The sequence below is a fragment of the Erithacus rubecula genome (genome assembly GCF_903797595.1).
Source record: "Erithacus rubecula genome assembly, chromosome: 17".
Classification (NCBI taxonomy): domain Eukaryota; kingdom Metazoa; phylum Chordata; class Aves; order Passeriformes; family Muscicapidae; genus Erithacus; species Erithacus rubecula.
In genome coordinates, this window is record NC_136669.1 from 8282991 (window position 1) to 8352478 (window position 69488).

General features: G+C 50.2%; 1 protein-coding gene across 6 annotated transcripts; it reads left to right on the plus strand.

The window, feature by feature from the left end:
• Positions 1 to 10946: 10946 nt before the first annotated feature.
• Positions 10947 to 39760, plus strand: RBBP6 (RB binding protein 6, ubiquitin ligase). Of its 6 annotated transcripts, XM_079320286.1 has the most exons (18): positions 10947 to 11738; positions 17396 to 17495; positions 19345 to 19383; positions 20012 to 20048; positions 24592 to 24636; positions 27021 to 27109; positions 27232 to 27328; positions 27880 to 28019; positions 28865 to 29037; positions 29872 to 29975; positions 30416 to 30777; positions 31601 to 31691; positions 31772 to 31850; positions 31942 to 31987; positions 33087 to 33449; positions 33796 to 33897; positions 35307 to 37052; positions 37755 to 39760. In XM_079320286.1, exons 1-18 carry the CDS (start codon positions 11573 to 11575, stop codon positions 39337 to 39339), a joined length of 5364 nt encoding a protein of 1787 aa, XP_079176412.1. In that variant the 5' UTR covers positions 10947 to 11572; the 3' UTR covers positions 39340 to 39760. The 6 variants fall into 6 exon arrangements, with proteins under 6 accessions (XP_079176412.1, XP_079176414.1, XP_079176413.1 ...); XM_079320288.1 differs by lacking the exon at positions 33796 to 33897 and having other exon boundaries at positions 10948 to 11738; XM_079320287.1 differs by lacking the exon at positions 19345 to 19383 and having other exon boundaries at positions 10948 to 11738.
• Positions 39761 to 69488: the final 29728 nt, after the last annotated feature.

A 69488-nucleotide genomic window follows, 5' to 3' on the forward strand; every position in this document is an offset into this window, starting at 1 on the left:
CCTGAACCTGCTGGGGGGATTCACTCACTGCAGGTGATTCTGTCCCTTTTGGCAGGGGCACATGTCACAGCCTGGCACAGGCTCCTTGTGCCAGGGTCACCCCCAGCTGTGGTGGCTTTGCAGAACCGAGGAGCTGCCCCTGTCCTGCACCCCAGGCTGTCCCCATGGCTTGCCCCAGGCACTCTCAGGGTGCCCCAGTGCCCCCAGCCCTGCTGCTGCATCCAGCCCAGAGGCAGTTTCATTAAATATTAAATCCAGCAGCTGCTGGCAGTGTTGGGGGGTGGGTAAAGACAGCAGAAGCAATTTGCAATTAAAATGTGTTTATCTTAAGAAAGAAGTCCCAGAAACTTGTAATTAAAATGTTTATAGCAAGGGCAGGATTTCATAGCCTGAACCTTCAGAAATCTTAGTGAAGCAGCAGTGGCACAGGTGAGGCTGGCACAGGACAGATGGAGCTATGGCTCCAGGCAGTGCTGGGCACCTGGGAGGGTGGTGGGATGGTGGGAACCACATCCAGCATGAATGGAGCAGCCTCACGAACTTTGTAGAACAAAAGCCCTCATCCAGGCACTGTTCCCAGAGGATACAGGAGAGCAGCAGTGGATGCAGGAGGGCAGCAGCAGTGGATGCAGAAGAGTAGCAGTGGATGCAGGAGGGCAGCAGCAGTAGATGCAGGAGGGCAGCAGTGGATGCAGGAGGGCAGCAGCAGTAGATGCAGGAGGGCAGCAGTGGATGCAGGAGGGCAGCAGCAGTAGATGCAGGAGGGCAGCAGTGGATGCAGGAGGGCAGCGGCAGTGGGTGCAGGAGAGCATCAGCAGTGGATACAGGAGAACAGCAGTGGATGCAGGAGGGCAGCAGCAGTAGATGCAGGAGGGCAGCAGCAGTGGGTGCAGGAGGGCAGCAGCAGTGGGTGCAGGAGGGCAGCAGTGGATGCAGGAGAGCATCAGCAGTAGATGCAGGAGGGCAGCAGTGGATGCAGGAGGGCAGCAGCAGTGGGTGCAGGAGGGCAGCAGCAGTGGGTGCAGGAGGGCATCAGCAGTGGATACAGGAGAACAGCAGTGGATGCAGGAGGGCAGCAGCAGTGGGTGCAGGAGAGCATCAGCAGTGGGTGCAGGAGGGCAGCAGTGGATGCAGGAGGGCAGCAGCAGTGGGTGCAGGAGGGCAGCAGCAGTGGATGCAGGAGGGCAGCAGTGGATGCAGGAGGGCATCAGCAGTGGATACAGGAGAACAGCAGCAGTGGATGCAGGAGGGCAGCAGTAGTGGATGCAGGAGAGCATCAGCAGGGCGTGCAGGAGGGCAGCAGCAGTGGGTGCAGGAGGGCAGCAGTAGTGGTTGCAGCTCCTCCTTGGTGTTGCTTGCCTACACCCCCAGGCACATCTAGGGTGGTTCCTGGCAAATACCTGTTGGGCTGCTGTTTTCCCCAGCATCCCCCAGTTCTCTAGGGGTGTTTTGTACATTTTCAAGCTTGTTTTTCCTCCAGTTATGGCAGGTAGGAACTTCCCATGCAGAGCAGGTAGTATGAAAACATCTCCTGATTTGGGAGTTGTACAATCACAACCCCAAGCTTCTCCTTCGCTGGTCCTGCAGCAGCAAAGTCTGGGTTGAGAGTCTGAATTTAGATCCTCTTCGTATTTATTTCATAGTGATAACAAGAAAAATAAATAGAAGTAGAAGAAGGGCATTGAGCTGGCTGTGGGTGAGTGGAGAAGCCATAAATCACTCTGAGTGTGTCCCAGAGGTTCTCACCTCAGGCTCAAGTGCCCCTTAACCTCCCAGATCATGGGCTGTTGGGGTCCAGAAGAAGCCTTTGTGGCTGAGCTAGAGCACTGCTGCCCCTCTCCCGGCCAGCTCCTTCAGCAGCCTCAGCTGCAGCCTCTCCTGGCTCTTCTCCCACTCCTGCTGCTGGTCCAGCTGGCAGGGAACTCTCTGGAGTGCTGGAGCTGCCCTGCCCTGGGTTAACTGGGACTGCCAGCATGTCAGAGCATAAAACCCAGAACAGAGAAAATTATATTAAACAACTGTGAAAGAAATAATTTATTTCCATATTGTCTGTATTTTGGACTGAAGGAAAAGCCCACAACTCCAGCAGCCTGACTTCCTGCCAAGCCACAAAGTGGCAGGCGGTTCGTTAGCTTGGATCATCACTGCTCACAATGTAATCATCTTTAGAATGAATAAAAATGCAAACCCCACTGATCAGAGGCTGCTGAGGGCTGTGCACGTTCAGCATCCCCCCTCCAGAACTGGGGGGTGTTCAGTGATCCCTGCTGTGCCCAGCCTGGGGAGTTATGGGGTAAGTGCTTCCTGCAGGGTGCTGGGGACTCACCAAGCAGACCTGTCCTGGTGTCCTGACATTTCCCCCTGCCTTCTCCCCTCTGCAGAGCAGCAGCTGGGAAGCTGGAGCCTCTTCTTGTACACAGCAAGGAGCACACAATTGGATTGGGAGCTGAAGGAGCAGACACTGCCAGATTTTTGCAGAGTCTTCAGAGAAAGAATCAGAGATCCCAAACTGGTCTGGGTTGCAGGGGATCTCAAAGATCATCTTGTTCCACCCCCTGCCATAGCAAGGACACCTTCCACTGTCCCAGGTGGCTCCCTGTCCAGCCTGGCCTTGGCACTGCCAGGGATCCAGGGGGGCAGTCACAGCAGTTCTGGGCACCTGTGCCAGTGAAGTGTTGGTCAAGAGCAGGGGTGAGTGCCAAGGGCACGGGGTGAGCCTGGTGCTGGAGCCTTCTGGTCTCAACAATTGTGTGACCCCATAATGGGGCCCACGTGGAGCCCACATGGGCTGAGGATGCCAGGGGAGGTTTGGTTGTGGGATGGAAAGGTCTGGGTGGAGAGCAGAGCTCAGCACAGCTCCCACAGGGCTGCAAGTCCATCACTGCTCTGCACCCGCTCATTAAATCTGGTGCTCAAAGAGGGAAAGCAGAGTGAAATCTGCCTGCAGGACTGGCCAGAGCTGCTGGACAGGGCAGTGGGACAGGGATCAGAGGGGGCTCTGGAGGAGCTGCCAGGCTCTGCCAAGGCTTTGTTGAATATTCATCTGTAGGAGATGGTTATTCATGAGCACAATGAAGATTATAGTTCTGAATTCCGAACTACTCAGCCCAGCTCAGTTTGATGTGGTGAGGCTCTTGCAGTGCATTTGCATTAGAGAAAGCATTACTACTTTTGATGAGGAGAAGGATTACAGGAGAAATCTGCATAAATTTATTGGTAAATGTCATCTAGCATGTGTCCAAGTGTAATTCATCATAGGGCTGTAGTGCAGCCTGGTGACTCATACAGGGCTGGGGTTTTTCAACAGACAGATAAATAACACTTGGGACAAAATTACATCATTGATATTAAATCACTGTAGTTGCAGGTGAGAAGAGCCAGCTTGGGACAAGCCCCTCAGGGAATGCCAGTCCAGGGGGGAAGAATGAGTGATGGGAAATGCCAGTCCTGGGGGATGCTGACTGCTCTTCCTCTGCCTGCTGAGCCTCACCCAGCTCTGCCTGTGTGCCACCAGCCTGCCCAGCACCACAGCCCTCTCCATCTGCCTGCAGCCTCGCTGCTCCCTCCCGGCACAGAAACGTGCTGAGGAATTCTCCCAGCTGTCAGGGACATCCCTGTGTTCCTGGCTTCCCTCCAGGAAGCCCCCACAAGCCCAGCCACTGCTGGGGACTGCAGCAACCTCCTCGGGAAGGGCTTCCTTGCAAATCACCAGCTCGGTGCCACTCCAGGCTCTGTTGGGGTTCATTCCCAGCTGCAGGGGCTGTTGTGTCCTTGATGAACTCTCCCAAGGGAAGTGCTCATCCACAGCGGCATCCAGCTGTGTTCTGGGATTTCCCCTGTGATGTAAGGATGTTGTTCATGCTGGCTCTGACAGGGTGAGGACTTTGTGACAGCCAGCACCTGCCACAGTCTCTGGGACGAGCTCAGAGTGGGTCCTGCCAAACCAGAATGTCAGTGCCAGGGCTCAGCTGAAGCTGGGTGTCCTTGTCCATCCCCACAGACACCAGTGCCCACCCCACAGTCCCAGTGTGGTTTTATTTTAGACATGATTCCAGCCTCCCAGAGGTGAAGGTCACTACAGCAACTTCATGGAATGTGATAAACATGATGGCCCTGGGTCTCCTGCCCCATGCCCTTCTTGCCACCTCACTCTCTCCAGAGGAGGAACATTCCAGGGGGATTGGGAGAGCAGCTCTAGGCAGGGATTAGGGAGCTCTCTTTTGAGAACCAACCTCCCAGTGGCTTTTTTATTGAATTTCCCACAAACGCAGCAAGGTACACCCAAACTCCCTGAGCTGGGGAGGAGGGAGCAGGCACATCTGCATCACACCCAACCTGTGCTTCGAGTGCCCTTGACAGTGGCCCTGCCTGAGGAAGCCAACCTGAGCCCTGGCACTTCCAGCCCTGTCAAGGCTGGAGGCTGAATCCAAACCTCAGTGCCCCCAGCCCAGGAACATCTCCCTGCTGTGGGATATCCATGTCTGCAGCCATTTCTGCTCTCACACATCTCTCCAAACAAGCAAACTCCTGCTCCATCCTGACTGCCTGATACGCCTTATCGGCATGTTAGCAATTAATATTAGCATGGTAGAAATTGCTAATTTGCGATATACAATAATTAGAATTCAATTTAATTGCTCTCAAACTCTGCATACAAATGTGGCTTCCACTCCCTGGGTTAGGAAGAACAAGAGAGGAGGAGAACATCATCCCTGATGACATGGGTGAGGCCAGCACAGCAGGGTCTCCCACCCCGTGGGTGGCTGAAAAGCAGAGCAGCATTTCTGGGTGCTGAGCTCACTGCCTGGGTGGGATCTGTGTGAGTGTAGGTGGGCTGGATCAGGGCAGGCAGCACCCAGTACTCACCTGTGCCTCATTGCAGGATCGGATGGGGCTTTTCCTCCTGCTTCTGGGGCTTGGGTGAGGTTGGAAAGAGGGATACTGCTTCTGGAAACAGCAGAAGCTTCATCACTGCAGGTACCAAAAGGAAATAAAAAAGTGGAACCAAAAAAGGGTTCCCAGGTGTTGATGCCTCTCAGACCCATGCTGGGACCTGTCTTGCAGGAAAGAGCATGGGTGAAGTGTTGGTCCTGGGTATACTCTGGTATCCAGGGAAATACCAAAGCAATTCTCAGAGAAGTTTTCTCTACACAGCACCAGTCAGACCAGTAACATCCTGGGGGCAGTACTGGTATCTCTGCTCCCAGCAAGGCTGAGAAGCTGCAGAGCCCTGGCAGGAGCTGTGAGAGCTGCTTGAGGGCCAGAAATCTGCCATGGTGTGAAAAATTAAAGAGGTGAGTCAAGGGGGTTAAAGATCACTGAGTTGTGGTCTCCAGTTGCCATGTGGGAAGTTTCTAGTGATAGATGGCACAGGAAGTTGTGTAACTTAGATTTAAGCTGGGATAAAACACATTTTAACAAAGGGAGAAATTAAACTAGGAACAATTTACTGACAGACACATAGAAGGTTTTAGAAGGAAGGGCACAAATGATGCTGAATTTCAGCTCGTCCTTGCTGAGGGAGGTGTACCAGGCACAGGAGGGTCCTGCTGGGGAAGGGAGGAGATCCCCAGGGCCTTGGAGGAGAGGAGGAACCTACTGGTGTTTACCCACAGGGTAAATGGTTCTGGGAAGGCAGAGGCTGCTGGGCAGGAGTGGCTGAGAGCCCTGGCTCTGGTGAGGCTGGCTCCCAAGGTGACACAGAGCTGGCGTGATGAGCCACCCCACAAGTGTGTCCTGGAGTGCTCCCACCACAGCCTCAGCTCACAGGGATTTATTCGTGTTTTGAAGAGCAGCACAGAGGCAGCAGTACCTGCCTGCAGAGCACAGATGAGGCCCTTATCTCCAAGGGATTAACGGCTGCTCTGACTCACAACCAAGATGACTCAAAGACAGACAGGATCCAGGGATAAAGTCAACGCGGTCCCATCAGCAGCCAATTCCACAAGCTCAGCACCGTCTCCTGAGCGATTAGTGCAGCCAGACAGGGAGCTGCAGAGGAGCAGTGCTCGGGTTTGCCTCTCCCTCTCCTGATCCCCAGCATCTGCAGCCGCTGATAGCTGCTGTGTGCAGCCAGCTGGGCACGGCCAGCCTGGCAAGGGAGGGCTCCAGGGGACAGCGAGAAGGGGCCTTTGATCCCTCTAATTAATTCTGGTTTAAAACGTATTGAGAAGTTAAGAATGAGGAGGGAAGCTGGAGCTGCTTTGATGTGTGAGTGGATGGATGCAGACAAGAGGCTGCACAGAGGACAGAGATTCAGGAAAGGTTGGAGGCAAGAAGCTTGGGCAGAGGGAGCTGAGGAATGCTGATGGACACCCTGGTGCTCCCACAGGAGCTGGTGGCACTGGGGGCAGAGCAGGAGCTGCAAAGTGCCTGCTCAATGGTGCCCAGTGGTGTTTGCTCTCTGCAGAGGGCTCTGGCACCACGGCACAGCCCCGGCTGCTCTGTGCCCCTGGCAGTCACCATCCCTGGGGCCAGGGCACTGGGACCAGTGTGTGGGGCTGTGCTGAGCATGAACCATTGCTGATTTTGCTGCTGGACATAGCTGAGTGTTACCAGGGGGACATTTCCTGCCCTTCTGAACAGAAACAACCACCCAAAATAGGCACCAGAGGTTTTTTTTCAGCTTTTTCAGTACGGTTGTTCAGCCTGGAGAAGGAAAGGCTCTGAGGTGTCCTTTCAGTACCTAAAGAGATCCAAGAGAGCTGAAAAGAGACTTTTTACCTAATGAGGGGGAATGGCTCCAAACTGTTAGATTAGGTATTAGGAAAAATTCTACCCTGTGAGGGTGGGCAGGCCCTGGCACAAGGTGCCCAGAGCAGCTGTGGCTGCCCCTGGATCCCTGGCAGTGTCCCAGGCCAGGCTGGACAGGGCTTGGGACACCTTGGGACAGTGGAAGGTGTCCCTGCCCAGGGCAGGAGCCGCCACTGCCGGTCCCTATTCCGGTGCTCAAATGACCTCTAGTGGCAGGCGGGGACGGGGGCGGCAGGTTCGCTTTCCTTGGGAAAAAAACAAACAAAATAAAAAAATTTTAAAATAAATTAATTAAAAAAAAAAAAAACAAACAACAACCCCCCTCAAAAAAACCCTAAGACAAAATAAAAAGCAAATTGCATCGTGGTCCTTCTCTCCCGAGATTGCAATGGTCAGTTAATTTTCTCTTTTCTTTCGCCGAGCAGTTTAGTGACTCGAAATTCGTCAAGCAAGAAGATCACCCTGGTGCTCTCACACAGAGGAGGATCAGGTTGGGGGGTGATGCTCGGCAGCAAGATAAGGAGCTGGATCTTCCCAGAGCCTCTGGGTTCCCGGCAGGAAGGCGAGCTGCCCCAGCAAAGGGCTAATCGCCCTCTGTGCCCGCATTCGGGCACCAGGAGTGGCAGGAGAGGGGATGCTGCGGGCTCTGCTCCACTCCAGCCCTCCCTGCCAGGGCACAGGGCTCCGTGGGCAGCGCCAGAGCAGAGCTGAGCTCCTCTCCGGGCATCCTTCGGGGACAGGACCAAAGGAAAGCCCTCTGCAGAGGAGGTCGTGCCTTAATTCGGGATCCCGAGCCAGGGAGGGCACGGATCCCGAGAGGATGGGGGAGCTGTGGGGGGCTGGAGCCAGGATCCTTAGCTGGCAGCAGCCCTGCTCCAGGATGGGCTCCTTGGGGGACACTGCTGGAGCTCTCTGGATGGCTTTTAGGACTTCCTGGATAAATTAGCTCTGATTATTATGGAAGAAGTTCCCTTTACTCTGATAATAACTCTTCTGATGCTCACACAAGGAGGAGTTTGTCCTGCTATACCTCTCCTGATTCATTCTGTGATGAAGAATGAGCTCTCATCATCTTTTTGACTCGTTGATAGGGTAACTCTTCTCCTCAGTACAGAGGCTGTTAAAGTCAGGCTGCAGTGGGGCTGTTCAGGGTTGGGACCCTCTGAAAATGGATTCAGCACTTCCCACCAGCCCACCCAGGTGAGCAGGGTCAGGGCTGTGCTGGAGGGTAAAGCAAAGGCAAGGGGGGAGTAGCTCCCTGGACTCTGGGTAATTACAGCCTGGGTTTGCTTGTTGGCTTCCTTGTTTGCTCCTTACCTATGACTTAAAAGCAAGTTTCTGGATTTGTTTCAATATTCCAGTACAACTCTTCCAGTTTCCCTCAATTCTGAATCCCTTGAACCTCAGGGAGCTGGCAAACATTCAAGGATTGCAAACCAGTAGGAACTCTGGAAAACCATCAGTCACTCTTAATTAAAGCTTAGCTTTAGGCAGTGCCTGCCCACAGCAGCTGGGCCCCCTCTGGGGTGCAGTGGTGGCACTGGGCTGGAGCTGAGGGAGCAGTGGGGGTGTTTTAGGAGAACTGGCCCCATGGGCTCAGCTCAGCAGGTCCTGAGCTGGGCTGGGATCTTGGATCACCCAAGCCCCGAGTGCTCAGAGCAAGGTGAGTTCCTCTCCTCTTGAAGAGATCACAGCTGAAGTCACAAAATAGAAACAAGTAGTCATTGCTGCTGACAAAACAAACTGGAGAAGGAAATACAATTCCACACCCTGCCACCTTGTCAGCCTGCTTGTGCAGGAGACCTGCCAGACCTGATTTGTCCTGCTGTGCTTTGAAGTTCTGTTTGTTTCTTTGTGTACTATTCAGTTGTACAACAGGGACAATTCTATGCCACAGTCCAAGGCCTGAAAACAAATGTCACAGCCTTAGATTGCCAGAGGGCAGGGTTAGGTGGGATTTTGAGAAGGAATTAATTCCTGGCTGTGAGAGTGGGGAGGCCCTGGCACAGGGTGCCCAGAGCAGCTGTGGCTGCCCCTGGATCCCTGGCAGTGTCCCAGGCCAGGCTGGACAGGGCTTGGAGCAACCTGGGACAGTGGAAGTGTCCCTGCCATGGCAGGGGTGGCACTGGATGGGTTTTAAGGTCCTTTCCCAACCAAACCATCCTATTATGCTATGATTCTACAATTGAAGCACTTGAGTATTTGAGAATTAAAGCATCAAAGACCAAAGCTCAGCCAAAAGTCCTCTGAGCAGCAGAACTGTGCTCAGATTAAACTGCTTCTAAATCAGTAAAGTACTACATGAGATGAAGTTGCCTCACAACTCCCAATAGTCCATTATGGTAAAACACTGAAACTCCACATTACAGCAAATATTTTCTGTATATTGCTCTTTTTTAAACTAACATGTGAGCATGACCTAAAAAAGTGCCATCACATTTAAATTGTTTGCAGAACTTAGAGAACAGTTTACTGCTGGATGTATTGGAAGTGAAAGAGTTCAAAGTTTCAGAACTAATTTAAAGCCCTGGTGCCCACAGGTGTGCAGAGACCACCAAGTTTCAATGCTACTTTAGGGTTTAAAGGCTTTCAGAGTAACCCAGCTCCTCCAAAACCCACAGGGTATTTCCTTGCCTCATCAGGAAGTTCTCATTTTGTTTTGTAAAGTTGTGAATGTGGGTGGCTGAAAATATTTGGTGTGACATGAGCATTTGTGTCACAGGAAACAGCCTGGAACAGGCACATCAGGCCTTTCCTTTGGGTCAGACAGGTTTGGCCAGGGCATGGCAGCATTCCCTAAATTGGGAGCTGGTGACACATCCTGGAGTCATGGAATGGACCTTAAAGGACATCCAGTGCCAGGCAGGGACATCTTCCACTACCCAGGCTGCTGCAAGCCCTGTCTAGCCCAGCCTGGGACATTGCCAAGGATCCAGGGGCAGCTACAGCTGCTCTGGGCACACTGTGCCAGGGCCTCCCCACTCTGACAGGGAAGGATTTCTCCAATATCCCATCCAAACCTGCCCTCTGGCAGTGAGGGGTCAGCACCCTCCTGCTCTGATCTCATAGCTCAGCTGCCCACGGGAGCATCCCTTGTCCAGCTACATCCAAACCCCCCTGTCCAGCCGTGTCCCAAATCCCCCCTGTCCAGCCGTGTCCCAAATCCCCCTGTCCAGCCGTGTCCCAAATCCCCCCTGTCTATCCATGTCCAAACCCCCCTGTCCAGCCATGTCCCAATCCCCCCTGTCCAGCCATGTCCAAACCCCTCTGTCCAGCCATGTCCAAACCCCCCTGTCCAGCCATGTCCCAATCCCCCCTGCCCAGCCATGTCCCAAACACCCCTGTCCATCCATGTCCCAAACCCCCCTGTCCAGCCGTGTCCCAATCCCCCCTGTCCAGCCATGTCCAAACCCCCCTGTCCAGCCGTGTCCCAAATCCCCCTGTCCAGCCATGTCATAAACCCCCCTGTCCATCCATGTCCCAATTCCCCCTGTCCAGCCGTGTCCCAATCCCCCCTGTCCATCCATGTCCCAAACCCCCCTGTCCAGCCATGTCCCAAATCCCTCTGTCCAGCCATGTCCAAACCCCCCTGTCCAGCCATGTCCCAATCCCCCCTGTCCATCCATGTCCCAAATCCCCCTGTCCAGCCGTGTCCCAATCCCCCCTGTCCAGCCATGTCCCAAATCCCCCTGTCCAGCCGTGTCCCAAGCAGCAGCCTTGTCCCCCACAGCCCAAGCTGAGATCTTCACCAGGTGAGATTTTGGGCTGAAATGTTTCTGAGAGCTTCTGTTGGAGACAGGACCCTGATCACCCACAGAGATCACAAGTTTAGACTACAATGAGTTTATTCTAAGGCTTCGTTATTTTTATTTTAAAAATTAACTTGTCTTTGGGTTGATCTCTTTGGGACAGCATCAGCTGGTGGGCAAAAAGTTTCCTGTGTAAAGATTTGAAAATTAGAAAATAAATATTTGTGAAGCGAAAGACTGTTGTTAGTAAGCTTCAATAGATGGGTTGAACGCGACAACAGCACATATCCTGATAGGGATTTACGTACGACATGACGGCGACATGAAACCCAGAGGACGGTGCCTATTATGGGCTGTAATGTCAATATTCCCTCAATCCCATCCTTACATTTCCCGCGGCTTCATGAGGGGCCCTCACCACGCGCTCCGCTAGGGGGCGCTCGGGGCCAGGGGGCGGGGCCGCCGCGCCCACGTGACGTCGTGTCACGCGCGGCGCCGGGTCACGTGCGGCGTGGTGGACGCGCTTCATCTGCGCATGCTCGCGCGGCCCGTGCGCTGTCGGCCGGGAAACCCCTCGGCGCAGCGCTGAGGGCAGGGGCGGCCGCGGGAGCCGCCATCGGGGCCGAACCGGGCCGAGCCGCACCGAGCGGGGCCGAGCCTGAAGCCAGCGGGGCGGCGCCGGGCCGAGCGGGCCCCGACCCGAGCCCGAACCGAGAGGGGCCGGGCAAAGCCGAGCGGGGCCGAGTCCTAGTCGAGCCCAATCCGAGCGAGGCCGAGCCCGAAGCGAGCGGGGCCCAGCCCGGGTCGAGCGGGGCCGAGAGCAGGAGGCGGGCGGGCGCGCCGCGCTCGCCGAGGGCCGCGGTCGTTGCGGGGCGGGGGCCGCGGGCTCGCCACGATGGAGACCTGAGGCCTCCCCAGCGCCGAGCCCTGAGGCCGCGGCCCGGCCATGGCGCAGCGCCGCGGGCTCTGAGCGCCGCTCGCCGCCCCAGCGCCGCCGCCCCGGCCCCCGCGGGCCCTGCCCGACCCCCGCGGCCCCGCCGCGCCGGAGCGGGCGCCGCCCGCGCCCCGCCATGTCGTGCGTGCATTACAAGTTCTCCTCCAAGCTCAACTATGACACGGTCACCTTCGACGGGCTGCACATCTCCCTGAGCGACCTCAAGCGCCAGATCATGGGCCGGGAGAAGCTGAAGGCGGCCGACTGCGACCTGCAGATCACCAACGCGCAGACCAAAGAAGGTGCGTGGGGTTCGGGGGCTGCGCTCACGGAGCGGTGGCTGCCGTGGGCTCAGAGCTGCTCCTTTGTGGCTGCTGCTCCCACAGCTCCGTCCGAGCACTTCTGCGTGCGGAGCACGGGTTCGTGTGCGACCCTGCTCCAAAAGTTTTGGTTTCCTGGAGTTGTGGGTAAAATGGGGGAGTGGGCGGGGGTTGGGAGGGAGAGAATGTCTGACCGTAACAAACCTGCCGGCATCCTTTGAAATCTGGTAGAGGAATGTGAAGGTGGTAGGAATATAGCACATGGCTAATTTGAATGGGGGAGGGAAAAAAAACAAAAAACAACGGTGTTTGAGGACTGAAGTTTGTCTTCAATTTCTTTTTGCCCCCCTTCATTGGAAGGTCTTTTACAGCTTTTTTACCCGCCTTTCATTGAAAGCGAGTGTCCATTGCATTAATTGCTTGGAAACAACAATTTGTATCGAGTGTATGACTGAGCTGCAATTTCTGCGGACCTTTAAAGCCTCTTGCAGAGTCAGCGTTCTGTATAGCAAAATTACTCTTGGGAATTCCTGGGTAATGTAAGTTTCCCAAACAAAGGACACTGTAATTTGGTACTGCTGAGCATCATTTCATCATTCTTGTCTAATTTATTGTTTTTCTTCCTGGCACTTACTGTTTGCTGTATCAGGCCAGTGCTGAGGTTTTATGGCAGAACGTTTACAGTGAATATATGTAAGAAATGTTCTTCGGGACGTCATAAATTCGCTTAAATCCAATAAATAGTGCCTGATTCTGCGATGTGAATGTGGGCATGTGTTACTATGATGCTTCAATTTGGTAATCTGCCATCCTGATATGTTTGAATGTGATTAAACACTTCCAAGTGTGATTTTTCAGAAATAAAGAGAATTGCATTTTAATTCCTGCAACGTTATTTTTATTTTTATTCCCCCCCCCCCGTGGTTCTGTGTCTCAATAATCCTTTTCTTTAAAATATGCGTTGCTGTTTCTTTTCTCTTTCAGTGTTATGTGTTGAAGTTTAAACAAAATGCTGTGTAACTTCAGCCCTTACCTTCAGAGGGGTTGGAGTTAAAGCATCTGTTTATCTACAGATATTTAAATTATTTCCAGGAGAGTGTGGAGACACCTCCCAGCACAGCATTGGGGTGCAGGGGATGCTGTTGTGTTTGAAGCTCAGAAGTGTTGGATTTTTGTGACAGTACTGAATGAAGTTATGGCAAGCTTTTGAAGGCTGGGTTTGGTTTGCTGTGAGGGCTGTGCTGGAGTTCTGGGCTCCCAGAAGTGTCACCCGGGCTGGGAACTGAGCCTTGGCTGGGAGGGAGCTGGGCTGGAGCCCCGCTGTGGGAACAGAACAACTGCTTTGAAACAGGCCAAACACACAGAGTGTTTGTTGGAGCGGCTGAACAGAAAGCAGAGTTGTTAAAAGAAAAAAGATGCTCGTAAATGTCACCTCATAAAGTATTACTGCAGCATCCGTGGTACCAGATTTACCAGGCTGTTACTTTATTTTCCTGTGTAACCAGGGTCCAGTGTTTGCCTCACTGGAAGATGTTAAATGTGGTGCTGCCTCAAGGTGAAGTTAAAAAAGCCTTGACCTGGGTCCTGTACGCAGGTTGTGTTGCACTTTAACCTCTTCAAATTAAGTTATAAATGTATAACTGTGTAAAATGCATAATTTAAAATTCCATATTAGTGACACAGATGCTTATTGAAGCTTCCCTAAGGGTGTTTTTCATGTGAAAAGGCAAAAATCTCTCTGTGGTTTGCAGAGCATAGCTAAATAATGTATTTCCAAAATGTATGTTTATCAAATCTGTGGCTTATATGCATAAATGGGAATCTCAGTTTTTATTAATCAGAGGTAGATGCTTAATTTAACCTGCAGAAATTAAAATAACAACTAGACTGGGATATTCTACCCAAGTGGGATGTTAGGAATTCTTACATGTGGAAATAAGTATTGGGTTTTTATAACTTCATCTATTTATGAGTCCTGAGTAAATGTTAAAATGATCTTTGGAAAGAACAAAGTGAGCCATGAGTGGAGGTGTGCTGTGCATTTGGAATGTCCCAAGATCCTGTAAGCTTTTACAGTTCTGGAGCTGTTTCTTTTCCTAAAGCAAAGTTAGCAACAGGAGAGCTGCTAACAGGCTAAAAGTGCACAGGGTTTTAAGTATTGGTGGGGAAAAAAGGATCTGATGGACTGTGTAAGATCTGGGAATGCAGAGTGAGTGGGTGGGACCCATTCTATGTAGAGGGTTCCTCTTCCATGCTTGCTATCAAGGCATGTTCTGTAAAGCTTGCACTCAAGAGTGGTGGTTTTAAACTTGCCTCCATTTTATTGGATCTCGATTTGTTTACCTGTGTTCTATACCAGGTGTTCCCAGAATTGTGGAAGAGCTGCAAGCTCCACAACTGAGGTTTCTTGAGAGTTCTTTCCTGCACTGTGACATTCTGAAATGGAACACTTGGAAAATGTGCTGTACTTACAGGGCAAAATGCAAAGAAAATAAACCCAAAACTTTGCTGTGAACTGGTGTGGGATGGCTGAATGGTTTTAAGGCAGAGTAGTGCTCAGGCACCTCAGCCCCACACTGACACCATACCAAAGCCAAGAGGACCCTAAAGCAGGATGGTGTAATGGGATTAATGACTGCAAGTAGGGTGGATTTGATTGACTCATCCCTTCAGAGCAGTGCGGTGGAGAGTCCCTGGGCTGTTTGGCCTCCTGAGCCAGCTTGTTCCGGAGGTGATGATGTGCCTGCTCTTGATGAGATCAGGGATTCCTGTTCTAGGAAGCAGAAAATCCAACAGGACTGGCCCAGTCTGTTACTCAGGAAGCTTCAAGACTGCTTTTGTAGCTAGCTACAGCAGTGGCTTGCCCCAAAGTGAGTGGTGATGAGAGCAGAGTTAAATCCTGTCTAGGGAGAAAATGTTCCAGGGAAATCCCTGTGTCCTGGTGGGGACAGCCTGGCATGCTGGCAGGCATTTCTGCTCACCTGCACATCCTTTCTCTAGCAGCTGCTTTGCAAGGCTTTTCCCTGCCCTGGCACACCTGGGCATGCCTTCCAAGGACTCCTGGTGAGTTCTGCACTTCACCTGGGTGAAAAACTGCTCAGAGTGCTCTGAGCTGCTTGGGCAATGCTCAGATGAAATATGGATGAAAGCAGGCCAGAAAATAATGCAGCAACTTTTGTCAGTAACTTGCTCATAGGATACATAAACACAAATTATTAAAACTAGCAGAAATTCTTAACATACATTAATTAAAAAGTGAGGGGTTTAAATTGTTCATTCAATGTGAAGCAGCGTAAACTTGCCGGCAAATCTGAGCTCTTTGCACTTAGCTGTTAGAAGGTTGTGGACACTAATGCAGTAGTTGATGTCAGATTTCTGTGTCAGTGTGAGGCAGCAGTCAGGGTAGCTGCTGTTAACTGGTTTGCCTCCATTCGTGCCTTGAAATACTATTTTATCTGGACTCTTTCAAGCTACTGTTTTCTTGTAGGATAAATACCACGTTTTAGACTGATGTGTCTCTTCTGCTCTTGCCTTTAATATCCAGATCTGTCTTTGTTTTTGCAGGCATTTTGGGTTAGTTGGGTACTTTTAGCCACAGTTCAGATGGGCAAATTCCAGTAGCCACTTGCCAGCCATCACTGGTGGTAAAACAAGCTTGTGCTGTATGGGAGTGGAATGAACAATGTTATTGCCTCCAACTTTGAGGGTTTCTGTTCGAGCTCTGCTTGGACAAGTGTGAGCAGTAGCTGTGTGGAGTCACTGCTCACCTTGAGCTGTGGAGTCATGGAGAGGCAGTGACAGGGCTGTGCAGGTCCTGGCACTTGTGAGTCTGCTCAGGGGATGTTGCTGGCCATGAGGAGCAGGTTCCTGTTGGGAGGTGCCAGTTTAATCTAAAAGCCTTTTTGTGAAGCCACTGTTTCTTGTCTTGTATCTCTGAAATGATAGTCCAGTGATTTGTGATCTGGACCAGAAAGAAAGAACACTTTTATTTCGCTCTGGTCCACAAGTAGAAACAGCTGCTTTGGGCTTCTAGAACTGCAACTGGCACCATCTTCCAGGTGTTTGTCTCAGCCTCAACACTGCTTGAGCTCCTTCTCCATCAGAAAGTCCCAGTGCAGTTTCTCTTGACAGGTGGCTGTCTGAGGAGCAGATCTCCAGGGCTTGTGTCAGGATGTGACTTCTGTAAGAGCTGCTGTTCCTGTCACTGCTAGTCCTTTCACCAGTTTTAGACTGCTCTGCAGTCTAGAGGAGTCTCACTGTTTGGTTCCCTGGGGGAAGATAAGGAATTAGTTTCAGTTAAGTGATTTCTCAGTTTTCTGAAGAAATGTTCTGTTAGTTGGAAATAGAAGTAAAATTTTAATTTCATGGTTGAAGTGTTGTCTTCTGCTAGGTATGGTTTGGTCTAAGGGAGGTTCCTGCCTGTAGGAATAATATACTGAAGAATGGAGCATAAATTGTGAGATACTTGTGTTTTGTGTGTGATCACAGAGTAAACTCATCCTGACAGAGCTTGACTAGATGTATAAGAGCTCTGGGTTTCAGACCAGTGTTCTGATTCAGTCTGCAGAGGTAAGGGATTGGAATAGCTAACACTGCAGGCATATCACAGGGAAGGACTGCTTTACAATATTTACTCATATCCAACCTGTGTAAGTTCTATATAAAAACCATTCTTATGGAGAGGGCTTTGCATTTTAAGCTTATTCAAAGTGTGTGTGAGAGTTGGATTTTTGTTTGGTCCTTATGTGAAAGATCAGAGGGTTTTGCTGCACTTTGGACAAGCAGCACAGTACAGGCCAAGGCAGAGCAGGCTCCAGGCACCTGCTGTTTTCCAAAGGCTTTTCAAGGCTGCCTTCAGCAGTCATTTCATTTGAGTCTTTCTTCTCTACAGAAAGTGAGTGGAAAGAACTCATATCCCTTTGGTTAGTTCAGGCTGGATGGTGAGCTTAAGAGGGGAGGTACCACTTCAGTTTGAGCCATTTCTGTCCTGCTTGTGAAAGCAGAAAATCCCCAAGTTTTTGTGCTCCAAACTGCAGTGCTGCCAGTTTCAGTTGCATTTCTCTGTCAGGCCCTGGGCAGCTGCCCAGCCTGGCTGGGGATGGTGCTGCTCCAGGCACACAGCTGGTGGCTCTGCTGTTCTGCCAGGTCTGAGTGGAGTCAGCTGTACCTAACACACTGAAAGCACTGGTGCTGAGTTTCCCTGCTTTAGCCACTGCCTGGTTTGTTCAGGACAAACAGGGACTTTAGAGTCTGTTTTATGCAGGTGAGCCTTGGCTTTGGGTTTTCTCCAAGGATCTCTAGGTTTCGTAGCCAGGCAGAAGCAAAAACAGCTTAAAACAGATCAGGGAAAAACCTCATGCATTATCAGACTCTGCTTTAGTGTAATTTGAAACCCTTTTGCTCTTGGCATTCAAACTAACTTTAAAAACTGAAAATTATTTTGCTGCTTGTGTTTGATAATAAAACCTGAAGATTCCTTGACAGGTGCTGTTGGTGTGTTGAGAGGATGAAAGCCTGATGTTATGTATTAAATTTTGCTTTTAGATCTGTAAAGTGATTCTCACAAGTGCTGTGTATTACATCTTAAATACATTCTTACAAACTGACTGATGTTTTTTCTGTACTGATGTTGTTTCCAGAATACACCGATGATAGTGCTCTGATTCCCAAGAACTCATCAGTGATTGTGAGGAGAATCCCCATTGGAGGAGTTAAAGCTACCAGCAAAACTTATGTTATGTAAGTACTACAAACATTCTCTTCTGTGGGAGGGGTTGTGTGCCCACCCTGTTATTGCCAGCACCTGCAGAGCCACTCAGGTTGTACCTTGCTTGTTAAAGCTGCTGCTGGTGTTTGTTGTCATGGGGTAGATTTCAATGTTTCTGTCCCAAAGGAAACTTAGATTTTGGTGTTCAGACACCAACAGTGGTAACTTTCGAGATGATTCTATTTGGTTTGGTTTGGGGTTTGTTTTTCTGAGATTCAGGTGCAGATCCTGTTTCCTCTACATGGGGAGATTCCTTATTCTATGTGTCTGCCTTTTTAACAAAGGCAGGTACACATTGTAGTGTAAACTTAGCATTTGTTCCTGTCTGAGAGGAGTTTGATTCTGGGTGTTGGACTGTCCCCTGTGTTTGGGGGAGGTGGGGCAGGATATGACAGGTATTTTTCTGCCTCAGATCTGGGAGGTGTTATATAGTAGTTGTAGAGGAAAAATCAAGGGTTGCCAGCTGGTGAACCATGCAAACAAGAAGTTTCATGCCTAAGTGATTCCTGTGCGTTTCCTAAACACACAGTATCTGTTTGAGGCAAAAGAACCATACCCTAAATTATGCTGGCTTTTGTGCAAGTACTATGAAGGAACAGTTAATCCTGTTCAAATTCAAATCTCAGAAACAGTTTAGCACATTACCAAATGTACTGGTTAACTTTCTGAGTCTGTCTGTACCCAAACTGGGATGTGTGCTCCAGGTTTTAATTCTGTATTTCTAAGGTTTACATCTGATTCTCTGTCCTCAGTATTGATTAAAATTACAGATACTCAAATGCAATCCTGACTGCAGGATTATTGCTGCACTGATGTTTTCATGCAGTCCAGGTCTATAATAGTTACATCAATAGTTACTCTGTTTGAAGTGGCATGTTTTTCAACCTCTTTAAAGCCATGCCTCTTCACCACCAGCAGGAGATATTATTAGCTTGTGGTTTTGCCATGTCTTCCTAATGTTGGTTCTCAATAAAGTACCCTGAGGAGTTACAGTGTGTCTTGAACAAACAATACAGCAACATCCTGGTACCCATGAACCATTTGCAAGCAAAAAGCCTCAAATGGAAGTGGCTCTGCATGTAACCTTGGGGCATGTTACTGCAGGAGTTGAAGTGCTTCCTGCCTCTCCCTTGGGGTTCTGCACCCACAGCTTAGTGCCTGTAAGCACAGCCTTGCTCTGGGGCTCATTTCAGCTGGATGCTGTCCTGCCATTGCTCCTCACCTGGTGTTGTAAAGCCCTCCAAAGGATCAAAGCTGGCATCAAAGATTCTGTCAGCACTGCTGTGGGGAATCAGGAAAGAGCAGCACTGCTGGGGTACAGTTGAAAACTAACCAGATATATGATCTGGAAACACTGCAGGAACCACTGGTGGGGTGGTTAATGTTTGGGGATGAGGAATGTCTGCTGGAATGGTGGAGAAGCCTTCAGAAAGGCATTATTTACCTTGCAGTAAATGAATGAAGCAGCTATTGTGTGGTAATCCCAAGTATTTCAGTGTATTTCCTCACCTTTAGGAGGCGTAATTGGGAGCCTGGGGGGGTTTAGCAGTGGCAGGAAGCTGAGCCTCTCCATTGGCATGTGAATTCCCCAGCAGCCTTTGCATTGCTTCTGCTCATGGGACTCTGGATGATGCTTGGGTTGTTTGTTAGCTCTCTCAGTGGCTGCATGTGTGGTTCATGATGAGGAGCATGCAGGTCCAGACCACCGAGTATGTGGAATCTCAGCAAGTTTTCAAATGTAATATTTCCTAAAATATTGTAACATATTCAAGATTATTTTATAGCAAATTCTGGCAATTAAGACCTTTTTTTTTGTCACAGGACTCCTAAATCGCACAAAATCCTAGAAACTACTTTCAGGTGACATTTCTACTACTACTTTTAGTCAATATAGCATATGTAACATGTTTAATATTTTGGCACTTTGATGGCTAAATATAGTAGATCTCTGAACACAGTGCTTGGGCTTCCACAAAGAAACACTGTTCTAGAGACTGTGCTGCTGACACTGTTATGTTGCCCCTTTGTCCCGTGACTGTGTTTTTCACTTGAGCAGACTCGCACTTGTAGATTATCACTGTTCTTTCATAGAAACTGAAGCCCTGTACCTGGCTGTGATACCAGGGATGTACATGTTGGCCAAAGCTGCCTCATGCTTTGGTGATTGATTATTTGAACACACAGAGCTCTAGTGCAGACCTCATGGATTTGATACTTAGAGAGCAGAGACAAAATGTCCGAGGACTTTCTCTTGCGCTGTTGTGTTCTAGATCTGTAAGTCTTGAGTAATTTGTGTCAATGTAGAAATGTGATTTTTGGGGGGTTTTTTAGTTGCACTGAGCATACCAAGAAAGAACAGTTTGTTTCATATAAATGTTTACATTAATTGGAGTATTGGAGCATAATGTGATGTTCAGGTTCTGGAATCTTTGTGTCGGGTACAAGTGATTTTGTTTTAAATTCTGATCACCTTTATTTCTTCTTCTAGAAGTCGAAGTGAGCCAGTGAGTGGAACATCAAAAGCAGTATGTAAAAACACAATCTCACACTTTTTTTCCTACACACTGCACTTAGTTCTAAACAATGCAGCCTTTTATTAATTTGCCAAACGTTAACTTAATATATTTTCCAGTAAAACCTAGTGTATGTTGTAAATACTTTGTATTTGATTCAGCATAGTAAAAACTGGGTAATGCCATCATTTGCAGAGTTCTAATGTGAATATTGGTATTTGTGCCTAGTAATGCATTGTATTTCATATTGAATATGCCAGAATCTCTCCTGTATGACTCTGTGTTGTACAGATAATGTATGATCGTTTCCAGATCCTGTAGGCTCAAGATTTGCACACTGAACATGGTGCCATGTTCTACATCTGTCTGTCTATAGCTAGTGATATGTATGTTTGTATAGGTTGTTGTGTGCTTTTTGTTTCTTGCAATAAAAACTGTTTGGAGTGTATTTTTTGCCATTTTCACATTGTATCACTTAGCTTTTGTTTTTAAATACCTTTTTTTTGCCTAATGGTTTTTGAAAATGTTATCAAAAACCACTGAGAAATCATTATTGTGAAACTTGGTGCTGTTCCTTACTTTTGACTTGGGGGTTCAAACAAATACCAAGCCCAACATATCCCAGATGTTTTCAGGACAGATCTGTGCAGCTAAATGATTCCTCCTTGTGTCCTTAAGTATTTGGGTATTTGTTCCTAAAACTGTATAATTTAAGTGATATTGTTTGGGCCCCTCTGAGTACAGAAATGTCTTTAATAGCCTGACGTGAATTTCAATATCGCTGCTACACAGAGTGGTATTCTAAAGTTCTGATTTGATCTCTCCCCTTTATCTGATGAAGCAGTTTAGTTCAACAGTTTGTCTGCAAATGACAATATGTAACACAAATTTTGGCATCGAGTTAGAGCCTGGGGCATTTAGGGTTCTGAAATCCCTGTCACTTTTCTTAACTTCTGCCTGCAGCACATTTTTGGGTCTGGGTGACTCCAGGGTTGGCTGCTGCTGTAATTCCCAAAGGTGAAGCCTTTCTTTAGTATACCACCACTTGGAATTCACATTTGGAAAGGGGGCAGCATTTTCCTTCAGATTTGCAAACACTTGTACTGCTGCTAACATATAATCCCATAAGGAAACCCGTGCCTGGCCATGGGCAGATCTTGGTGTGCCACTTGGGTCAGTACTGTGTGCAACTGTGCTTTTCCAATAGTCCTTAGAGTATCAAAGTGCTGTTTGGTGGGGTTCATTTTTTTATCTTTATTTTAAGTATAACTGCTTCTCCTTCACTAGACTGGTGTGAGGCATTACACTAACCCTGGATCATTGGTTCTGATCGCTTGATCAGCTATTAGGATAACTTAATCTAGAAATTCCTGAACTCTATGGCTGTGTTTTGGGAAGAATACAGCCTCTGGTTCCCTTGGCAACAATCAACTTCAAATCAAAAACTTGCTGTATGTAGGTCTAAAACCACTAAATATGACATCCTTAATTCTATTGCTGATTGATTGCAATTCCTTTTGGAGATGAAACCCTCTCATTGGGAGTCAGAATTAGCTGAACTGGCCCAGTGACCCTAGCAGTTAATGTAATGCATTTATGTAAACCACGTTTATAGTATTTGATCTAATTCAGATGGGTTTTTATTTCTTGAAAACTTTTCTTTTTGTTTATTAGCATGTGTATAAACACAAACCACATGTTCATAAATAAAGTTAACATTCTTTTAGCCTCGTGTGTTCCCTGGCATGTCTGTATTACATTGCTCAGTAGCATCTTACCATAAGCTAACATAGATGTGTCAAAAAGGAAAAATCCCAGAGTGGGAGGGAAGGTAGTGTGAGTGAGAACTAACAGCAGGAAAGGAAAAGCAAAGCCATTCCCTGGTGTGCTCTGTCCCTGGTCTGGGAGGGTGGAAGCCTTGCATCCCTCTGTATAGGCCCTCTCTCACTGGAAAAGCCCTGCAGCCTCAGCAGTTTCTGGGACTGGAGACACAAACAGTTCATTCTTAAAGCTAACTCAGGTCTTGGTGTGGGGGGATTGTTTGCTCTTTTTTGGGTTTGTTTTTTTTTTTGTTTTTGTTTTGTTTTGTTTTTTTCTTTAAATAAACATATTTCTGCATGTATTTCAGAGCAGAAGCTGGGTCTTGTGTAGTTGGAGTAAATCACTAGGAATCTTGTCAGTTACTTACGGATAGTAAAGCTGCAAAGTTAGTATAAGTTTTCTTTTTTAAAGGATGCACAAAAGCTTCTTCTCTTTAGTATTTTTTTCATTGTCATGCTCTTCTGCCAGCTGCCATCCCACCCCTGGTACAGCCAGAGCCAGGTGTGAAGCCTTTCTGCTTTAGGTTCAGTGTCTTGTCCTTTGAGTTCCCTGGAGGCTGCAGAAGGGCCAAGCTGTGCTCCTTGGTTTAGCACCACTGAGCACAGCTGGAGCCTCCCTGGCTGAGCTTCTGTGTAGCCATGCTCCTGTTTTGGGAGAAGCCCTGGAATTTCAGCACTCCAGCAGTGAGATCAGCCTTTTCCTCCTCTTTTCTGTCCCCTTGCTCACTTGGCTTCCTGTTAGTTTCTGTTCAGTCTGCTGCACGATGTGGGAGTTACCACATTGGCTGTTGAGTTTAGGGTTTGGGGGTTACTTTTTCTGGATTGTTTTTTGAGGTTTTTTTACAATACTTCTGCAATGTTATCTTAGGGTTGCCTACAAATTCATGGAGATGTTGTTTCTGCTTTACTGTTTTGAGGGGCTGCCAGGAAATATGTCAGTAGAAATTTAGAAGGAAAAAATCAGCAAAAATGTGAGATGCTTGAAAGATGGCCATAGGCAAATGCACTGAGGAGTGCATTAATTATCTGCTTGCTGCTTTTGGTAACTGTTCAGTATCACCTCCTTTAAGAAATTAGACTGTTGCCTGCAGGCTGTATAATAAATAGAAGAAAGAATTAATAGTTTATTAACTGTTGTGTTTCAGTTCCTGGTTAGTGCTAGACCATTTAATGCTAGAGTTTTCTTAAATTTCTTGCTTGTTTCTGAAAGAAACACAAAATTATAGCTGTGCCTGCCCTGAGAGAACACTGACTTGCTTTTTCACATGTATAAAAGTGGCATATGGAGCATGAAAGCTTCAAAATGCTTGTGGAGAACAGAACTGGGTACAAAGCATTCTGGAAGGAAGGATAAGTGAATCTTGTGCTAAGACTTGCAGAGGAATGAAGGTCTTTTTGTCTGGCTCTCTGTGTTCCTCTCCAAAGGCACAAGAGCTCTTCAGTCAGTAATGCAGGAATGCTGTATGTGCTTTCCTGAAAACACAAGAGGAACAACTCACTGGTGTGAGGAATCATCTTGTGCATGGAAATATTTTTTTTCCCAGTCTGCTAAAACTGTTTCCTTGAATTCTCTGCTATATTAGGTAGTAAAGGACAAGACCTTTTTTGAGGAAAAGGTTTTAATCTCCTTGCTGACCTGTTTAGTGACTTCTTGGAGAGCTGTTCAGTTCACATTGTGAAATTTTGTTCTGCATTTTTGAGCAGTTTAGATGTAATAAGTAGTGATTCAAGTGTCTTTCTGGTATTGCTGTGCTAGCTCAAGTGCTGTTCATAGCATGATATTATTCAGTATACTGCAGAAGGAACTAGATCGAGGTAACCTTTTCACTTGTGGCAAAACTGCTCTTCAGCACTAGTTCTCTGGCTTCTATTTCTGAGAGCTGCTCCACAGGCAGCTGGGAGGAGAAAAATGGAGACAAAAATTCCAGGCTTGTGCTCTGAATCCATGCTTTGATCATCAGGAATATGCCTTGCAGTTTCTTTTGTTTATTTAGCACTGGGCTGTTATTAAAGATCAGGTTTGGTCTGATTGCAAGGAATCATGTAAATTCTCACTGATTTGGGTGGTAGGGCCTGTGGTCTGGTAACATACAAGGAATCAGTTTTCTCAATTTTTATAATCTATTCTGTCATGATAAACACCTTTATATAAATGATTTAAGCAGTTGGTTTTTCTCCATACAAAGTAGCAGGTTGTGGCTGCTGTTCTAGATTGGCTTTTATTTGGGTTTATTTGGGTATGACAGGAGAGACAGTGTGTGTTTTTGGGGCTGCTGGGGATGGCCTTCACTGACTGGGAGATGTGGGTTCACAAAATCATCACTGTGTGCATATAGAAATGATGAGACATTCACTGATTCATTTACAGACTACACTAATATTATGTTACCTGGAGTGAATCTTCTTCCTCAATTAAATATTTTTTTAAATCCCTTTTAGCTGAAAATTGACAGCTTCCTTAACCTTTCAAGAGATCCCTCTCTGAGATATTCTGAGCAATAAGTAGATCTCCAGTGGGGTTGGTTATTTTAATTTCTTCTCATAAGCACATAGATACTCTTAAGCCATCATAGATTTGGACTTTGTTTTGAATAAGTACAAATTACACTGGGTTGGGATTTCCTTTGGGTGACACTCAGGGGGATATAGTGCAGACATTCAGACTATAGTAGAGGTTAACTATTGCTGTCTTTTGACTGTAGAACTTGAATATGTGTTTAATTTTTTGTGAACAGATTGATGACTCTTCTGCATCTATTTCTCTGGCCCAGCTTACTAAGGTATATATACATTCTTGTCAAATACTTTAAAAAGTGTTTGCTTCCTGTTTTTAAATTATACTGTGATCTATAGGTAAATAACTGTTGTAATTGGAAAGCCCCCTTTAATTTTTATTAACTTAAAGTATTTATTTTAACTTTAAAATGTGTGTATATTTTGATACTATCCTGTAAAGAGTAGTTCCCAGTTTGGGAAGATAGAAGGGGAGTACCTTATCAGCCTCAGCATAATGTTGCAGTATTACTCATCCTCAAGACACAAAGAAGAAGCTCTTCAGAAGCTGTTTTACCGTTTTTCATACGTTTCATTAATTTTGCCTTGGAAACTAACCCAGTTTGTACAGAAGAATTTAATTGGCTGTAAGTTACGGACATTCCAGGGGGGTGTGACCAGCCACAAGAGAAGCGGTTCTGTACCATGGACAATTGCATGGCTATTTTTGAACCCCTAGTCATAGTTACAGACCCATTCTCTGAATGCTGCACAATTCCATAAATTGTGGGATCCATACAGTGGACAAGCCGATCTAATTTGTTTGAACGCAGACTGTGTAAATTGTATAAATGTACCTCATTGTTTATAGGAATATACCAATGTGTATGTGTGGCATCTGAGCAGCTGTGACCTTCTGAAACTGTTGTAATGCCATGTTTTGCTCGGGAACTGCTTGCATTTTTGCTCACCAATGTGTAATTTGTCTGGGAAAGCACTAGTGACTGCACTGTGTGGACAGGCAAGTGCTCTACCACCAGTCCCTAAAGCTATAGGCAGTAGAGTAGGCAGGGCCTGGGCAGCACAGCTAGTTAGTTCTTTGTTATCGAGATAAAGACTGGAGTTCATTTCTAATTAAAAGAAATCTCTTTCCTCTGGTAACTTTTCCCCTCTTCGCTACAGGAATTAAATTGTATACCTTTGGCAAAAAGCCCCCATTACAAATATATATAAATATCTCTAGTTTGGAAGGTAGCCACCCAAAGAATTCATCCCCATTAGTGCTGTCCCTAAACGTGTCCTCGGGTCTGTAACCTTATGTGAAGTTTTACTCTAAAATGTGCAAAGCTGTCCAAGGGGTGGGGTGGGGGTACACATTTAAGTTATTGAGGATATTGAAGTATTTCAGAAAGATGCAGGAAGGTGACACCAAGTGGCTCAGCACTGTCACTCCCTCTAATGGCTCTAGTGCAGCCCGGCTCAGCACGGAGGCAACGTGTTAACAGTTCTCTGGTGATTACTACTATGTATGAAATGCCATATTTGAATTTTGGTCTATTCCTACTAATGTTTTGTGGCTTTTGGATGTGTTTTGTAAACCGTTTGGGTTCAAACAAATTAGTCAAGTATTATCTGTAAAGTTTTCTGTAACTGTTAATGGAAATGATTTCATAGTTGGCGATCCGGATTGTTACTGTGGAGAAACACTGTGTATATGAAACAACCATTTAATAAAATGTTGAAACTAGTTGGTTGCTTTTGTGAATGAATGCATACAAAACCAAACCATGAGTGCTTGAGCTGAGTGATAGGTGCTTGAAGGCCCAAGTCATTTACAGTCACTCCCTTAGACCCTGCTTGTATCTGGACTAGTGTGTAATAAAAGCATTTGAACAAATACTTGAAAATCAGCTGGCTTCAGTAATTGGAAGATCTAGTTGTGCAGAAGGTTTATATTGCAATTTGTATGTTAAAAGGACATAGTCAACTGGAAAAAAAACCTGTGGATTGCCTTCTCTATAGTTAAATCACTTCACAGGAAGTTAGGAGAGTGGAACATGCAGTTCAGACTGCCTGCAGCTCTTGCTGGGCAAATTTCTGCTGGAAGCAATTTTGCCTTGCTGAGGGATTGTAAAATCCTTTGGTCCTTTTAATACTTGTGTGTATGAAGCTGAGTTTCAGCAAGCAAACCTAACTGCCCCACCTCTGCAGTTCTGTGTCCTTTTAATACTGCAAAATGTAAATAATGCTGCTTGTATGCATCTCAATTCCTTGTCCAGTGGAGAGCTTCTCCTGTATATAGTCTGGAGCTTAAAAATCAGCAGCGTAAAAATACTGGATATTGTTGTTTATGTACACATAGCTTCAGTCCTCTGAAGGAAATTGGATTGGTTACACAAGTCTTGCTGTAAGGTACAAACAGAGCCTAAGGTTTGAGTGCCCAAGAGTGCTCTTTTCTAGTAGGTTCTCAGGCACATAAACATCATGTCATGGCATAAGGACTCCCCAGACCATCTTCAGTACAAATCTGTTTGGTATAAGCAGCTGCTCTCATGCAAGCTCAGCTAGTGTAGTGCTGCTCTTTACAGGATTGGATGAGTGGTGTTGTCTTGGGCTGCGTGGGCTTAAATGTGTTTCTAATGTGTGTGTCAAATAATTACCTGTTGCACAGACTGCCAATCTGGCTGAAGCCAATGCTTCCGAGGAGGATAAAATAAAAGCTATGATGACACAGTCTGGCCATGAATATGATCCAGTCAAGTAAGTGTTGCTAATGTGAAACTTATTCTTTGAAGTTGATCTAAAAATTGTAGAGATGGTTTGTTTTAAACAAGAGAGACACATGAATCTCTTTTCCTTTTTTTTCCCCCAAAAACTTGTAGTTACATGAAGAAACCCGTGGGGCCACCTCCACCCTCGTATACCTGTTTTCGCTGTGGCAAACCTGGGCACTACATAAAGAACTGTCCAACAAATGGGGTAAGACCTGGGGGACTTGGGGGGTTCTAAGGTTTTAATTTTTATCTGGATAGTTACCTAACAAATGTGAATACACACGGTGAGAATTGTGTCTTTTGGTGTCAAATACAGAGATTACATGGCAGTGTTGCAAAACCCTTTGAATTCAAGAAAAACTGGAATTGTAAAATTTTCTTTTTGCTAGGTCAGAGGCACTAAATATTCCCATAGATCTTCCTCCATAAACCCCTGTATAGCTTGATATATCTTGAAATGAGTTTTTCCAAGCCCTGAATCCAGCTTCCTTTGAACTGCCCTTTGGAGGGGGGAGCAGGTTTGGGGGGTTTATACCCTTGAGGAACCTGTAGTTAATCCAAAGAATGTCAGTGAGTTCAAAACTCTACTCCAACCTCTGGAGCATTCTGGCTGCATTTGTTTAAGGAAAAGAGTATTTAAGTCCAGCAACCCTTACACTAGGTTAAAGGACAGGGTTAAAGGTTTTTGTGCTTAAAATAGTCACTGAAATCTCATTTTCAGTGTGGGCCCTGAGATATGTCTTCATTTCTTAACAGGACAAAAATTTTGAGTCTGTTCCCAGAATTAAAAAAAGCACAGGAATTCCAAGAAGTTTTATGATGGAGGTGAAGGACCCCAACACAAAGGGTGCCATGCTGACCAACACTGGGAAATATGCAATTCCAACCATAGATGCGTAAGTATGGCATTGGTTGGACTGATCCAAAAAGGGAGTAAGAGAAACCAGGGGAAGTGCATGAATGGTGGTGCAGCCACATTGGCCAGCTCTGGAATTGTGGGGAAATTAGCTTTAAAATCCATGCTGCTGGCTAACAGTAAAATGGGGGTCCTGCTGCTCACGCCCCTGGGAGCTGGTTAAATGTGGCTGTGCTGAGACCATTTCTGCAGAACATTTCAGCAGCATTTGTAACTGGGATTGTTCTCTAGGGGAGCTCATCTTGCTCCTCATTTGTCTTTCAAAGGTTTCATGTCAAATGTTATAAAGCAGCTATTGGACTGTGACTCCCTCCCTCAGGTGTGAAGCAGGCTCTAGTTTTCCTGTTGCTATAAACTAGGAAAACATTTGTGTGCTGAGCACAGTGGTTGTTCTAAAATACTCTTAGTAGCCCTTCTGATTTTCTCTCCTCTATGTCTTTTTTTGGAAGCTGTAACACTGACTTCTTTCAATTAAAAAATGTAATTACTGGGAGACCAGCTTTATCCTGAGCCTTCAATTTACATTTAGCCTCTGGCAAAGGAGAGTTGAGATTCATTTCATCTGATATGAGCTGTCAAATATTTTTCTAGTCTGAAGTGATTTCTTAGTTGATCCAATGACTGGGATAGTTCTGCAAGAGAATTTCTCCCTCCCTCTTCTTGTGTTAGGGCTAAAGAAAAGTAGTTCAAACCAAACAGCTGTGTCTAGGAAGGCCAATGAAGAGAGAGAGAACAATTCCACATATTATCTTCCTTTGATAAAATTCAAAGCTCGCAAGAGTTTTCCCTTTAACTTCTCTTTTGCTTTCCTCACTCTACTTCCAGGGAAGCTTATGCCATAGGAAAGAAGGAAAAGCCTCCCTTCCTACCTGAGGAGCCATCCTCCTCCTCAGAAGAAGATGATCCTATTCCAGATGAGCTGTTGTGTCTCATTTGTAAGGATATAATGACGGATGCGGTTGTTATTCCCTGCTGTGGAAACAGTTACTGTGATGAATGTAAGTGTTATTGCCAGGTTTGTTAATTCCAAACATCAGATTTGATCTGAGAGCAGAAATAGGCAATAAGGAAATTGCTGTGTTAGTTCTGTTGAATACTTCAGCATGTCCCAAACAGGGAAAGACTCTTCTTGTGCAGATGAGGGTAAAAGGCAGAAAGCTTTTTTTTTTCCCTCCTTAAGTTTCTAGTTAAATCCTTTTTACCTGCAGAAGGAAGAGGGTGAGGGGAGTGCATATTAGTGCAGGTGGTTACAGTATTAGATACCAGATGCATTTCTTTTGTCCAACAGCCGTTTCCCTGTCACAGAATTACGTTTCCAGCTTTGGGCACTTTCTGTGGACTACAAAGAACTGACATGGAGGCATTTCATTCACCTTCTTCCCTAGAGCTAGTTAAAACCTTCAGAACTCAAAGCTCCTCATGATTTTTTGAAATGTGTTGTGTTCATTAACATGGTATAACTTCTTGCTGTACTAGAGTGGAAAAAAGACCAGTTATGATGTCACATGCCAGTCTGCTCTTCATCTTTACATACTACCACAGTGAAATATCTACCCTCTGCTGTATGCTAGAAATTGCTGTAGAATTTCAGAATGGTTTGGGTTGGAAGCAACCTTAAAGTTCATGTTATTTCAGCCTGTCATGGGCAGGGATGCCACAGCTTCTCTGGGCAGCCTGTTCCTCTGCCAGTTTTTTTGCACTATAGAACATTTACAGCTTTGAGCTTTCCATTCAACACCATATTTCCCTGTTAATCATATGCTTGTTTTTGTATTTAATGAGAACCAAAAAAGTTTACTTAGTTTGGCTACAAACTACTTGAATATTTGCAGGTATTAGAACAGCATTGCTGGAGTCTGAGGAGCACACGTGCCCTACCTGCCATCAGACAGATGTTTCTCCTGATGCTTTAATCGCCAACAAGTTTCTGCGCCAGGTAATGTGGGGACTTTAGCCTGAGCTCTTTGTTAGAAAAATTTACTTGTAAAGAGCTGAAAGGGATGAAGGTATTAATTTAGATCTCCATAAGGAAGGCTGAACTCAACAAGGCTAAGTTTGCTTCTAAGTTTACTTCTTTTTACAGGATCCTACAGCTCATTAGAGACAATCTGGCAAATTCAGGACACACTTGTGTTTAATAGAATGTCCTCAGTTTCAAATTGGGTATTAAAAGTATTAAAGTACTTCTAATCCAGAGACTCTGAGGTACCAGTCATTGAAACCAGAGTTTGATGGGATGTGTTCATAGCTGTGTTGGCTGGTTTAGAATTAATAGCACTTACAGGAGCACATAGTGATTTCCCTGTAGAGATGCTTTTGTTCATATTTCTTCTGAAGTTTATTCTCACCTTTCCAAACCTGTTTCCCTACCTCTAGGCTGTCAACAACTTCAAAAATGAAACCGGTTACACAAAAAGGCTCCGTAAGATTCAGCAGCAGCAGCAACAGCAGCAGCAGCAGCAGCTGCCCCCGCCACCTCCTCCTCCTCCTCCCCCGCTGATGCGGCAGACGATAACGCGCACGCTGCAGCCGCTGATGCGGCCGGCCCTGGCGCGCCAGCAGGACCCGCTGATGATCCCGCTGGCCTCGCTGGCCTCCCGCTCCGCCCTCTCCTCCCTGGGCCCCGGGCCGTCCATGGCAGCTGGGCTGCCCGTCAACCCCTCGTCTGTGGTTGTGTCTGACCTCCCTCCAGCAGTGTCTCTCTCTCTCCGTGGGGAAAAGCACGATGGGCCTTTCCGGTAAGGAGGGCTGGAGAGAACAGGCATACAAAACTAATCAAAGTGCTTCCGTTGGATTTTTCCTGAGCTTTGCAGCTAGCACTCTATGTTTCCTTAAGTGACAGCTGCAGGTCATTGTGGGAGCTGTGATTCTGTTTTTACTTGCAATGAGGACACTTCAGTAAACAGTATGCAGGTATTTTCTTGGCAGTATTCCCTTACCAGTCCTTCAGGTTTGCCTTGAAGGAGCGACTATTTTTTATTTGAAGTGGCCAGCCATTCCTAGAGCAGCCATTTAGTTCTGTCAGACCTTAGTGTCTCATTAATTTCTCTTTAGTACTGGGGAAATAAGATTTTCATGCAAAAATCTGTACCAGTGTTCAGGGTTATATGCTTTAACATTGCTGCTTTGGATGCACAGAAACCACTGTGTCCAAGAGGGCTGCCAGGCTCAGCTGGGCCATCAGTACAAGGATCACAATTCAAAGGAGCACAAAAACATTTTCTAATGGCATTTCAGTTCTTGCGTCTTCCAAAGCTGAGGTTCAGTGCATGAGTTATATGGATCCTCATCTTTTCAAGTGCTGCTTAATCAAATATTTTTCCAGAGAGCTTCCTCTCTAAATGCCAGTATCCAAACAGAGTCCTCAGCAGTGCTTCCTCTGAAGCCTGCCAACCTCACAGGTGCAAATCTGGTGAAGATTATTTTAAAATATTTTTTTCATTTAGTGAAATCAGTTTTTTCTCACCTTGGACTTTATATTTTAATACACATATATATATACATATATTATATTTTACTTCAAAGCGGTGTTTCAATAATAAAAATGTATTGTTTTTGTAGTGATGCTGATGCTGTTCTGCCTCCTCTGATGGCTGCTGCTGAGCTTTCCAAATCATCCCCTTTGTCAATCAGCAGTTTGTTGGAAGAGAAGGTAAATTTTATTTCAACACGTGCGATGATTCTTATGTTCTAATAGAGCTGATTTTGTGACTGTTTGCATTTATTCCCAAGGGCTATCAGGTTCCTGTCCTGAGACAACCAGCGATACCAAGTCTTCTGGGCCCTCAAGGACAATCAATACCCACAACTGGTAAGAAACTAGAACTTTAGAATATTGTCCAAAAAATTGTCTTCAGATAAATTTACCAGGATTTTTTTTTTTCCTGTCTCCACTGCAAAAGGTCATCCAATGAGAGCTGGTGCACTTCGCAGGCCAGGCTGGGAACTGTAAGTATTCAACAGAAATTTCATGTATTGCTAGTTGTAACTGGTTAAATTAATCTGTAGCACATCACTTAGACAACAGCTGATTTGTAATGAAATAATAGTTGTGGAGAATTCAAGTGGTAATTAATTTTCAAGTGGCTTAATTTAAATGAGCTTTAACAAAGGGGACCTGTGCTTACAGTAAGATTATTGAAAAATAAAACTCCAGTACATAATTGAAAAGAAGATTCTGAATAATGAACACTTTTTGGGAAACCTAAATTACATATAAAAATTAAATGTAATTAAAAGATCAGATGGAAAAGCACCCTTTTGATTCCTGACTGGATAAGGCTGAAGAAATTGATTTCTCAGTAGAAATCACCCTCCAACGTTCTTTCTTTAACAACTTAGTTGATACTGATTGAGTAAATTATTGAAAAATTAGAGGCTTTTATTTGTATGACAGTTTTGTATTTCTGCAGTTTAGTCATCTCAAAATGCCAAGCTGCTTTTTCTCATTAGAGAGAGAGGAGCTGTTTATCTGTTATCACAGTGTCAAATTAGTCCTTCGTTTATTAGAGATTTGTTATAGCCAGGCTGTAAGGGTCATTGTTTTTATAAAGTCTGAAAGATAAATCAAACCAAAATCCAGGATCCGTCCCCCAGATTATCTAAAATCTCAAATCCAGTAAACAAGAAAAAAATTCAGGGACAAGAACAGGCCAAATCCATCGTGAGGCAGGAGCTCAGGAAACAAAAGCGGGAGAGGTTAGGAGAGGTCTGAGAGGTGAGTTCGTTCCTGCGCAGTGCTTGGAAACTCGAGGCGTGTCCAGCAGGGGCAGAGGAGCAGTGGGTGCTCGGGGTCTTGATGGCAGCCTCGCCCACCCTCAGCCAGCCCCAAAGCTGAGTGTAAGGAGACAAGGCTGAGGGAGCTGCTGGGGCGAGGATGTGCCAGCCAAGGCCGAGGCTCCAGGACTGAGAGTAGTCTCGAGTGAACAGAAAGCCGGAGTCCAGTGAGATCCAGGAGCGCTCCCGCCGTGCTGCCGCTTCGCTTTCCTCTGTACGCTCAGGGCAGGCTGTGCCAAACAGTGACACGTGTTTTTGGGTTTCTTTAAAGTTCAAATCGAGGACGCCCGCACAGTGACCGTGCCCAAAGGACTCAGGCCCCATCACTGCCAGCATCAGCACCAGTCTTTGTGCCTGTGCCTCCACCTCCCTTGTATCCTCCACCACCCCATGCTCTTCCTCTTCCTCCGGGGGTACCACCACCACAGTTTCCTCCTCAGTTTCCACCTGGGCAGCCTCCATCCGCTGGGTACACTGTCCCCCCTCCCGGATATCCCCCAGCTCCTGCAAACATGTCATCAGCTTGGGTCCCAACAGCAGTGCCAGCGGCTCATTCAAACACCATCCCAACGACACAAGCACCTCCTCTCTCTAGGGAGGAGTTTTACAGAGAGCAACGGAGGCTTAAAGAGGAGTAAGTATTTGGCTCGCTAACGTTGCCTTGTTTTCGTGTCTGTATCGGGGGAGCGTATCGGACTGCGGTTACACTAAAGTGCATCTGACCTAGCAAAAGTGACATAGTGTTTCTTCCAATATACTTTTTCATTGCAGATGGTAAATATGCAAAGCTAAACCAAGACAAATGTAATTCTAGAACTTTTCCTAAAACTTGTAGGAACTGTTTTTTCTTAAATAGGATGTTCACCTTTTGCATTGCATGCAGTAAACATTTTCTCATATTGGCCATGTTTTGTTTCTTGATGTCTTTTGTAATAAAGGTCAAACTATAATTGTAATAAAGGTCAAACTTATTTTAACAGGGAAAAGAAAAAGTCCAAACTTGATGAGTTTACAAATGATTTTGCTAAGGAATTGATGGAATATAAAAAGATTCAAAAGGAGCGTAGGCGTTCGTTTTCCAGGTAACTGCTTTACATGTCCGTAATGGAGAAGCAGATTGTCTAGAGGAATCAGGAGGAGTTCCACTCCACCTCCCTGTCATTAGATGGATTGGATGATTGAGGGATGAGCAGTGACAGGGTGTCATATGCAGCTTATTGGCTCCAGCGTGGCGGAGATTGCAGGTGACTGAATTAGCATTGGGCAGCAGGCACTGAGGAGTGCTGAGGGTCTCTCTTGCTCTGAGTTGTCTCTGCCGTGGTGTCCTTCACTGCCTGACAGCCCTGAGGAGGCCAGGAGCAGAATAGCTGTAAGGGCTGGATTTTCAGCGTCTCGCTATTCTGATTGTAACCAAACAGTCCAAGCAGTTTCGAGGAGATAGGTGAGAGAAATCGTGCTCATTTCTGCTTTTGTCCATCTCGTGTGGATACATGAGATGTTTGAACCTGGACTGCAGGCTGGGGGCTTTTACTTGATGGGTGAAATTGTTAAACTTTTCTTGGGAATTAGAAGCTCAGACTTGTTTGTAAGGCAATCTGAAATCAATGAGGGACTTGGAGAGGAGGAATGATGCTAATGAACATATGAATCATGTGAAATGATTCATTAAAAAATAGTAGAAGAAAAACCTGAGGATAGCTGCTGTTTTCTGTCCCCAGAAATCCCTTGGGCAGGAGTAGTTGTTAGCAGTGCTGTCAGGAGCTTTCCCAGAGTCATGGCACTGGGGCATGTGACTAGAGACTGAGGTTAGAAGCTTCTAGATGGGATTTTTTTTTGCAATGCAGTCGCTTGCCTTGGTTAGAGCTGGATGGATGTGCAGGGCGTGTTTGGGACACCTGCCTGGCAGTGTGGATTCCACAGGCCTATCTGTTGGTCCTTTGCAGTATTAGGATTGTGCATCCTGTCCAAATTCCCAAAAAAGGGTGAAGTTAACTAGACCGAGCTGGTGTTTTAGCATTGGGCTTTGCTGTCTTCAGGCTACATGGTGTTTTCTCAGTGTGATTCTGCACTGTAGCCACTCAGATTTCCTCTTTTTGCATCTTACTGCAGCAAAAATGATTTTCACTGCATGAGGTTGCTGAGTAGTGACAGACGTGCGTGTTCCTGTACCAGTAGAGGCCAGTGTAACCACCTGAAATCTGTCTGTAGCTCTGGTAGCTCATGTGATAGAGTGAGTGGAAGTAGACTGACCCTTCTGTGTGTTCTGACACTAACAAAGCAGCAGCTGTTCTGTCTTGTGAGCAGAAACTTTTATGTGTTATCAAGTTCTTCAATTTACAGTAGCTTTATGTCAGCAGCTGAAAGAAGCTTTGACATAAGCATGTGGAGAGGAAAGAAAAAATTAATGTGGGAGGAAAAGATTTGAGGAGAACGACTGTTTGGAATTAACTTCATCTATTTTTTTTTTTTTTTTGTGTTGTGTTTTTTTAAGGTCCAAGTCTCCCTATAGCGCTTCATCTTACTCTAGAAGCTCGTACACCTACTCCAAGTCTCGCTCAGGTTCGTCGCGCTCCCGCTCCTACTCGCGCTCCTTCAGCCGCTCCCATTCCCGCTCCTACTCGCGCTCGCCGCCGTACCAGAGACGAGGCAAAGGCAAGAGCCGCAACTACCGCTCCCGCTCGCGCTCGCACGGCTACCACCGCTCCCGCTCGCGCTCGCCCCCCTACCGGCGCTACCACTCCCGCTCCAGGTCCCCCGTGTTCCGGGGCCAGTCCCCCACCAAGCGCGCGGTCCCGCAGGGCGAGGCCGAGCGCGAGTACTTCAACCGCTACCGAGAGGTGCCCCCGTACGACATGAAGGCTTACTACGGCCGCTCGGTGGACTTCAGAGACCCCTTCGAGAAGGAGAGGTACAGAGAGTGGGAGAGGAACTACAGAGAGTGGTACGAGAAGTTTTACAAGGGCTATGCCGTGGGTGCTCAGCCACGGCCTCCGGTGAACAGAGAGAACTTCTCTCCAGAAAGGTTTGGCCCGCCTGGGACCAGACGAGAGAATTCACCCTATGCTCGGGGACGGAGGGAGGAGTACCCTGCTGGGCAGAGCCACAGGAATCGTAATGTAGCTGGAAACTACCCTGAAAAGCCTGGGAGAGAGGGCCATGGCATCAAAGATCCTACAAAATCAAAAGAGAAGGAGGTGGAAAATCCACTGGGAGATGGCAAGGGCAATAAACATAAAAAACATCGGAAGAGAAGAAAAGGGGATGAGAATGAAGGATTTCCAAATGTTGAGCTTTTAGAAGGGGCGAGAAAACCAAGAGAGCCAGTTCCAGCAGAAGATGCTAAAACAGACTCTCTATTCATGCTGCCAAGCAGGGATGATGCCACCCCTGTAAGGGATGAGCCCATGGAAGCAGATTCCATTGCTTTCAAACCAGTGTCTGAAAAGGAGAAAAAAGAGAAGGATAAGCCAAAAGCAAAGATTGAGAAAACAAAGCGGAAAGTGGAAGTGGCGGCTGCTCCGAAAAAAGACAACGTAGCAAAACCAGCTAAAGCTTCCCAGGAAAAGGCTGACCCCGATCGCGAAAAATCTCCTCGAACGGAGCCTCCTGTGAAAAAAGTCAAGGAAGAGCTGCCAAAGACAGACAGTGTTAAAACTTCTTCCTCTCAGAAGGATGAGAAGGCTGTTGGTACACCACGGAAGGCTCATCCCAAAGTGACAAAGGATCACCCAGAAACCAGACCAGCCAAGGAGGAGAAGGCAAAGAAGGAGCATGCTAAAGAAGCCAAGGCAGAGAAACCCTCCAGCAAGGAGGATAAGTCAAAAAAACCTGCTGAGAAAAGCAAACTTTCTGATGCCAAACTTGAGAAAAGAAAAAGAAAAGCAGAGGAAAAGGCTGATAAAGAACACGAAGCAACTTCTACAAAAGCCTATAAACCTGAAACTGCAGAATTGAAAACATCGCCCAAGGGCAAGGCTGAGCCTGAGGGGGAGAAAGGAGAGCGGACACCAGAAAAGGATAAAGCTGCTTTTCTTAACAACCCGTCCAAAAAGATTAAACTGAACCGAGAAACTGGAAAAAAGATTGTGAGCGCAGAAAACGTGCCACCTGGAAAAGAGGCTGTGGAGAAACCTGAGCCCAGCAGCAGCAAAGTTAAAGCAGAAAAGGCAAAGGGAAAAGCAAGGAGGAAAGTGACGGCAGCTGATGGTGCCAGCTCAACTCTTGTGGATTACACCAGGTACCTCAGCAGTTCTTTTCCCTTTCTTTCTCTCTCCTCTTTCTCTCTTTCCTCTTCCCCCCCCTCCCCCAATTCTTTATGGTGCCTATGAAAAAGAACAGCTAAATTTGTGCTAAACAAGGGAATAATCCATGATCTTCCTTATGAAACTGTACTTGGGTCAGACTCAAATGTTGTTAAGGAAAACAAGCAGTTTGTATTGCACAGGAAGCTGGTAGGGTTAATGCGGTGGTGATGCAAACTCAAAACATTTATGACATTTGTTAAGATAGTGTCTTGGTAATCTAAAAAGCTTTTATAATGTCCATTTTTCTAAGGAAGAAGTGGGCCATGAGGATAAAGCTTTGCCTGCCTGTGTGTACCTCTCCATAATTGCTTGCTTTCATGTTGAAAGTAGAATGGCTGTCTAATTTATCTGCCATTGGGAGAAATAGGACATGAAGGAATTACCAGATCAGACAGTCCCCAATCTGATAATCTTGTGTCTTTGTTAATTAAATCTATAGTAGTGAGATACTAAATTAATTGACTGCTCATAATCTCAGCCAGTGGACTCGGCCTTTGTCTTGTCTGTTTCCTTAATTGAGTATCCTTGAGGAAAATGATGAGAATTTAGAGCTCAAACACATGCCAGTTTATAAAATGTTCCTAAAGTTGGCTGTGTGTGCATCCCATTACTGATGTCTGTGTTTTTCCTCCCAGCACGAGCTCCACTGGGGGAAGCCCTGTCAGGAAACCTGAGGAGAAGCCAGACACCAAACGAACTGTCATTAAGACTCTGGAAGAATATAACAATGACATAACAGCCCCTGCTGAGGATGTCATTATCATGATCCAGGTCCCTCAGTCCAAATGGGATAAAGATGACTTTGAGTCTGAAGAGGAAGACATCAAAACCACCACCCAGGTTCCCCCAACTGTAGGAAAACCCACCAGTGTTATCAAACCTGTGAGTGCAAAGGCACCAAACCCCCTCAAACACACTGAAAAGGAGTCAGAGCCTCTGGAGAAAATACAGAAAGCTGCAAAAGAGGCGAGTTACGAAAGCACCCAACACGATGCCAAGAGTTCAAAAAGTTCCGTGTTGAGTGAAAAAGGTAAAACCAAAGACCGGGATCATTCTTTGTCAGACAAGGACAGTTCTGAGAAGAGGAAGAGCAGTGTTCAGCCAGAAAAAGAGCACTCAGAACGTGCAGCTGAACAAGGAAATGGTAAAGCTGTCTCTCAATCTTCCAAAGATGGCAGATCTTCAGAGAAGCATGATAGCGGCCGTGGCTCCGCTGCGAAGGACTTCACTCCCAACCGGGACAAGAAGTCTGAGCACGATGGCAGCAGGGAACATTCGAGCTCCAAGCGCAGGGACGAGAAGAGCGAATCGGCGCGGAGGAAAGACTCCCCATCCCGGATCAGAGACTCCACAGCAGCGCAGAAGAGCAAACCCAGAGAGGAGCGTGTGGAGCCGCCCAAGAAGGGCCCTGCAGAGGCCAAGCGCAGCAGCTACAGCCCCCCCCGGGAGCGCAAACCCCCCGAGCACAAAGCTGGGCACGACCCCAAGCGCCCCGCGGAGGAACACAAACCTCCGGATAAAAACCCGGCCAAGGAGAAGGAGAAAGAGAAGGAGAAGCATGTACCAGAAGTCAAGAGCAATAAGGAGAAAGAGCCAGGTGGGAATAAAGCACCAGTGAAGCAGGACTCGCCGGAAGAGAAGGTGGAGAAGGAGAGCGTGGCGGGTCAGGCCGATAAGGGCGCGGCGAAGCCCAAGGCGCCGGCGAGCAGCGCCGCCCGCCTCTCGTCCGACCTCACCCGCGAGACCGACGAGGCCGCCTTCGTGCCCGACTACAACGAGAGCGACAGCGAGAGCAACGTGTCTGCCAAGGACGAGGAGGCCGCAGGGAAAACGCCCAAAGAAGCCAAGGAAAAGGCTGCGGAGAAGGCGAAGGAGGAGGCGGCGGCCCCGGCTCCCGCAGAGCAGCCCGAGGTGGGCAGGAGCCAGAGCCAGAGCAGCCCCAGCGTCAGCCGCAGCCGCAGCCACAGCCCCTCCGAGAGCCAGACACGGAGCCACAGCAGCAGTGCCAGCTCAGGGGAGAGTCAGGACAGCAAGAAAAAGAAAAAGAAGAAAGAGAAGAAGAAGCACAAGAAGCACAAGAAACACAAGAAGCATAAGAAGCATATGGGAAATGAAACAGAATTGGAAAAGAGCCAAAAACACAAACACAAGAAGAAAAAATCGAAGAAGAGCAAAGATAAGGAGAAAGACGACCAAAAAGTGAAATCTGTCACGACATAAACCGACAGATAATGAAAAAATGACTTAATTACTAAGTCATCTGTATGATCTTTGTTAAAATGTAAACGACTTCAAGCGTTGTAAATAATGACATGAAAGACCCTGTGCTGCACTTAAAATATTGCTGCTTGATTATTTGATTTTTACATCAGAGCTTTATAAAAGTGAACATTTTGTACAGAATTGTGAGTTGTGACCATGTAACATGAAAGGTTTTGCTGGGGCATCTTCTTTTTAACCACCGTTAATTATTTTGGGTGGAGTTTACTGTACTGTGAAGATTTTCACATTCGGGTTTTTTTTAATTGCCTGGCAGAAGCAGCTGGTACCAGTTACCAAATACCAGCAGATGAAATGCAGAATACATTACAGCCCTGTTATGTCACTTTTTGATTACAATAAAAAAGTTTTCAGAAAATGACCCAATGTGAGATTTCCAGTGGAAGTTGCACGTGAGCAGGGAGCATCCCAATCCTTCCCATCCCTGGAAGTGTCCCAGGCCAGGTTGCTCAGGGCTTGGAGCAGCCTGGTGCAGTGTAAGGTGTCCCTGCCTGTGGCAGAGAGGTGGGACTGGGTGGTCTTCATAGTCCTTCAACCCAAACCATTCCAGGAATCTAACAGTAGTGCCAGAGAAAAAGCTTGTTGGGAACTATTGTGTGGGAAAAATAACTTACAAAAGGACTTTAATTTTGGGAAAACTGGCAGGACCTTCCCTGGCGGGGGATGAGGAGGTGCTGGGGGTGGTGTGTGCTGCTCTGTGTGCCACAGAGCTGGGGGTTTGTAGGGTAGGACATGGGATATGACCCCAAAGCTGCAGCCCCTCAGTGCTGGCACTGACTGCTTCAGGTAATGTCACACACAGAGCTGCCACGGGGCTGCTTTGTTCTGGTTGGTTTGGAGAGCTCTTGTCCACTGGGGTTGGAACTCTGCAGTCATTAAGGTGCTTTCCAGCCAAAACCAGTCTGGAATTTGCCAGCACAGGTTTGCACACAGGGTTAAACTCCCTGTAATTTGCATTTTCTGTCTCAATGCTGCTCACCAGGTAATGATGTTTTAAACGGAACTGTTTGGTCAGTGTTGGATATGGGGCTGGCACCTGACAGCCCTGACCCCTCTGTGATACGTGGGGCTCAGAAGGGGCAGGACAGGGAAGCCTGAAAAGGCAGTGTCTTGCTCTGAGCAGTGACAGGAGATAAAAAATGGAAATTATGAGTTTTAAGATGTAATTTTATCAAAGAGGTGGCAGTGGAATGGGTGTCACTAAGGGCAGGTGAGCACAAGATGGAGCAGTGATAGCCCTGGACTGAGGGATTTGCCCAGAGTTTGGGGTAGAAATGCTGTGTGGGGAAGTGGCATTTCCTGCTGGCAGAAGGTGTCACCATGCAGAGGGGCTGTCCTGAGGGCTGAGCAGCACAGAAAGGCTGAAATGGGACATTTATCCTGGTTCCCCTGGAGGGTGAGCCAGCACCTCGGACATCCTGGGTCAGAGATTGAGCATCCTGAAAGATAAAATGAGAGCACACCAGGATCGCTGCTGGATTTCACCCCAGGACTTTTTGCCTGTTAGTGTCAGGCCTTCCTGGTGAATTCCAGGTGTTTTCTGCCCAAGAAAAAAGAGGTTTGCAGTTCATCTTGCTCCCATTTTCGCTTTCCAGCATGAAAGAGCACAGGTGGGTGATGGTGTTATGGGTGTTTGCCAGGGGTTTGCTGTGTGTGGGGCAGGGTAGGAGCACAGGGAAAGCACCCACAGAGTCTCTCTTGGCACAGTCTGTGCTTGTGAGGATGAGGCTGGAGAACAGGATTGATTTTGGACTTCTCTGGGTGCTTTGGCCTAATGAAATTGAAAATCCAGGAGTTGAGGAAATGACATTTTTGAGCTGGCATGTGTTAAGTGCTTTATTGATATTCAAGTTAACGAGTAAACCTGCACTGCAATCAAATTCTGAATTTTTTAATGGAATAGCTCCATAAACCCAGTAATATTATGTATTTTTATATGACCTTGTGCTGAAAAGCTGTCGCTGAAGTCTGTCCTCATGCCCAGTTCACCCTGTTGCAGTGTTGAACGCTGCCGGGACTGTGCCCACCCTGCAGCCCTGCGCTGCTCTTTGCCTCAGGCCAGCAGGTGGAGTTTCCTTGGGTGACAGTGTCTTTCATTTGGCCTCCCTGTTGTGTAATCTCAGAGTTCAGTTCCATTAAAAGTGAAATGTTTTGATGATTCCCAGCCGTAATTCCCTTCTGTGCAGGGAAATTGATAAAGCCTTGAACTGATAAATTGATAAAGCCTTGAATCCAGCGCTAAAAGGCAGCTCAGGCACTTGGCACTGCCATGTCCAGGGGGACATCAGGTTAGGAATACCGGGATGGCTTTCTCCAAAGTCTGCCTTTGGGGCTGCTTTTGCTAAGGATTTGGTGACTCTCCAGGCATTTACTTGCAGCCTGCCGCCGGGGTTACACGGGCCCCAGCTGGCCGGCAGTGCGGGTGCCGAGTGAGCCGCGGTGCCCCTGGGGACAGACCGGGCCCGTGGCGAGTGGCGGCACCGTGGCAACTCCCCACGGCAATGGAGCAACGTGCCGGGCTCCTCTGGGCAGCGGCGGAGGGCTCTGGAGGAGGAGGATGGTGATGAAGAGGAAGGAGCCTGGCAGGGCTGGCGCGGGGCTGCCCCGCTTGCCGGGCTGGCGTCAGCGCCGAGCCCGTGAGCAGCTTTCCTTTCCCTTCAGAGGCTTCGCTCGCCAATTCCGAGCTCTAATCCAGCCCTGCTGCCAGAGCCGGTCCCTCCGAACGGCCTCTCATCCTCCTGCTCGGCCTCCGTGGAAATGCCCCCGAGAGCTCAGCCGGCGCCCGTGCCTTTGAGTGGTAAATGAGAGCTGAGTGATTAGCGATGGTTCATTGAGAGGCGAAATTCCTCGGGTTTCATTTCCATCAGCTCCGCTATCGCTACCGTGCGTCCCGGGCCGGGGATGCGCCCCCCGCCCCATCACCCTCCGAGCGGCCGGGACAGGACGAGGTTCCGGGGTTTGTCCACCCACGGTGTGTCTGTGTGATGTGTGTGTGTGTGTCTGTGTGTATGATATGTGTATGTGTCTGTGTGTGTGTGTGTGATGTGTGTGTGTGTGTGTGATGTGTGTGTTATGTGTCTGTGTGTATGATATGTGTATGTGTGTGTGTCTGTGTCTGTGTGATGTGTGTGTGATGTGTCTGTGTGTATGATATGTGTGTCTGTGTGTATGATATGTGTATGTGTGTGTGTCTGTCTGTGTGATGTGTGTGTGATGTGTCTGTGTGTATGATATGTGTGTGTGTGTGTGTGTCTGTGTGATGTGTGTGTGATGTGTCTGTGTGTATGATATGCGTGTCTGTGTGTATGATATGTATTTGTGTGTGTGTGTGTCTGTGATGTGTGCGCACACGCCGGGGCTGCTGCCACCCTTTTGTGAGCGAAATGGCTGTTTAGTAGCAGCGATCGAGGGCTCCTTGCCAAGCTGCCTAATTAACACGAAGCATATGCAGATTCGCCTTGTTTTCAGCTAATGACAGCTGCAAACAGTTATTCTGTCGGGCTCGCTGGCGCCGGTTCGGTGACACGAGGCCAGCGATGGGGGAGTGATCTGGCCGTGCAGGACGGGCGAGGGTGTGAGAGGCACCGGGGCTCAGCCCCTGCCCTCGCTGCTGCCCAAGGGACCCCCCAGGGGGTCAGCCCTGCCTCGGCATCCCGGGCATCGCCCCCAGCTCCTTGAGTTGGAAGCTGCCAGAGAGGGGATGTTTTGCTTTGCTTTGTTTTGTTTTGCTGTGTTTTGCTTTGTTTTGCTGTGTTTTGCTTTGAGGGTTGCCAGCAGCACAGACATACTGTGATGTTTCACAGCAAAGCAGATAAAGATGTGTGCAAACATGGGTGACATTTGTGGTTCCCCAGCCAGCGGCCTTCAGCAGTGCTCTGCCAGCTGAGAACTGAAGCAGATCCGGGAAGGAATTCCCTGCCCCAAGCCCTGCCCCAAGGGCAGCTGGCAACTCTCCAGAATCCTGGGCTTCCTAAGGATGCTCTCAAAAAGAGCCTCTTTTCATTGATTTTATCATTATTGTGATTATGCTGATGGAAGGAGAGAGCCTTGCCCAGCACGGGAGGCCTGAGCCTGTGAAACTCTCTGTGCCACAGATAAAAACACTCCACATGGTTTTAAGGATGCAGGGAAATGGGGACATGGAGAAAAGTCACCATGCAGATATAATTAAGTCCTGTTTGACACACATCCTGCTGGTGAGCTGTGTCTCGGGGCTGGGGTGCTCTCATGTGTCCCCTGTCCCCATAGCCTGACAGGAGTGGAGTGCTCAGGTCTGGAATCAGAGGATTTGGGGATCCCTCTCTGGCTGTTGGGCCAAGTCCTGTACATCTGTTCTGGCTGTTTCTAACCCAGGGCAGGGGTGGGGGACAAGAGCAGCTCTGCTTTGCCCTGTGGAAGTGAGGTAGCCCAAAAGCTGGGAGCCTTGGCCCTGTCTGTCTGAGATCAGAGTGGGGAGGAGACAGAGGCACCCCCATCCCATCCCATTATCCCATCCCATTATCCCATCCCACCCCATCACTGGCCACATTCCCAGCCCGCCAAGCTCTCCAGCCCTGAAATGAATCCGTGTTTCTCCCACAAGGAGCTAAGTGCTCAGACACTTCTGAGAATATTTTGGAGCATTCCTGATTTTAATTGGGTTTATTTAATTAGTATTTACTTTGAATAAACTGTTGTGTTTAAATAACACTCTTTTTGCCAAAACGCTGTCAGGGAGAAGCTGCTTTCCCTTTAGGAGCCCTCAGATGTGGCTGCCTTCCAAGCCCCTCACACGGCAGCGTGTGGAGCATCATCGCTCGGAGCATCCTCCTGCCCCGGGGAGGAGCCTAGGGACAGGGAGGGACACAGCAGCTGTGGGCGTGTTCCCAAATGTTCCCCTGGCAGGGCTGAAGGGCTTGGCTGTGGCTGTCCTGCAGCCAGGCTGAGCCCAGCTCCTTGAGAAGTTTGTGAGGCAGAGGAAGAATGGATTCAAAAAACGTCTGAATCATGGGGAGGATGAAAGGCTGAGTTGGAAAACTGAGGAGAAAAGAGAGCTGAACTCCAGAGATGGAATATCGACAGCACCAGCCAACAGTGGTGAAGCCTCAGCCCAAATCCACTTGTGGGGTTGGTTCTCATTTGTTTGTTTGTTAAATCCCATGGAGACAGTTTGGGAGAGTTGGAGGTGTTCATCCTGTGGCACTGTGTTTCTAGGTGATGGAGCAGCCTTTCTTGGGAAGCAAGGGGCCCATGATGGGCTCAGGGCTCTCCCCCTGAGCAGGGTTTGAGTGTCCCACCAGGACAGACACCCGTGGGACACCCTGCCCTTCCAACCCGTGGAGGGGGGGGTCTCTGCACCAGCAGCAACTTTTCCATCACTTGGTTTCCTTATTTGATGTTTCTTTAATAATTAGTGGCAGGTTTTGTACTTATGTTTGCAATTATCTGGATGCCTCTGGGACATGTTCTGCTAGATAATTGAATCTCCTGGTCTGTGACTGCAGGGATGGCTGGGGAGAGCAGGCTGGAGCCCAGGAATGCTGTGCTGCCTCTTGGTGTCATGTTAAGACAAAGTGAGTTTTTAATTTTAAAAAACTACTGGAAACAAAGCATTTTGCTTTGCTGTCCTCAGCACAAGCTTTGGCAGAGCCTGGACTAGAGACGAAATTCATGATTATCAGTAATTAACTGGATAAATGTTTTAATTAGATGTAGTGGATCATCCAGTGAGTGGTGCTGGGGAGATAGGAATGGGGGTACTGGACAGAGAGAGAGATGTTGTGGGCAGGAGAGGGGCTGTGCCTGGCACCCTCTGCTGCAGGGACCCGGGTGTGTGCAGGGCGTGTCCCCGTCCCTCCAGAGGGATCCCAATGTGCCACTCCTGTCCCAGAACGAGACATCGGCATGTAAAGTGCCAAGCCAGGGAAAAGAAACCTGCACGTCAAAGCTGCCCTTGAGAGCAGCCAGCCCTGCAGCCATTCCTGCAGCCAGTCCCACACCCAGCCCTGCAGCCATTCCTGCAGCCATCCCTGCAGCCATTCCTGCAGCCATTCCTGCAGCCATTCCTGCACCCAGCCCTGCAGCCATCCCTGCAGCCATCCCTGCAGCCAGTCCTATGGCCAGTCCTATGGCCAGCCCTGCAGCCATTCCTGCAGCCTTCCCTGCAGCCATTCCTGCAGCCATTCCTGCAGCCAGTCCTATGGCCAGTCCTGCAGCCAATCCTGCACCCAGCCCTGCACCCAGCCCTGTAGCCATTCCTGCAGCCATCCCTGCAGCCATCCCTGCAGCCATTCCTGCAGCCATCCCTGCAGCCATCCCTGCAGCCATCCCTGCAGCCATTCCTGCAGCCATTCCTGCACCCAGCCCTGCAGCCATTCCTGCATCCAGCCGTGTCCCGCTTTCCGTGTGCCGGGAATGCCAATGAGGGCCCGGCTCAGCAGCACTGCAGTGCTCACCCAGCCGGAATGCAGAGCAGCCATGGCTGGAGGAATGCAGACACTCGTGCTGGAGCCCTTGTGCAATTAGTGCAATTAATTGTGAGTGAGGAGGGTGGCAGGTACCCACACCTCCCCGCCGACATGCTCCGGGGCCGAGCCTCGACCCTCTCCTCAGAGCTGGGGTTTCTGATTTTGCTGCACTGCCGGATTTCCAGAGGGAAGGTTTTCCCCTTTATTTCCCTGATCTAGATAAATCAGTGTGCAGGCAGAACAGGTGTGGAATTGCAGCCTGTGGATGCCCAGCAGGGCCCTGGGTGGTTTGTAACTCTGTCCTTGTACCAGGTCTCACATCCCTGTGCCCTGCCCACCTGCACTTGGATGTTGTGACAATCCTGTTGTTGCTGAGAAGGTGAGCAGCTCCTGCAGTCCCACCCAGGGAAGGTCGGTCAGGTGGGGAGGAGGGAGATATTTGTTTGTGGAATTGCAGAAATGTACATGCCTTGCTATTTTCTGCTTGAAACTAAGAGCATTTCAAACAACATGAAATTGGCAGGAAAGAGCCTTTGGAAGTATCCTCTGCTGTCTCTGGCTGGGAAAACAAGACATACAGAGAGATTTTTAAATACAAGTGTATGCATGTAGATTTATTAGGGTTCTATAAGGGCAGCAGGGTGGGGCCCAGCCTGGAGGGGATGGGCAGGTGTTCATTGAGCTCCACATCCCTCCCGATCCTCTGTGACAGATTCCAGCTTGATTGAGACACAAACACCAACCCACAGCAGCAGTGTGGATTTGGTTATTAACAAAGGACAGATTCAGTCGGTGCTGGCGCCGCCCCAAGCGCAGGAGCTGCTGAGGAGTGTGGAGGGTGTATTAAATATTCATCAAAATCTTGGCACTTCATTCCCATCTCTTGCTCTCCCACCCCCTCCCATCAAAATTATTTGGTCCTAAAGGTTAGAAGCCTGCTTTGAAAATTAATTATTTCATTAACCCTTTTATAAATTAGGTTTTTACGACTAAGTTTTTTGGGGTCAACGCAAAATGGGTCGTGGTGGCTCTTCATCAGGTTTGCTCACCACGTGAGCCCTGACCCCAGCACGTGATGGTGCCACTGATGCTCACGGCAGCATGTGAGCTCAAAAAAAAAAAAAATTAAAAAAAAAAATTAAATACAAAAATATCCGTGGGTTTGTCTCCTGCCTTCACCTGCCTGCCCAGTTCCATCTGCCGAGCCCTGCCCTCTGCCCGGCACCACGGCTCCCATCCGGTGAGTGAGCAGATCCTTCCAGCAATTAATTGGTGCTGCCTCGTGCTTCATTATCATGCGGGGCACGCGTGGGCTCTGCTCGCACCTCGGGCTGGGCTCTCCAGCCAGTGTCCCAGTGTCCATCCTCCCAGTGTCCTGATGCTCCTCAGAGGCTCCTCGGGGCGGGGTCGGGGCGTTCCGTGCCAGGGTTTAAACCCTCGTGGGTGGTTTTGGGGCTGGTTCCTCCACCGGGTGCTCAGCGGTGCTGCCGGGTTGCCAGTGTTGAAGTGCAGCTCTCAGACAACGCAGGTTTTATTTTAGCTCCCACCCGATGCCTTGCCGCTCCCCGGTGATGTCCCCGGTGGTGTCCCCAGTGGTGTCCCCTCTGGTTTGGGGCCGCCCAGTCCCCCCGCTCGCTGCAGTGCGGGGGCCGGGGCCGAGCCGAGCTGCGGGTGCGGGCAGGGCCGGAGGGAGGCCGCCCATCATTAGGATGCAGCTCCATCGCCATCTCCCTGGAGACCACGGCCAGGGTGAATCGTGTCTGGGGCCGCTGGCAGCCCTGCTGGGAGAGGCAGCTGCGCGCCGGGCTGCGAATGAATTACCGCGCTGTGCCGGCCCGCCCTTTGTTCCCGCATTGTCAGCGCAGGGATGGCAGCGGGGAGAGCGCCCAGGACACGGCCAGGAACGGCCCCGCCGCAGGCTCAACCACCAACCATTTCGTATTTTCTGTCCTTGAACTAATTATTGGCAGAAGCTCTCTGGGGCTGACACCGATAGGAGCTGCCGTTCCAGCGCGGCGCTGTCGCGGCTGTGATCCCGTATTTAGCGCTCGGGGCAATCCTGGGCCACTGCGAGCCCTTTGTGCCGCTGAAGGGAGCCGTGTGCTGCAGAGGCATCTCTGAGGATGTCCCTGGAGCAGCAGAGAAAGGGATTTCTGGGCGCTGCTGGATGCGGCTGCCGATCTCCCGGCCGGACGCCCGGAACGCGCGGCGGCGGCTCCGGCAGGCACGGGCCGGTGTTTGGAGTCGGGATTTGCCATCTGGGGGAAGGAGCTCCGCAGGCTTTGAACTGGCACAGCGTCCGCCCTGCCCTGCTCTCACATTTGCTGCCGCTCCCAGGTCCTGCTCCCGTTTAATTCCAGCGGAGGGGCCGCGGTGGCGCTGCTGGAGGGAGGATGATTTTTCCCCCGCTGCTGGAGGATGACTTTTCCCCGCTGCTCACACATTGTCTGTGCCTGGCTGTCCCTGAGCACAAGCAGCCCCCGCTCGCTCCTCCGCTCTCCCGTAGCACTTTACTCACATCCTGGATTTTTATTGGGTTTAATTGGCTCTGTCATCCTTTCATGGCAGGAATTCATCAAAATTCATCAAAACCTGCTCCTGTGAATGCTCCCCTATGGTAGAAGTGAGGATAAGTAGGAGGGAGAAGATGTGGTGGGAACCCCAGTGCCAGTCCCCTGCCGGCTGTGCACCCCCGGCGTGGCACATCCAGCCCGTGGGGTCTCACCTGTGGCCATGGGCACAGCTCCTGGCAGGTGCCAGGACATTGATGTTGTGTCTCAGAGGTCGGGGCCACTCCTGGGTGCCAACTTCCAGCTGTGCTCCAGCTGTGGTGGCCGAGGGACAGCCAAACCCCACTGCAGCAGCTCCTCAGGTCACAAAGCCAGAGCCACCCCATGCATGGAGACTTCCTCCCCTCTCCTCCTCCTCACTCCCAGCTGTGGGGCCAGCAGTGCTGGGCTCAGCCCTGTCGCTCTGTGCTCTGTCCCATTGCTCCCAGTGGATCACAAGCCTCAGGGCTGCCCTCAGGTCCTTCTCTTCCAGGCCCTGTTGCTGCCTCCAGTGCAGTTCATGAGCTGATCTCTCCTAAGGGACTGGGAGCTGCAGAGCTGGGAAGACGCCTGATGCAAAGAGACGGGGCAGCCACCCTCCAGCAGCCACCACCAGGGACCTTCCTCCAGGAGACCAGGAACCAGATCTTTCCTTAAAGATCTTCCCACAGGAGCCTCCTGACTGTCCCATTGTGGTTCTCCCAGCTACTCCATCCGCACAGATCTGGTGCATGAGAGCTGCCTGGCTCCCACAGCCATTCCTGCTTCTGAGTTTGCTCCAGAGCTGTACATGCTGCCAACACTGAACCTTCAAACACAAGAGCTGAACCCTGCATGACACCAGGACTCTGCTGACAGACCCATCCAAGACTCTGAGTTTCCCAGCCCTTGCTAAACCCAGAGCCAAGGAAGCAGAGGAGGGCCCCCATGGACAGCTCAGAGAATTAAGAATGAGTTCATCAAAGGCCGTGAACAAATGATGGATAATTAAGACCCCCAGCAAATACCAAGTTTCTGCATGCAGTCCAGGGAGGCTGGAGGGGATGGGGCTGGGGTGAGCAGGCTGTCTCTGATGTGCAGGGCACCTTGGGGCTGCTGGCAGTAGGGGAAGGAGCCCATGGGAGGCAGCATCACCCTGACTCCTGCCTCAGAAAGATGGACCACAAGGGAGTTCCAGGCTTGGCACAGCTAAAGCTGAGTATTCTCACAGGGGCCCTCAACAGCTGCTTCCTGACCTGTCCACAGTAGGCATGGAGAGCAACTTCCTCCTTCCCCTTTTGGGAAGCAGCTTCTTCCTTCCCCCTTTGCAGCACTCTTTGTCCATCACAGAGGGGACAGCAGCTGCTTTTGGGGTTCATGCAGCCTTGGACCCAGTGTGGGTCAGGAATGGATGGGCCTCAGCCAGAGAGGCTGTGCAGGAGTGGAGTGAGCTGCCAGGGTCTGCCCAGCTCTCCTTGCACTGTGGTTTTATTCCTTCTCTCACCCCAATGAGCAGGGTTGGGGCACCCACTCCCCCCTCACCAGCCAGGGGACAGCTGGCTCCAGACACCCCTCTCCGGGCATCCCCAGCCACTCCACCTCGTCTCTGGACTTCTCAGCACACAAAGCAGAGCTCTCCCTCTTGATTTAATAAGTATTTGGAAACGTCATAAAAGGCGTGATAATAAAATATCAGATGCAGGAAAAGGAGTAGCCAAAGGCATTGAAAAAAGGGATGAGAGCAAGCACAGTAGATTAAGACACTAATTCCTATTCCTTGTATGTTCTCCATCTCTCCTGTGTCTTGACAGACAGAAGTAAATGTCCCCACTTCCCGGGAAGCACTGTCCGCCTCTCCCTGCTGGATTGTCACCACGGGGTGCCCACAGCCCATTTGTCCTCCAGATTCGATGCTTTGTCCCTTTCAGAGGAGAGGCTGGGCTGGCTCATCCCCACTCCCACCACCAGCACTCACACTTAAAGGGCAGGACAGATTCCAATGGTAATGGCTAAATTTGATTCTTAGTGCTCTGAAGTATCTCTACAAACTAGAGACCAAATTTGCACCTTTGTGTAGACAGTGCATCAAAGCAACAGGAGTGAAAACAGAACCAGAGGGAAAACAGTCTCAGGGATTTTGGAGAGGCCAGCAGGTCCTGCTGTAACTCTGTCACAGTGAGAGCTGGGCTTGGGGATTTTCTTCCAAATGCAGATTTGGAGCAAATCAGCTGCCAGTAAACTCCCAGCACAGGGAGGTGGAGACGGAAGCGGGATCAGCAGCAAGGTGATGGATGTGTTAATGCTGTAACAGGCCAACCACCTCATAAATAATTTGCTGGTTCTGGAGAACGTGACCTGGTCACAATGGCAATAAAGGGCTGTCCCTCGGGGTCTGCTCCAGGGACCCACAATCCTCCCATGGAAAGGCTTAAGTGGCTTTTAACAATATCTATTTTATATTGTCAGAGCCCAGTGCCGCGCTAGTGCCGCCATCTGTGCAAACAGCATTGCTTCAGCTCCGGGAATATTGCAGTGAAAAGCCCAGAAATGATCCCTGAGGGTGATGGTCACAGCTCAGCTCTGAGGGGAGCTGCGTGTAGAGCATCCCCTGGGAGCTCAGCCAGGTGGGGAGGGATGGAACCTCAGCAGTGCCCAGCCCAGGGGGGCTGCAAGGAGCCTGGGGGGCTTCAAGGAACCCACCAGGGATGGGTCCACAGCCACCAGCAGCTCTTCTGGGCAGCAGGAGCAGATGGAGCCCAGCCTGCAGCCAGGAGCCTGGGCCATCCTGGTGGATTCACCTGTGTGCTGGGTATTCTGCTCCTGTACTGAGTGTTCCTCTGGCTGTTCTCCCTAGGTTTTGGGTGCTCCTGTCACTTACCAGGTATTCCTGCTCTATGTTGGGTATTTCTCTCCTGTCCTGAACACCCTCATCCTATGCTGTGTCCCATTCTCTGTGCTGGCACTGGGAGCAGCGTTACTCAGTGTGGGGCAGAGCTGCTGCTGAATTCTTTGGCTTCCTAAGCCTTGCTATGGAATGTCAGGCTGGTCATGGCACCTGCAGCTCTACCCACAGCCACAGTGTGATGCTTTTAGATTTCTCTGTGCTGCTGGTTGGTCAGTTCCCAGATTTTTCCCGGGTTGCAGCAAGCCAGTGAGTTCTGAATTTGTAGAACTGGGGAATATGTCCCACAGCTGCTTTATTGTGGGATGAGTCAGCAGGGCTCTGTCATTCTGGTTTCTGTAGCTGCAAATAAGGGAGATTCCAAACACTTGAGTCATTTGTCAAGCAAAATCGATGGCAATTGTCTCTAGCACAGCACCTCCAGCACAAGGATGGAACTAAATGGGAGACAATGAGGAAACAGATTTGGAGCACAGAACAGCACAGGCAGCCCCATTCCCTGTCCCAGCAGCACAAGGACAGCCTGGAGTGCCTATGCTCATCCCTGGCTCCCAGCTGTTCCTGCACTCCCACGGGAAGATGCAGCTGAGGAGGAGGAGGGTGGCAGTGCCACCTTGGCACTGGTGCCCAAAAGGGGCCAAGGTGGGCACAGGTGTGGACGGTGGCTTTGTGTGTTCAGTTTGCTCTGTCTGGGCTGTGATGTGCATCCACTCTTGAGCTGGTGGTGGTGGCAGAGCAGTTTCGTCCCTGGCAACAGGAGCAGGGGCAGAAATCCCACCTGGGCAGTGACTGGCACCACGTCTTGCCCTCTCCCTCTCTGTGGGCACTGCTGAGCCTGACCCGTCCCTGCTGGGGCTCCCCGGGGCTCCCGGCTGTGGCAACCCCTCACCAAAGCATTTTCCTTCCTCTCAGAGGATCCCTCCTGCCCCAGCCCCTGCACACACAGCTTCGTCCCATCCACCAGAGGCAAGTGTGGCTGCAATGGAAAGTAAATTTTATATCCTTGCCCCTGTTTTTGCAAATGAGTGTAACTGTCAACTCCAGAATAAATGACACCTAATTACTGTTGGGGGAGTTCAGGCAGGAGGGCTTGACTGGGAGGGGATCACAGGGAAGCTCCAGCACGATGGAAAATGAGCAAGATTCCGGCTGTAAGGAACCATAATTACAGAGGACTGACACACTGTGAGCTGTTTATGGTAATGAAGTGGTGCATCAAATCAAATTAACCTTAGTTATTTAACACAGAATGCACCGAGGACTTGGCTCAGTAGATGCTAAATCCAAATCCGGAGCCGTGCCCAAGCCAAGGAAGCGGCTCCAGCGCTGCACGGGCGTCGTTTTGATTTAGGATCCGTTCCGTGAGCTCGGGACCATGGCGAGGGCGAGCGCGGGCGGAGCGGCTGCACCGGCGCTGCCGGGAGCTGGGGGGGCGCCGGGGACCCCCCGAGCCTGCACCGTGCGCCCCGGGCCCCCCGCGCTCCCCTCCCACCGGAGCCGAGCCCAGGCCAGGTCAGTGTCCGGCCGGGACAGCCCGGGGGTCTCCCGGTCCGGATCAGCCCGGGGCTCTCTCGGTCCGGCTCCGTCCGGGGCTCTCTCTGTCCTACTCCGAGCGGGGTTCTCTCGGTCCGGCTCTGCCCGGGATTCCCTCGGTCCGGCGGGCACCGGGATGTTCCCGGTCCCGGTGCTCCGGGCTCGCCGCCGGGATGTTCCCGGTCCCGGTGCTCCGGGCTCGCCGCCGCCGCTGCCCAGCCCCGGGCAGGGGATGCGAGCGCCCTGCGCTCCCGCTGAGGTTTCATTTCTCCTCTCTCCTCCCCACCAAGGCTGCGGCGTGCGCAGGAGGAGCGCTCCCGTCGGGATCCCTTCACGCTGACGGGTGAGTAACCTTTCAAATTAACCCAAACGCTGTGTTAAAGATTAATGAGCTCCCGGAACAAGGGTGCCCTCCGTGCGCCGGGCTGCTGCAGCGCTGCACATCGCGCCGTGCCGCAGGAAAGCATCGCCGCTGCAGCCGGGGGCCGTGCAGGAGATGTCGGCACGGCTCGGCTGGGGCTGGCGAGTCCTGAGAGTGTCGTGGCGAGGAGCTGGAGGGCGAGGGCACCTCAGGACAGGGTTGTGTAGATGATGGAAGGGTGTTTGTGTCAGCGCTGCTCTCTGGATAACGGGAGCAGGAATGCGGCGGGCTCGGGTCAGGGATGTCGCTGCTCCGGGCTCGCTCCAGCGGGGGCTTTGCGAGGCACGAACGGGTGGTGCTGGCAGCGAGCAGAGGCACGGAGCGCCCTGGGGAGCTGCCAGCTGCTGGCACAGCCCAACAAGTGGTTTTGAATTGGTTGGGATTAGGAAATGTTTATTCAGTGCCCTGCGTGCCGGCGGGGGCCTCTGGGGAGCTGAGTCGCTCCTCAGGGAGAGGATTCCTCTGCAAGACTTCCCACTTGTTGGAACAACACCAATTGCATCTCCAGCCGAAGGCCTTCCTCTGTGTATTTCACACAGTTTGATGATTTTGGAGTACCTGAAGTCAGGTCCATCCTGAGTTAATTTTGTCCAGGAACCTGGTGGTTCTCCTCCCAGCGTGCCAGACCTCACCCAACAGCATTCAGAGTGCTGAGCTGCCCTGTGGCTCCTCCGAGCCTCTCATCCTCAGCCCTGCACTGGCAGCTCCCCCGAGTACAGCTGAGCACCCCAGGTGTCATCCCAACAATTCCTCCCCTGGCACTGGCTCTGAGTCCTGCTCCATGGTGGAGGCACTGGATTTTGTGGTTATGGGTTCATTTTGCTTCTTTCCATCAATATGAAAATGCTGTGTTAGTCCAGAGAGTAAATCACTATTGTAGGGGCATGAAGAGCAGAGATTTTCTCTCATCCCCTTTAAATGGCCTCCAAATGAGGACTCCACAAAGATGACTAATGACAGATATCATTAAACTAATTTAGTAGGTGAAGCTTCAATGGAAGCCCCAAGCACAGGTACAGCCTTGGGGTCCAGCTCCTTGAGCTCACTTACAGATGAGTAAATCAAACTCATTTACTGTGTTTTGTTTTATTTCTACCAGAGGATTCCCTTTCTCTATCGAAAATATTTTTATCTCTTTCAGCAAAACTTTTCCTTGCTGCTGCCAAACACCATCTCCCTAATGAGATGCTAAACCCAGTTTCAGTGAATAGCCAGCTGCATCCTCCTCCCTCACCTGATCCTGCCCCTTGAAGGGCTCCCTCTGAACACACATCAGTCTCTCACCAGCTGACAACAGGAATTAAATAGAAAGTCAATGGGATTTCTCTGGGGATCCCTGGGATGTGTCTGGGGACCTCTCTGAAGAAGGTCCCTTTAAGGCCCATAACACACCACAACCTATGCAGAGTAAAGGGCAAAACAGGGGGTCCCATCCCCACAGCATTGGGAGTGATTAATGAGGCACCAGTGCTGTCCATCTTGCTTTTGTTTAGTGTTGGTTTTTGTATTGTTTGTCTCCCTAGACCTAGGCAGGAATGGTTTGATGGATTATAAATGAAATCCAGGTCAACACATCCAGGTGTTACTGCCCCAGAATTTGCTGTGCTGCAGAGGCCAATAGAGATGCCTCGTGTTATTAATTATGCCAATATATTTTCCTGAGCAATGTGATGAATCAGGCTGTGTATGGCCTGTGCTGTGGCTGTTTGTTCTTGGGTGGAGGTGGCTGGAATGGAGAGCAAAATCTGCAACTGGTCTTAGTCCTTCTCTCCCAGAGCATTCAGGGGGAGATACAATTCCTGACATTGCATTTTGCATGCCAGGGAGCCACAGGTCTGCAGGGAGCTGCCTCTGCCTGGGCACTGCTCCAGGGGAATGGGCAATGCCAGAGGGACCACAAGATGCCACCCAGCACCACATGGCCTCATGTTTGGCACTGCAGGGGTGGATTACACCTAAATTATAGAGACTCCTCTGTTCTCACTGAACTTCTGAAAAGTGGATCCATGAAGTTGTTCCTGTAACTCATTTCATTTTCTTTCACAATTTCACAGTGCAGTCTGTGCTGTGCTGAGTGTGGTCTCACACCCAGGGCACAGCATCTGCAGGGGCACAGGAGGGCTGGACCCCATCCCAGGTCTGAGGCTCTGCAGGGCAGAGACAGAACACAGGGTTTGCAGCTTTCAGAGTGTGAAAATGTTCATAGAAAACCATTTTTTTGACAGAAGCCTCCACAACTTGCCAGGCACATTTACTCAGTGTCAGGGCTACAGCCTCCCTGGCAGCCCTGGACAGTGTCCCCAGGTGTCACAGCCAGCACTGGGCACTGGGTGCTCCCCAGCCCAGCACCCCAAACCTGGCAGAGGTGGTGCTGTCTGCAGAGCTCAGCTCTGCTGGGTTTCCCATGGGGAGATGATCCTGTGCCCTGTCCCTCAGCCCTGGAGCTGACCCCTCTCTGTCTTTTGTCTCCATCAAGGTCACAGAGGAGCCATCACTTTTTAAGAGCCAAGACGAGGTCTCCACCCTCTGGTGCCAGAAGACTGGGAACAGTAAGGCAGCTGCTCACTCTTCCAGATGGTTGCTCTGTGGTTTCTTGTACCTGGGGTTTTCTCTGGCCATTTCCCCCTCCTTGTCACTAGTGTGATTTTGGTGGTTTGTGTCTTCCACACCACTCAGTCACACAAGCCACTGCTGGTGGTGGGAGCTGCCCTGTGCTCCCTCTGATGCTCACAGACCCTGAGCTGCAATTTCCCCATCACCAAGTTACCCCTGCAGGAAGGGCAGAACATGGGGTGAGGGGCAGCCCTGGCTTTCCCAGGCATCAGAACCCCTCTGAGTGCATCCAGCAGTGCTTTGGGCTGTTAGAAGCTCCGGCCACAGTCACAAATCCCTCAGAAAATGAGCTGTTACTGCAGGGACTCGGAGCTGCCTGGGATTTATGGGCAGCAGGAGCTCCCTGTGCTGCACCTGGGGAAGCTCTGCTCACACCGTGACCGCTTCCAATTTCACACTGCTCTGAACTCGCCCTCACTCAGGATGGGGACATGAAAAATGTCTTTGTTAAGGAAAGTCCCGGGCCCCTGACTGGGAGCTAAATGTGGCTCTAATGTGTGCAGGGAGGGCAGGGAGGGAGCCAGGTGGTCCCTGGGCTCCCCTGGGAATCTGGCAAGGCACAGCCTCTCCCAGGAAGGGGTGTCCCCTTGGTTTTCCTGCTGCTGTGCCCATCTGGAGCAGGCTGGTGGCACTCACTTTGGCCAGTGAGGTGGGGTGTTGACCTTGTCATTGCCCCACATTTCCACAGGTGTGAGGGAGGGTGACCCTGCTTCACATGCTGGGCCTAATGCAGAGCTGTAAAACACTGGGATTTTGGGAAGAGCACAGGGCTTGGGTGTTCCCACAGCAGGGCTCAGGTGTGCAGCCCATCACCCATGTGATGCTGCAGGTGCTCCTCTTCCCTTCTGTCAGGGCTCTGTTCCCCATCTCTGGGCCTGTGTCAGTCCCAGTACAGCATTTCCTCCTGTTCCCTGTCCCAGTACTGCTCTGCAGCAAGGTCCCCAAGGTCCTTGGCCCCAGTCCTCTGGGCCAAGATCACCCTGTGCTGCAGAGACGGCAGAGAACTTCCCAGAACTCGTTTTTCTCATTCTCCTCTGCCTGCAAGCCTTGGTGATGGCTGTGGGCTCACCCCAACATCCTGAGACTGTGGTTCTGGGTGGAATCTCACGAGTGACTGTCGGGACAGGGACACTCGTGTGCCACATGTGTGCTGTGTGTGTTGGCAGTGGCACAGAGACACTGCACTCTCAGCACTGGTGCTCTCAGCATGTCTGTGTCTGTGCCTGTGGCTATGGCCATGTCTGTCCGTGTGTCTGGGTCTGTGTCCATGTGTCCATGTCTGTGCCCGTGTCCATGTCCATGTGTCTGCGTGCCCATTGTGTCCGTGTGTCTGTGCCCATGTGTCCGTGTGTCCATGTCCATGTGTCCGTGTCCATGTGTCCGTGTGTCCATGTCCATGTGTCCATGTGTCCGTGTCCATGTGTCCGTGTGTCCATGTCCATGTGTCCATGTCCATGTGTCCGTGTCCATGTGTCCCTGTCTGTGTGTCCATGTTCGTGTGTCCGTGTCCCTCTCCCTGTCCGTGTCCATGTCTGTGTCCGTGTCTGTGTCCGTGTGTCCGTGTCCGTGTGTTCCTCTCCCTGTCCGTGTGTCCCTCTCCCTGTCCGTGTGTCCCTCTCCCTGTCCGTGTCCCTGTCCGTGTCCGTGTCCGTGTGTCCGTGTCCGTGTGTCCCTCTCCCTGTCCGTGTCCGTGTCCGTGTGTCCCTCTCCCTGTCCGTGTGTCCCTCTCCCTGTCCGTGTCCGTGTCCGTGTGTCCGTGTGTCCCTCTCCCTGTCCGTGTCCCTCTCCCTGTCCGTGTGTCCCTCTCAATGTCTGTATGTCCCTCTCCCTGTCCCTATGTCCCTCTCCCTGTCCGTGTGTCCCTCTCCCTGTCCGTGTGTCCCTCTCCCTGTCCGTGTCCCTCTCCCTGTCCGTGTGTCCCTCTCAATGTCTGTATGTCCCTCTCCCTGTCCCTATGTCCCTCTCCCTGTCCGTGTGTCCCTCTCTCTGTCCGTGTGTCCCTCTCCCTGTCCGTGTCCCTCTCTCTGTCCGTGTGTCCCTCTCCCTGTCCCTATGTCCCTCTCCCTGTCCGTGTGTCCCTCTCAATGTCTGTATGTCCCTCTCCCTGTCCCTATGTCCCTCTCCCTGTCCGTGTCCTCTCCCTGTCCGTGTGTCCCTCTCCCTGTCCCTATGTCCCTCTCCCTGTCCGTGTGTCCCTCTCAATGTCTGTATGTCCCTCTCCCTGTCCCTATGTCCCTCTCCCTGTCCCTATGTCCCTCTCTCTGTCCGTGTGTCCCTCTCCCTGTCCGTGTCCCTCTCCCTGTCCGTGTCCCTCTCCCTGTCCGTGTGTCCCTCTCCCTGTCCGTGTCGGTGCCGCTCCCCCGCTGCTGCCCCCCCAGCCCTGGGTGTGCATTCCCTCCCCGCGGGTCTCTCACTCCTGCAGCTGTGTCCTTACCGCGGGAATCAGGCACTGAACCCGGGCTGAGTCACGCCCGGACCCTCCTGGCGACTCATCCAGCCCCACAGTTTGCCCAGGGCTCTGTTATTATCCCGCATCCCTGTAATTAGCTGCTTAGGCTGTGATTGCCCCATTGTCCGCTGGATGGGCTTAATCATTCTTTTCTCCTACAGTGGCAATTTTGTTCCAATTAATTATTTCAGTTTGAACAGCAATAGCTGGTTGAGTGTAGAGAGAAATTAAAAGGGTAGGGAAGGATAATGAGGAATGAGCTAACTAGGGAGAGGTTGCAGACAGGGCTGCACGGGTCCCTGCTTCTCTTCCAGCCTCTTGCTTGCTCCCCAGAGAGATTTATAGGGCTGGGAAATGCTCATGGGAGGGAGCCCAGAGATCTCTCACCCTGCTGGGCTGACCCAAACATTGCCATAAAACTCGTTATGTCACAGCTGACATCACCATGTCCCTCACCACGACCCACCAGCACAGGTGATGTTCTCAAGGTGATTTTCGATGAGATTGATCTGGATTTTTAAAAATTTAAAAATAATTAAAATTAAGGTTAGCCAAGGTTTTGGAGGGAGTGATAAAAACATTAATGCCTCTCAAGATTTACAAAAATGTTGCCTGTGAAATTCATGTATAATTCAATGAATTGCAAAGTAGTTTGAATATTTAAATTATGTATGGTCAAAGCAATGAAAAATTTGCATTTCCTCACTCTGAGGACCCCAGAACACAATTCTCCCCAGTGCCCCTTCCCCAAAAGGCAGCTCCTGCCTCTGCATTCCCAGAGCTACTGAGCCTCATTGCTCTGCAGAAATTGAGTTCGACTGGAAAAATGCAGCCGCTGAGTGTGGCTGCTGCTCCCTCCCTAATCCAGGCTGCGAGCTCAGCCAGCACGTTGCCAGGGCGATGGGCACTGCCCCACCAGAGCCAGGGAGGGCAATGGGCACTGCCCCACCAGAGCCAGGGAGGGAGATGGGCACAGCCCCAGCAGAGCCAGGGAGAGGAGATGGGCACAGCCGCACCAGAGCCAGGGAGGGGAGATGGGCACAGCCGCACCAGAGCCAGGGAGGGGAGATGGGCACAGCCCCAGCAGAGCCAGGGAGGGCAATGGGCACTGCCCCAGCAGAGCCAGGGAGGGAGATGGGCACAGCCCCACCAGAGCCAGGGAGGGAGATGGGCACAGCCCCAGCAGAGCCAGGGAGGGGAGATGGGCACAGCCCCAGCAGAGCCAGGGAGGGGAGATGGGCACAGCCCCAGCAGAGCCAGGGAGGGCAATGGGCACTGCCCCAGCAGAGCCAGGGAGGGAGATGGGCACAGCCCCACCAGAGCCAGGGAGGGAGATGGGCACAGCCCCAGCAGAGCCAGGGAGGGGAGATGGGCACAGCCCCATCAGAGCCAGGGAGGGGAGATGGGCACAGCCCCACCAGAGCCAGGGAGGGGAGATGGGCACAGCCCCACCAGAGCCAGGGAGGGGAGATGGGCACAGCCCCACCAGAGCCAGGGAGGGCAATGGGCACAGCCCCACCAGAGCCAGGGAGGGAGATGGGCACAGCCCCAGCAGAGCCAGGGAGGGGAGATGGGCACAGCCCCAGCAGAGCCAGGGAGGGAGATGGGCACAGCCCCACCAGAGCCAGGGAGGGGAGATGGGCACAGCCCCACCAGAGCCAGGGAGGGAGATGGGCACAGCCCCATCAGAGCCAGGGAGGGGAGATGGGCACTGCCCCACCAGAGCCAGGGAGGGGAGATGGGCACTGCCCCACCAGAGCCAGGGAGGGGAGATGGGCACAGCCCCACCAGAGCCAGGGAGGGAGATGGGCACAGCCCCACCAGAGCCAGGGAGGGGAGATGGGCACTGCCCCACCAGAGCCAGGGAGGGGAGATGGGCACTGCCCCACCAGAGCCAGGGAGATGTGCAGGAGAAACAGGACTTTTAGTCCAGTAAATTAATATAATTATGCAGAAGCTGATTTATTGTTTACTTTTTAGCCTTAATTATACATTTTGAGGCTACTGTCTATGTGATCACGCATTTCTTGGTTGGTGCTTTTATGCTGTTCATGCATTTTGCAGGGGCTCTTCAGGTATGATGATTGGTGGCTGTTTAGAACTTTACTGCCCAGCTTTATTTTGGGTCTTTTAATCTTGGTATTCTGTTTTTTAGCTCTTTTTCGATTTAGCACAATTTATATTTCAGTGGCCTTGAAGGGTTTCAACGAGTTGCAGAAAAATACTTAAAAATGGCTCATTTCGTGCACTTGTTATAGACATTGGTCTAAACTAAGAAATACACAGAAAAACAGCTAAGCGTGTGATGAAACAGCAAAATATGCAGAAAAACAATTAGGCAGCAAAATATGGTGAAAGAAAAGCTAAATATAGTTTGGCTGGTGCATATGATACAGCCTGGGCTTGTTCAGACACATCACTGTGGCCCAAACTTGTTCAGAGGGGCAGTGGGCATGGCCCCACCAGAGCCTGGGGCAGCTCTGGAGGGGTCTCATCCCTGCCATTGCCTCTCTCAGGGTCTCTGGGGAGCTCTGGCCTCACTGCTCCTTTCCCCAGCTGGGTCTTTGGTCCCATCCTTCAAACCCTCATGGTTGTGTCCATCTCCTGTCAGCTCCAGGCTGGGACATGGCAGCTCCTGCTTCTGGCTGCAGCCAGGAAAAAAATGAAAAATACCAACAAACTGCTCCCTGTGCTCCTCCCTCCACCCTCTCTCCAGATGCTGTAAAATTTCATTAGTATTCTGTAATTTAATGACCTGTTCCCAAGAGAAAATTAGTCTTCAATTTACCAAAACTTCCTTGTTAATTTAAGCACAGTAGTGGGGAGAGCTGCACGTGCCAGAGCTGTGTCCTGCAGCCCTGCTCCCCCTCCCACCTGGGGAAGGGCAAGTGTAGGGAAAATTCTAATATAATACACTAAAATCCCTCAGAAATCTTCCATCCAGGACTGCAAACATGTTTCTGGGAGCAAGAAAAGCAATTTCCTCCTGAAACAGTTTATTTTGAAAACCTGGCAACCTCTAATTCAGCTGGAGAACTGGGAGAGGCAGAATGTGCTGGGTTTGCTGGGGCTGCTGGATGAGCCATGGGTGCTCACCCAGGAGGCAGGTGCCACCAGACCCTCAGGGCTTTTAAACCATCAGGTGGCACCAGGCCCTGGAGCATCCCTGGCAGAGCTGCACCATTCTGGGCAAACCCCTCCCCTGGGTTAGGGAGGAGCTGCAGGTCCCTGGGCTCTCCAGGCTCTGCTGCCCACCCTGCCCAGGTGGGGTCTGGGGGCATCACTGCCCAGCTTGCCAGGTGTCACCCCCTCCCCGCACACACTGAGATGGATGCTGGTGGCTCTGCTCCTCAGGGGCTGTGGCAAAGGGTAGGTGCTGGGAGTGCAGGGAAAGTGCTGCAAGAGGAGCTCATTAACTCGAAAAATTGGGTCCAGAGGGCTCATTTGTCTGAGAGCAGTTCACTGTTTTTTCTAGCAATGTGGAAAATGAGGGAGGGGGATCTGAGCCTCTCCTCAATGGCTGGCTCTGTGATTTACCCCTTTCTCATTCACGTTCTCTCCTTCAAATTGCCTTTAATACTATTTATTTTCCATGAGCCTTAAGCCTGCCCATGTGGAACATACATAACCCTTCGCTCCCATGGTACTGCACCTGTGGGACACAGCAGGCACTGGGACCAGTTTGGCCAGCCTGGCACTGCAGGATGTTTTTGATGCCCCCTGGTGAGGCCCAGGTGGTCTCCAGCAGGCACTGCCATGTGTTTGCTCTCAGATCCTGGTCTCCAGGTGTGTGTTCCCTGCTGCCTCCCTCCTTCTGCAGGGCTGTGGTGGGAGCTGCTGCCCCAAAGCATCAGGAGGGGCTGACCCCGGGTCTGGCACAGCCACCAATGCAAGGAGGTGCCAGATGCTGTTGTGTGGAGAGGCTCTAATGTCAGCTGAACCCTTCCTCGATGACTGCCCTTGTTTTTCTGAGCAGATTTAGGGCAGAGGCAGCTGAAGGACATCTGGCACAGGACGCTCCTGCCCCGGTGGGGCTGCAGTCCCACCCTGCTGGCAGCCCCACAGTCACACCCAGTGCTGACACCAATCCCACCCTTTGCCTCGCACTGCTCATGAGGGCAGAGCTGCCAAACTGCAGCAAGGACTGGGGGGAAGCCTGGAGTCCCCCCCTGGCAAGGCTCCCCTGGCCCCAGCCCGTGGCAGGGAGCGAGGCTGAGATCTCTCCCTGGCTGTGGGAGGAGGATGTGGAAGGAGGATGTGGAGAAGAGTTCATGGAGAGGAGGGCGTGGGAGGAGGCCACACTTGGAGCTCCCTGGAGCTGATGGAGGTGAGGGCTTGGCCACAGGGCTGTAGAGCCCCTTCCAGCACTGCTGCACCCACCAAAGGCACCTCAGCACCCCTGGAGCCCCCACTGCACCCCTGATGATCCCCCAGCCAGCCCTGCCCCAGACATGGTTAAATTAGAAGGGAAATCTATTTCCTGTTTAAAAAAACAGGAGAGCAGAGTCAGTGTTAAATATAGATATATGATATGTAAATGAATCTGACAACTGAGTGAATAAAAAATGAAGGTTTAAATTATTGAAGGGTGGGAGGAGATGGCGCATGCAAATAGCATTAATGTGGAAAGAGGCAGTGCTCAGAACAAGGAAAGGAGGTTTTGAAACATAATTATTTCTTTTAAGAAAAGGGCTACACATAAAATAAAAGCCAACAGAGCTGTGCATGTTTGTCTCAAAGCCTTTTCTCTTCTGCCCATCCCTTTATCCTTCTGGCTTTTTTTTCCCCCCCCTGCAAAGCAAAGAGACAAATCAAAGGCTACTGAGTTTTTTTAGTTTTAATTAAAATAAGATAAATGAAGTTTTAGTTGCTCACAAGAATGAGTGAGACCCAGGGATGTCTGATCACAGAGATGTCCTGCTGCTGAGAGGGCAGGAGAGGTGTTTGGTGATTGATTGGTGAGGACAGGGCCCCGTGGCTGTCAGAGCCAGAGCAGTCACAGCCACCCCTGGAATGGGGGGGGCCCTCCAGCACTTTGCATGGGAAACATGGACTGAACTTTCCCAAAAAAATACTCACCTGACAATGTTAGCCTGCCAGGAGAATTTCAGTCCAGATCCACTGTGCAGACACTTTGCTGGTTTTTGTTCCTCAAAATCAGAGGATCAGAGCATGGGGCTGGTTCTGGTAGCATTGGCCATTCAGTATTGAAAATAGGAAACTGGTGATTTTTATCAGCAGAATTCTGGAGGTCATTCTGCAAGAACAGAAAATGTCCCCATCAGCTTCCCCACAGCTATGTTTCTGCCTCCCTGACCCTCTTCAGAACTGATGGCACAGGTTATGGGTTCCCTTTCCCTAATTCACAATGTGATGGCTTGGGATGAGTTGTTAAATTTATAGATCAAAATGTCATTTATTAGAAAAGTGCCTCCCTGGGGATCATCATTCTTGGTTCATGATTTGTCCTGTGCTGACATGAGCTCTGTTGTGTCTAATCTGTCTTTCTGACTGTTTACACAGCCCTTGCTGTGGTGCCACCTGAGTGTCTCCCATGGCTTAAAAAAATGATGGTTTGCTTCCTGCTCCCTCTTGTGCTCTGCAAAGCCCTGAGGGCTTCAGGCTTTATAGAAAGCACATGGGACAGGTTTTCCTGTTCCCTTCCAAGGTACCAGTGGTGGAGGATCCACCCAGGGGTCTGCACAGGGTGTGGTGACACGTGGGGCTGGGGACCCTTCTGTCAGGGGTGCTCTTGGACATGTCTGTGAGCTCAGGGGGGCCCTGGCGTGCCCCTCATCACCTCATCACCCTGGCCACAGCTCCTGCCTGATGTGGGCCAAGGGCAGGGAAAGGGGAAGGCAAGGTTGTCCTCCAGCCCACAGTGGGAGCCCCAGGTGGTCCCTGCCTGCATCCTGGCAGGACACAGGATGCAGGATCCACAGGATCCACGATCCTCCAGGCTCTGGGACAGGATCCAGGAGCAGTTCCTGCTCCCTAGTGTTAAATGACCTGCACCATGATCAGGCACACAAATTGTGCTTGTAACCACCAGCCTTTCATGGAATAATTCTGCACAGATGTTCCATCCTTCTGCAGGTGATCTCTGGGATGTGTGGAGTGGTTTGCTCTGTCTGTGTCATTGCCCAGGCCGGCTCAGGGGCTTGTGTCCCCTGCATGAACTCATTAAAGCAGTATTACCCCCACCCAGACAGCTTTTTATCGATGAAATGAGGGGGGAAGAGAATTCCCCCATGGATCCCCCCCTCATTTTCACTGCCTGCTTGACAGATGCCATTCATGGCACTTGTCAGGCCAGCTCCCGGGGCTGGGGTAACACAGAGCCAGCTCCTCTCTGCAGGGCTCGGGGCTCTTCTCCCTGCAGTGCTGTCTCTCGGCTGCCTGGCCCCCGCGGCTGCCGGGGCTCGGGTGGCTCCCAGTCCATCCCAGTCCATCCTTCCTCCGGTTTGGCCGCCGTGTCTCCATGGCGACGCGCTCCCCGTGCCGCAGAGCATCCTTGGCTCGCCACTTCCAGCGCCGCGCTTGTGCTCCCAGCCTTTGTCTCCCGCCTGGCGCTGGCAGCCGGCCAGGCCAGGCATCCATTTCAAAGCAGCCTTTGTTTTATCGGTGCAGTAGCTGCTCAGAAATCCGTGGATTCGGTCAGGGTGGGAACGCTGCGTTTCCCCGCTCTCCTCCCTGCCCCGAGCCGGTGTGACCGCATCGCCTGGCAGAGCGCGGCGGGATGGGGCCGTGCCAGCAGCCACACCTCGCACCGGCACGAGCGAGTGGGGACCGGCCTTTCCTCCTGACCCCCTCCCCAGCACAGGTGACATTTCCTTGCACAGTCACAAATGCCATTTTCAGCACAGCCCTGCCTGCCAGCCTTAGGGGCAGCCAGATCTGCTGAACTGAGACAGAAGATTCCAGACCCGGCAGAGGAAAGAAGTGCCTGGAGTGAACTCGAAGCCCAAAGCTGGGATCCTGCCCGAGCTCACTGCTCCCCTCTGTGAGTGCCAGCTCTGCCAGAGGCAGGGCAGAGCCAGGCAGTGCCATCCATTAGTTGTAATATCTGTCCTTGCTTCCAGGGAGTTCAAGGTTTTGAAGAAGGGATGATATTACTCATCTGCTCAGAGATAGATGCAGAAGTATGTGCATGCATCCACAGGTGTATTATTGAGGGTCTGTGGGGACTTCAGGCATTCCTGTCCCTGTGGATCTTCCCCAGGGTGCAGGGAGGCAGCCAGGAGGGGACACAAAAGGGGGCTGTAAAGTGCCTTTGCTGAGGTCCTGGTGCTCCCCAGGGCATCCCTCCAAACCTCAGAGCATGGGGTGAGGCTGGAGGGAAATGAGAAGAGAATGGGACAACAGTGAATACTTTTGTAAAGGGCAAAAGCAGCAGCTGTGTGTCAGCCTTGCCCAGGAAAAAATATCTCCAGGAGAACCTGTCCTCTGAAACAGGCATCTGGGAAGGCAGCAGGAGCTGGGCAGCCAGGCCTGGGGCAGCAGCTGAGGGGAGTTTATCCAGCAGTTTGTCCTACCCTGCTGCTATGGAACTCCTTCATCCTTGGGCCACAGCACTCAGAGCCTGACTGTGCTGAGCTGGGCTGCAGCTGGATGGGCATGAGGGGCTGGTCTTGAGGGTCCCTCTGGAAGGATCTTCACACCTTGCTAAGCCTCAGACACCCTCCTAAGGGATTCACTCCATTGTAATGGTGAGATGTAACCAACTCAGCACCACAGTGACTGCACCTGGGGCCACTGGAGAATGGGGAGCACAGGGAGTGCTGAGGCCACTGGGAGAACTGGGAGCACAGGAATTCAGAAACAGAAAAACAATGGCAGGTGCCAGCTGTGGCTCAGGCATGACAGTGGCTGGAAGAGCCACCCTGGCAGCACTGACATGACTTTGCATGAGGACACTTCCCCACCTGGAGACAGTCCCAGGAGGTAAAAAGTGCCAGAGCTCTTGCTGTGGTCCGCTGTGCTGCTCAATAAAGAGTGTCCTGGCCCCATTTATTCTCCATAATTAGGAAACTCAGCAGACGAATCGCCTTCTGAAGCCTAAACCAGAGCATATTGCTGGCACAAAAAGAACTGGTCTGCGACAGAGCAGGAATTGTTTGTGCCATTTCAGTGAGAGGTGCAAAGGAAACAGGGAAAATCTGTTAATTTGGTGCTGTGCTGAGAAAGGGCAGGTGTGAGTGAGGTGATTGATGAGCATTGATTAGGAAGGGCTCAGTGCTGTTAGACACAGTGCAGGACAGAGCAGAGGAGCAGGGTGTGAAGCCCTGGGCAGGTGAGGGCTGCTGGATGCATCCCTGGCCTCTCCTGGGCTCCAGGTGCTCCCATTCCTCTCCCAGGGCTCTGGCATTTTCTCTGGAGAAGCAGCTCACATCTCTCACCAATTCACTAGTCGAGATTAATCCTGGAGGATGAGTGAGCTCTGCCGTGGGTGTAGCTGGGCTGAAAGCAGGGGAAGCTGTTTCCTCTCTGAACATCAGTGTTTGCATGGGGCCATTCACAAACAACTGAGACTGGAGGGTAGAAAAGGGAGGGGAAACACTTTTCCCTGCACATGTTATCTGTATCTTCTTGCTGGTGGTTTATACCTCTGTGGGCTCTCCAAAAAAATGTCCCACTGCTTTTTGGAATTGTATTTTTGGTTAGATAAAAAATCTAGAAACAAGCTGGAAAGAACCATGGCTGTGGAAGAGAGCCCAAAATGTGCACAGCCATCAGACTTCATGTGGGGAAACGGGCTGAGCTGCCCACAGGGCAGGTGATGCCTGGGGTGGCTGGACAGGGGCACTGCTGGGACAGCATCTCGAGGGGAACCTTGAGAGGTGGGGCACACCTCACCAGCCCCCACGAGGAATTTGGACTGAGCCATGTTCCCTGACACCTGGGCAGTGTGGAGCATGGGGCCTGGGCAAGGTGCAGGAAGCCCAGCACCGTGATTCCCTTTGGATTGCAGTGCAGCCCTGGTAAATAAATAAAGATTGGATCTTGTCAGTCTCTTGTACTGCAGCACTTGCAAGCGCGGGGACGCGAGGCTGCTGTAATTGGCTGGATGCAGAGCGAAATCCAGGCTCAGCGATTCCATTTTGCAGTTGGCAGCCTTCCCAAACGCAGATCAGGGAATGCAAGTTGGACTGGCTTTAAAACACAGGGAAATCCTTTATCTTTGATAATTTTTTTGCTGATTTAAAGGGTCGGATTAAATCCTCATTTAATAACCCCAAGTGCCTGCTCTGCCCTGCTCTGAGAGCAGTGCCAAGGCGCTGGGGCCCAGAGGAAAGGCAGGGAATGTTCTCCCAGCACAGATCCCATGGCTGTCTGCTGCTGCAGCCCATGAAACAAAACCCACTGTGTAACCCCCAGCCTCACACGGGGGGTGTTCCTTGCTTCCCAGGTCTGTTTGTTCCCAGGTCTTTTTCCAGCTGCTTTCAGGGCTGATTGGAAGGCAAGCCCAACACTTTGTGCTACTGACTTCCAGTTATGTCATTTGTGGGTTTTTCTCCTAATTAAGGATCCTCAGAGCTCCGAATGTTCCTCTCTAGCACACAGCCCAGCTGACTGCACTGACAGGCTCTGGGGCAGGATTGTTTTATCAGTAAGTGCTGCCTGTTCAGTACCTTTATACTGCCGCCTCTTACCGTCGCCTGGGCTATTTTTAAATCCTTAAATAAAGCATCTACAGTGGAAAAGAAAGGAGCCTCCTTGCAGAGGAACACAGAGCCACCACATTGACGAGGAGACTGTTTTCCCTTGTCTGTCAAATCAGCTCATTTAGATTATTTAAGTCAAGAGCAATTTTGAAAACAATCTGTTTTGCTGGTGACAGCGGCTCCGCTCTGTGTAACGATGCTGAATGGAGCAAGCGGCTGCGAGTTATTGATGGTAAATTCCTCACATCCCCAGGCCCCAGCTTCTCCTGAGGCAGCCCCAGCTCTGTTATCCCCAGACATGAAGCTGAAAGTATTTTCTAACATGTCGGCTTCCTTTGCCTGGAGAGCAAACTGCAGCTGAAGGGGAAGGGCGGAGGGGATGGGAGCGCTGAAATGGTGCCAGCTCCTTTTTAACTGTTTTCAAGCAGTGCATTTTTCTGCCTCCTGCAGTTGATTCTCTTGCTCTGATGATATGAAAATCCTAATTAAAAAGCGAGTGGGGATGTGGCCATGGGAGGACGTGTGTGTGCCAGGCTGGCAGGGTGCAGGTGGTGGCTGCTGTTGCTGGGAGAGGATATTTGGGGATCACTGTCCAGGAGGGCATGTTTGCCCAGTGGTGAAAGTGTAACTGCATGGGTCTGTCCCTGGCAGCTGAATGCAGGCAGCTTGTTTGCCCTTGAAGAGTTGCTTCCACAATTTCTGATTTCTAATGCTGTGTGCGACCAGAGTGCTGCAGAGCTGTTCAAACCCACATCAGGGAAGGACAGCAGTGCAGGGTGAGGATGTGGCACGAGGGTGGCATGAGCTGGTTCCTCCCTGCACACACTGCCCAGGGTGCTCCTTCCCATTCAGGAGTACAGGGGTTCTTGGGGACAGAGATCCCATGAGGAAGAGAAGCGCTGACATTTCACAGATGGGGGTTTAGGATTTATTTACCCTTCAAGCTGAAAGGGGCTCCCAAGACAGGTGGTTATGAACATCATTTTAAGCACAGAGGTGTTTTGCTGCCTCTTTGCTGGCAGAATTAGTATCTGAGGCCTTAGCAAAGAAGTCCAGAGGTTCAAGCTTCAGGGAGCACCAAAGAACAAAGAACAAACCAAAGAACAATAGTAAGCAGGAGGGAAGGTTCTCCAGAACCCTAGTTCCCAAAAAAACTCTATGGCCAGCACATATTAAGGCTAAAACCAGGAGAAAATGCAGGTGCTGCTTCCAGCCAGCACCCAGTACCACTGCTTTGGATGATGGGCTTTTGCAAGGGTGAAGCTCAACCTGCTGATTCTCTTAGAAGAAAACCTTCCTATTTGAGGATTCCTGAATTTCCCTAGTCCATCCAGGAACTCACCAGTTTGATACATGTCAGACCTCAGCTGAGCAAAGTGTCACTTGTGAGGTGAGAGGTAAGACCATGAGTCTGGTACAAGGAGGAGATGACAGGGTCAGTGATGGAGGGTTAGTCCTGCAGAGGCTTTGCTGATGGTGAACAGCCAGCTGCAGCACTTATGTGCAGAAACAAGACCACTGCTGCAGCGGTC

What these genes read in the sequence shown, in the direction of transcription:
- RBBP6 (XM_079320286.1), top strand. Translation starts at nt 11,573, where the DNA reads ATGTCGTGCGTGCATTACAAGTTCTCCTCCAAGCTCAACTATGACACG. An exon ending in AAGCACGATGGGCCTTTCCG is followed by an intron (nt 30,778 to 31,600) that starts GTAAGGAGGGCT and finishes TTGTTTTTGTAG; the next exon opens with TGATGCTGATGCTGTTCTGC. An exon ending in ACTCTTGTGGATTACACCAG is followed by an intron (nt 37,053 to 37,754) that starts GTACCTCAGCAG and finishes TTTTCCTCCCAG; the next exon opens with CACGAGCTCCACTGGGGGAA.